General features: G+C 48.9%; 2 protein-coding genes and 1 non-coding gene across 3 annotated transcripts; 2 read left to right on the forward strand and 1 right to left on the reverse strand.

The window, feature by feature from the left end:
• Positions 1 to 43,099: 43,099 nt before the first annotated feature.
• Positions 43,100 to 46,164, forward strand: LOC125542979 (type IV inositol polyphosphate 5-phosphatase 3-like). Its single transcript, XM_048706220.2, has 7 exons — positions 43,100 to 43,386; positions 43,483 to 43,585; positions 43,708 to 43,770; positions 44,151 to 44,238; positions 44,332 to 45,345; positions 45,422 to 45,530; positions 45,617 to 46,164. The coding sequence occupies exons 1-7, from the start codon at positions 43,351 to 43,353 to the stop codon at positions 45,965 to 45,967; spliced, it is 1,764 nt and encodes a 587-aa protein (XP_048562177.1). The 5' UTR covers positions 43,100 to 43,350; the 3' UTR covers positions 45,968 to 46,164.
• Positions 46,165 to 46,350: 186 nt separating this feature from the next.
• Positions 46,351 to 46,421, reverse strand: TRNAG-GCC (transfer RNA glycine (anticodon GCC)). The gene has a single exon. It is a non-coding gene; the product is annotated as a tRNA-Gly (tRNA).
• Positions 46,422 to 63,129: 16,708 nt separating this feature from the next.
• On the forward strand, positions 63,130 to 63,723 carry LOC147978674 (uncharacterized). Its single transcript, XM_087514846.1, has one exon. The coding sequence runs from the start codon at positions 63,130 to 63,132 to the stop codon at positions 63,721 to 63,723; it is 594 nt and encodes a 197-aa protein (XP_087370972.1).
• The last annotated feature ends 8,366 nt before the right edge of the window (positions 63,724 to 72,089 follow it).

The raw sequence follows: 72,089 nt of genomic DNA on the forward strand, positions 1-72,089 counted from the left end.
GAAGTCCATTTCAATGTGGTCAAACTTCCATTCTGGAATGGCAAGAGGTTGGAGGAGACCTGCTGGCCTTTAGTGTTCTGCCTTCACTCTTCTGCAGACATCACATTCATTCACGAATTGAGCAATCTCGCACTTCATTCGAGTCCACCAATAAGCTTGCTTAAGGTCCTGATACATCTTCGTGCTCCCAGGGTGGATGGAGAGGAGAGAATTGTGAGCCTCGTTCATGATCACTTTACGGAGGTCACCTTTGGGTACAACAATACGATCCTCGAAGAAGAGAGTGTCCTTGTCATCAAGGCAGTAGCACTTGTACTTGGACTGGCTCTTGGCAATCCCAATCTTCACCTTTTTCACCATAGCATCAAGAAGCTGGGCTTGGCGAATCTGGTCTTCCAAGGTAGGAGAGACTTGAAGGTTGGCGAGGAAACCTTGAGGAACAACTTGCAGATTAAGTTTGCGGAAAGCTTCACAAAGCTCGGGTTGATAAGGCTTAAGAATCAAACTGTTGCAGTACGCTTTCCTGCTCAAAGCATCAACAATCACATTGGCCTTGCCTGGAGTATACTCGATACTCGGATTATACTCTTGAATCATTTCGACCCATCGAGTTTGCCTGAGGTTGAGATTAGGCTGAGTGAAGATGTACTTGAGACTCTTGTGATCAGTGAAAATGTCCACTTTTCTTCCCAATAGAAGATGTCTCCAAGTCAAAAGAGCATGCACAACTGCCGCCAACTCGAGATCATGAGTGGGGTAGTTCTTCTCATTAGGCTTCAACTGGCGAGAGGTATAAGCAACAACTTTCTTCTCTTGCATCAATACTACGCCAAGACCTTGGAGAGAGGCATCAATACGGCTTGGATTCATCAGGCGGAGTCAGAACTGGAGCAGTGATCAATTTCTCTTTCAAAGTGTTGAAAGCAATGTCACACTCCGGAGACCAAACGTACTTGACGTGCTTCTGAAGAAGATTTGAGAGAGGCTTCGCGATCTTAGAAAAGATTTCAACGAATCTTCGGCAATAGCTTGCGAGACCGAGGAAGCTACGGAGTTGCTTCACGTTCTGAGGAGGTTCCCAATTCACAATTGCAGACACCTTCTCAGGATTCACGGCAATGCCCTTGGCAGAGATGATATGACCAAGATAAAGAACCTCATCGAGCCAAAATTCACACTTGGAGAACTTGGCGTAGAACTGATGTTCCCTGAGCTTATCAAGAACCAAACGCAAGTGCTTGGCATGATCTTCCTTGTTCTTGGAGAAAACCAGAATGTCGTCGAGATAGACCAAAACGAAGTCATTGGTGTAGGCGTTGAAGATGAAGTTCGTCATGCGAGCGAATGTTGGAGGAGCGTTGACGAGGCCAAAAGACATGACAGTGTATTCATATGAACCAAAGCTTGTTCTGAAAGCCGTCTTGGGAATATCTTGCTCACGGATTCGAATTTGATGATAACCCATACGGAGATCAAGCTTGGAGAATACTCGAGCACCTTTGAGTTGTTCGAACAGCTCATTGATGTTGGGAAGTGGGTATTTGTTCTTGATGGTCTTCTTGTTCACTGGACGGTAATCAACACAAAGTCGGTCTGTTCCATCCTTCTTCTTCACAAAAAGAACACCACAACCCCACGGAGAAGAACTAGGCCGGATGAGACCCATTTTCTCTTGAATATCGAGTTGCTTCTTCAGCTCCTTCAACTCTTCAGGTCTGAGCTTGTAAGGACGTTTGCAAACAGGTTCCGTGCCAGGCTCAAGATCAATAGCGAATTCAACTGGCCGGTGCGGAGGCATTCCTGGAAGCTCTTCTGGAAAGACGTCTTGATATTCGCAAACGACTGGAATCTGAGAGATAGCATCCAATTCACCCTTCTCATTGAGAGAAAATAGACGGATGGTATCATCACGAGTGGCAAAGACAATTATATCCTCAGAAGAATGAGTCAATTGAATCTGCCTGGCTGCACAATCGAGCTGAGCCTTGTGCTTAGAAAGCCAATCCATTCCGAGAATAAGATCAATATCCGAGTTACCAAGAACCATTGGGGAAGAAAGGAACTTGTAATCGCCCAATGTGATAGTAACATCTGGCACCTCCAGACTAGCACTCAAACGTTTGCCAGGAGAAACGATATCCATTTGTTTACCCAAATGAGAAGAAACGAACTCATGCTTGGTAAAAAATGGCTTTGACATGAAACAATGCGATGCACCCGTGTTAAAAAGAACTTTTGCAGGAATATCATTAACAGGAAGGTTACCCATGATGACATCTGAAGAATCCTCTGCCTGAGCTGCGTTCATCAAATTGACCTTGGCGTGCTTGGGGTTATGCTTGACCACAGCTGTACTTGCCGATCTGACAGGAGGAGGAGGAGGAAGATGCCTCTGGTTGAAACACTTGTTGGCATAGTGACCCTTCTGTTGGCACTTGTTGCACGTGACCTCTGAAAGCGGACGGTGATACGGAGCACTCGATCTTGGAGCTTGAGACGAAGTCTTGTTCTGAAAGCCAGGGTTAGGTGGGTGGGAAGAACCACTGCCACCTTTGCTCTTCTGCTGATACGGCTGACGGAACGGAGGAGGAGGAAGCCAATACTTCTGCTGCTTGGCCACTTGAGTAGAGGAAGAAGGAGTAACATCCCTGACTCGCTTCTTGGAAGCATCACACCTCAACTGAGCAGCCTCTTGCTTCAATGCCATGTTGTAGAACTCATCGTATCTCAAGGGCTCAAAGAGGACAAGAGCTAGCTGAATTTCTTCTCTGAGACCACCCCTGAACTGGTATATCATGCTCTTCTCATCAGGGACGTCCTGCTTGGCAAAGCGGGCGAGCTTCTGGAACAACTTGTTGTAGTCATAGACAGACAAAGAGCCTTGCTTCAGATTGCGGAATTCCTCACGCTTGCTTTCAACCACGCTCTGGGGAATATGATGAGCTCGGAAATCTCGACGAAAATCATCCCAAGTGATAACACGTCCACCTCAGGAATCCTTGTACTGCTGGAACCATTCTGCAGCTTGATCTTTGAGTTGGAAGGAAGCGAACTTAACAAAGTCCTCAGGCCTGACGTTACTGCACTCAAAATGCTTGCACAGATCCACAAGCCAATCGTCAGCATCAGTTGCCTCAACACAATTGCTAAAAGTCTTTGGCCCGTTAGCAAGGAACTGGTTGAGTGTAGCAAAGTGATTCTGATTGCTGCCTTGATTCCCTTGGTTGCCTTGATTGCGCTCTTGGAGAATTTGCATGATCAACTGTGTGTTTGCATTGGTTGCGGCCATCACAGCTTGCCATGCCTCTGGAGGAGGTGGAGGTGGTGGCGGATCAGGATTCGGAGTCGTGCGCGTTGGAGGAGCCATCCTGAAGAGGTTGACCACCATTAGCACATTGACAGACAAATATTGAAGCTGAATCCAATGGAATGAAAATTGCAACATATAGTCTTCACATCCGAGCAAAATGAACGAATGCATTCCTCTTGAAATGGTCACATATCCATAAATTGAGAAGCCACGTAGACTTAAGGTAGAGAAATAAATCAACAAGGTACGGATCAAGAACGAATAATCGGTAAGAAATCCCAATCTCAAACCAATATCCGTGGAAGAAGAACTAGAGCTACTAGAATTCCCACCTATGAAACTCCCGAACCTTTCCGGTTATGCAATCAGGTGTTGGGGATACAGGGGAAGCATAATATCTCACCCAAACTAGCAAATCCTACATCCAGCTGTATCCATCCTTCAACACATAACCAAGAAACCTTCGGAAACCATCTACCTCAACCTTCGAAAAGCATCCGTTATACAAGTTATGGCGATACTCCCGAACTCCCGCCCCAGTACTGGGTGGCGTCGAGGTTATCTCACCAACGAACTACATAAAAGAGATTTTCGATATCGGCGTACTAAACTCAGGTATTCCAGAACTGCAACGATAAAATTATGATGACAACACCTCAGAGCTCAACTCCCGGGGACACTTCCACTAAACCCCTGACAGGAGGCACCAAGACAATGTTCTCATCATAAAACCATCGGAACGATTCCAAGATACCCGTGTGATCCTAAATTTTTTTAGTGAAATTCGAGAAGAGAAGAGTCAAAACTCTATGTCAGGATGCCTTACCAGTGCGATGAGGGGACTGGGAAGTAAAAAGATTTCCTAAACTCTCCGATATATAATTCCTAAAGACTCAAAACATTTTTCTAGACACAACTCGGCCGCTAAAAACGATCAAGCAATGGGGCTCCTAAGGTCGGGGAAGGCTCTGATTACCAACTTGTAACACCCTCAATGCGACTATATCTCCCACGTGTCGAGGCACGACTTAGAGGCATAATCGCATTGAAGGCATATGTCGCAAGTTAGGCAATCTTCACAACATCCCATGTAATATACTAAATAAAGGGGAGAAAACATAGTTGGCTTACACTCGCCACGTCAATCAAGTACATAAATAACATTACATCATCCAAACACTCATGGCCCGACTACGGCGCCAAGATAAAAGAGAACCCAACGTGCGACAACGGTCCCGTTCACCCCCAACTGGGCACCACTACTGATCATCGGGAAAGGAAACATAGTAACGTTGAGAGTCCTCGTCGAACTCCCACTTGAGCTCGTACGCGTCTCCTGGAGCGGAATCATCAGGCCCTGCATCTGGTTTAATAGTAATCTGTGAGCCACAGGGACTCAGCAATCTCGCACCCTCGCGATCAAGACTATTTAAGCTTATAGGTATGGCAAGGTAAAATATGAGTGGAGCTGCAGCAAGCGACTAGCAAGTATGGTGGCTAACTTATTCGCAAAAGAGAGCGAGAAGAGGAGGCAAAGCACGAGCGAGAAACTAGAGAACAACCTGCGCAAACATTACTCCAACACCGTGTCCACTTCCCGGACTCTGCCGAGAAGAGGCCATCACGGTAACACACTCAGTTGATTCATTTTAATTAAGTTAAGGTTCAAGTTATCTACAACTGGACATTAACAAATTCCCATCTGCCCATAACCGCGGGCACGGCTTTCGAAAGTTTAAATCCCTGCAGGGGAGTTCCAACTTAGCCCATGACAAGCTCTCACGGTTAACGAAGGAATAGACCTCCTCCCAAGACGTTTCGATCAGACTCGGTATCTCGGTTACTCAAGACACTTCGACAGGTTAAAACAAGACCAGCAACACCGCCCGAATGTGCCGACAAATCCCGATAGGAGCTGCACATATCTCGTTCTCAGGGCACACTCAGATAGGTCAAGCTACGAGTAAAACCAACCCTCAAGTTTCCTCGAGGTGGCCCCGCAGGCTGCCCGGTTCGGACCAACACTCAGAGGGAGCACTGGCCCGGGGGGGGGGGGTTTAAAATAAGATGACCCTCGGGCTCCGGAAACCCAAGAGAAAAAGAGGCTAGGTGGCGAATGGTAAAACCAATGTTGGGCATTGCTGGAAAAGCTTTAATCAAGGCGAACTATCAAGGGGTTCCCATTATAACCCAACCGCGTAAGGAACGCAAAAGCCGGGAACATAACACCGATATGACGGAAACTAGGGCGGCAAGAGTGGAACAAAACACTAGGCGAGAGGCCGAGCCTTCCACCCTTTACCAAGTATATAGATGCATTAAAATAACAAGGCAATATAATGATATCCCAACAAGTAAATAAAAGATGTTCCAACAAGGAACGACCTCCAATCTTCACCTGCAACTAGCAACGCTATAAGAGGGGCTGAGCAAAGCGGTAACATAGCCAATCAACGGTTTGCTAGGACAAAGGTGGCTTAGAGGTTTGACATGGCAATTTGGGAGGCTTGAAAGCAAATGGTAGGGATCGTAGTAATGGCATAGCAAAAGAGCGAGCAAACTAGCATAGCAAAGATAGTAGTGATTTCGAGGGTATGATCATCTTGCCTGCACAGTTGTCAGAGTTGACTGGATCCTCAAAAGCAAACTCAACGGGCTCCTCGTTAGCGAACTCGTCTCCCGGCTCTAACCAAACAAGACAAACAAGCAACAAGGATACAATCAACCACGTGCAAGGACCAAACAAAATGATGCAATGATGATATGCTATGCGGGATGCGATGCGGGATGCAAAACGCAAGATATGACAGGAAATGCATGAACCTGACCTCAACTTGGAAATCCAAGTGTGCCACTGGAAAGATGGGACGAAATCGCTTGAAAACGATATAAAGAATGCCGGAATTGGAGTTACGGTTTGGAAATGGCAAGCGATTCAAATATGACACCGGTTTGCGATTTACAGCAAGTAGGCATCTAAATGCAATGAGATGAACATGCTACAGCACCCAAACATGACAACAAAATACACGGCAGGGATGCGCACAAGATGCTTAACAAAAGTCTAGCACTGAGCTACGCCCAAAACATCCATTAACAGGTTCAAACAAGCATGGCAAAAATGCATATGACAAACAGATCTCAGACTTAGTGAAATTAACACTTGTCTGAAATTTCAGATCAGGTAGCCCTCTTCGGAGCAACAAAACTACATGCTACAGGATCTGATCATGGCAAAGTAAAGAATGGCATGTAGATACAGAAAGAGCTTAACAAAAGTCCCTTAGTGACCTTGAGCCAAAAGGGATCAGAAGATACAATTGCAAGCATGTGAACATAGCAAAAACATAATCAGTTTTCAGACTTGGTGAAAACTGGAGCAAGCTGAAATATAACTCAAATAGGCATGTTTACGAGCTCGATGCACTCACTACGGTGCAAGTCATGGCAAGACAAGCATACATCCATCAAGAAGGAAGAAAATGCAAGATAGACATGGCAAGAACAATAGCATAGCATGCACGTATCAACTACAACATCACCAGCAAAATTGCAAACAAGTTGACAATCTGCTCAGATTCACAAAGTAGCAAAAGTAGAGCTCGATTGACTCAAGATAGGGTGCTCCATAATTGCAAACAAAGGCATGGATGGATAGAGCACTACAATATTAACAAAACTCCCTTACTGATCATCCTCAAAAGAGGCACGGATCACTAGGAAACAACAAGAACATATGGCAACATGAGATAAACAGCTCCAGGACTTAGTGAAATTACCAAGTCCCTGAAAATAGACTTAGCAAGTGCACCACTTTGCAAGCTTGCACAAGTCACCACACACATCACAAAAATACATGGGTTGCACCTATGGAAAGATGACAAAACCCTTAACAAAACACATGTAGAACTCACGGGCATATCATGCACACAAAAATCATGGAAAAAATGTCAGAAGTGCTAAACGGAGTAGCAGATCTGACAATTAACTCAAGTAGTCCTCTTCTAACAGCATTTCGGGCATCAAAATGAGCTCAAATGAAAATGATGCAATGGAATGAAATGATGTACTCTCCGAGATGAACATTTTGATATGCTATATGCATGAATCGGAGCTACGGATGCGAAGTTACAGGGTCACGAACATGTGCATATGGACTGAGATTTACGGGACTAAGAGAAAAAAACGACCTAGGGTTCCTGATCTGCACGCAAACCGAGGCGGCGGCGCGAGCACTGTTCACGGCGGGGACGAGGACGGCGGCCGGCGAGGGCGAGGTCGCCGGTGGCCGGGGTCGGCGACGCAGGGGCCCGCGGTGGCCGGAGCTGGGGCCGGCCGGGGTCGTGGGGCCGGGCCGGCGTTGAGGCGGACCGCGGCGGCCGACGCGGCGGCGGCTTGGCGGCGGCGGCAGCGCGGCGCGGCGGCGGCGCTCGGTGGCCGCGAAGCAAGGAGAAGGGCGCGGGCGCGCGGCGGCGGAAGGGAGTGGGCCACGGGGGCCTGGCCCGGGCCGCGGCGGGCTTCGGCGGCGGCGGCGGCGCGATGCCACGTGGCGGGCGGTGGTTGGCGCGGGCGGCGGAGCGGACGCGTCCGGCCGGGGCGGACGTGTCCGGCCGGCGCGGATATGGGATTTAGGGTTTCGGGGAGAGGGGATTCGGGATATTTCGAGGGGGTCCTATTTATAGGCATAGAGGGAGCTAGGAGAGTCCAAATGAGGTGCGGTTTTTGGCCATGCGATCGTGATCGAACGCTCTAGATGATGGAGCAGAGTTAGGTGGGTTTTGGGCCAAAATAGAGGGGTGATGGGCTGCAACACACACGAGGCCTTTTCGGTCCCTCGGTTAACCGTTGGAGTATCAAACGAAGTCCAAATGATATGAAACTTGACAGGTGGTCTACCGGTAGTAAACCAAGGCCGCTTGGCTAGTCTCGGTCCAATCCGGAAATGTTTAATCCCCACACACGAATGAAAGCTAGAAATGACCACCGGAGGAGAGCGAAGCGCGGGAATGCAAAACCGACAACGGGGAAAAAGCTCGAATGCAAGAGACGAACACGTATGCAAATGCAATGCGCATGCTGACATGATATGAGATGCATGACAACGATAACAACACACAGAGACAAAACCCGAACCCGAGGAAATAAATATAACTTAATGCCAGAAACGGCAAGAGTTGGAGTACAAATTGGGAAAGTTACATCCGGGGTGTTACAGGGGAACCCTAGAACACACAAGTTGATCTTCGTGATCGTTCCTTAGCCGTGTGCGGTGCCCCCCTCCACCATATTCCACCTCGGTCATATTGTAGCGGTGCTTAGGCGAAGCCCTACGACGGTTGAACATCAAGATCGTCACCACGCCGTCGTGCTGACGGAACTCCTCCCCGAAGCTTTGCTGGATCGGAGTCCGGGGAGCGTCATCGAGCTGAACGTGTGCCAAGAACTCGGAGGTACCGGAGTAACGGTGCTTGGATCGGTTGGACCGGGAAGACGTATGACTACTTCCTCTACGTTGCGTCAACGCTTCCGCTTCGGTCTACAAGGGTACGTAGGCAACATTCTCCCCTCTCGTTGCTATGCATCACCATGATATTGCGTGTGCGTAGGAAAATTTTGAAATTACTACGTTCCCCAACAGTGGCATCCGAGCCTAGGTTTTATGGTTTGATGTTATATGCACGAGTAGAACACAAGTGAGTTGTGGGCAATATAAGTCATACTGCTTACCAGCATGTCATACTTTGGTTCGGCAGTATTGTTGGATGAAGCGGCCCGGACCGACATTATGCGTACGCTTACGCGAGACTGGTTCTACCGCCGTGCTTTGCACATAGGTGGCTGGCGGGTGTCAGTTTCTCCAACTTTAGTTGAACCGAGTGTGGCTACGCCCGGTCCTTGCGAAGGTTAAAACAGCACCAACTTGACAAACTATCGTTGTGGTTTTGATGCGTAGGTAAGATTGGTTCTTGCTTAAGCCCGTAGCAGCCACGTAAAACTTGCAACAAACAAAGTAGAGGACGTCTAACTTGTTTTTGTGGGGCATGTTGTGATGTGATATGGTCAAGGCATGATGCTAAATTTTATTGTATGAGATGATCATGTTTTGTAACCAAGTTATCGGCAACTGGCAGGAGCCATATGGTTGTCGCTTTATTGTGTGCAATGCAATCGCCCTGTAATGCTTTACTTTATCACTAAGCGGTAGCGATAGTCGTAGAAGCATAAGATTGGAGAGACGACAACGATGCTACGATGGAGATCAAGGTGTCGCGCCGGTGACGATGGTGATCATGACGGTGCTTCGGAGATGGAGATCACAAGCACAAGATGATGATGGCCATATCATATCACTTATATTGATTACATGTGATGTTTATCTTTTATGCATCTTATCTTGCTTTGATTGATGGTAGCATTATAAGATGATCTCTCACTAAATTTGAAGATAAAAAGTGTTCTCCCTGAGTATGCACCGTTGCCAAAGTTCGTCGTGCCCAGACACCACGTGATGATCGGGTGTGATAAGCTTTACGTCCATCTACAACGGGTGCAAGCCAGTTTTGCACACGCAGAATACTCAGGTTAAACTTGATGAGCCTAGCATATGCAGATATGGCCTCGGAACACTGAGACCGAAAGGTCGAGCGTGAATCATATAGTAGATATGATCAACATAGCGATGTTCACCATTGAAAACTACTCCATTTCACGTGATGATCGGTTATGGTTTGGTTGATTTGGATCACGTGATCACTTAGATGATTAGAGGGATGTCTATCTAAGTGGGAGTTCTTAAGTAATATGATTAATTGAACTTAAATTTATCATGAACTTAGTCCCTGATAGTATCTTGCTTGTTTATGTTGATTGTAGATAGATGGCCCGTGCTGTTGTTCCGTTGAATTTTAATGCGTTCCTTGAGAAAGCAAAGTTGAAAGAGTTAGTAGCAATGATGCGGATTGGATCCGTGATCTGAGGTTTATCCTCATTGCTGCACAGAAGAATTATGTCTTTGATGCACCGCTAGGTGACAGACCTATTGTAGGAGCAGATGCAGACGTTATGAACGTTTGGCTAGCTCAATATGATGACTACTTGATAGTTTAGTGCACCATGCTTAACAGCTTAGAATCGGGACTTCAAAGACATTTTGAACGTCATGGACCATATGAGATGTTCCAGGAGTTGAAGTTAATATTTCAAGCAAATACCCGAGTTGAGAGATATGAAGTCTCCAACAAGTTCTATAGCTAAAAGATGGAGGAGAATTGCTCAACTAGTGAGCATGTGCTCAGATTTTCTGGGTACTACAATCACTTGAATCAAGTGGGAGTTAATCTTCCAGATAAAATAGTGATTGACAGAATTCTCTAGTCACCATCACTAAGTTAGTAGAACTTCGTGATGAACTATGATATGCAAGGGATAACGGAAACGATTCCCAAGCTTTTCGTAATGCTGAAATCGACGAAGGTAGAAATCAAGAAAAACATCAAGTGTTGATGGTTGACAAGACCACTAGTTTCAAGAAAAGGGCAAAGGGAAGAAAGGGAACTTCAAGAAGAACAACAAGCGAGTTGCTGCTCAAGTGAAGAAGCCCAAGTCTGGACCTAAGCCTGAGACTAAGTGCTTCTACTGCAAAGGAACTGGTCGCTGGAAGCGGAACTACCCCAAGTATTTGGCGGATAAGAAGGATGGCAAAGTGAACAAAAGTATATTTGATTATTAATGTGTATTTTACTAGTGTTCATAGCAACCCCTCGGTATTTGATACTGGTTCAATTGCTAAGAGTAGTAACTCAAAACGGGAGTTGCAGAATGAACAAAAACTAGTTAAGGGTGAAGTGAAGATGTGTGTTGGAAGTAGTTCCAAGATTGATATGATCATCATCACACACTCCCTATACTTTCGGGATTAGTGTTGAACCTAAATAAGTGTTATTTGGTGTTTGCGTTGAGCATGAATATGATTTGATCATGTTTATTGCAATACGGTTATTCATTTAAGTTAGAGAATAATTGTTGTTCTGTTTACATGAATAAAACCTTATATGGTTACACACCCAATGAAAATGGTTCATTGGATCTCGATCGTAGTAATATACATATTCATAATATTGAAGACAAAAGATGCAAAGTTAATAATGATAGTGCAACTTATTTGTGGCACTGCCGTTTAGGTCATATTGGTGTAAAGCGCATGAAGAAACTCCATGCTGATGGGATTTTGGAATCACTTGATTATGAATCACTTGATGCTTGTGAACCATGCCTTACGGGCAAGATGACTAAGACTCCGTTCTCCGGAACAATGGAGCGAGCAACAGATTTGTTGGAAATCATACATACTGATGTATGTGGTCCGATGAATATTAAAGCTCGCGACAAGTATCATTATTTTCTGACCTTCACAGATGATTTAAGCATATGTGAGTATATCTACTTGATGAAACATAAGTCTGAAAAGTTCAAAGAATTTCAGAGTGAAGTGGAGAATTATCGTAACAAAATAAAAGTTTCTACGATATGATCACAGAAGTAAAATATTTGAGTTACGAGTTTGGCCTTCAGTTAAAACAATGTGAAATAGTTTCACTACTCATGCCACCTGGAACACCACAGTGTAATGGTGTGTCCGAACGTCGTAACCGTGCTCTATTAGATATGGTGCGATCTATGACGTCTCTTACTGATTTACCGCTATTGTTTTGGGGTTATGCATTAGAGACAGCTACATTCACGTTAAATAGGGCACCATCTAAATCCGTAGCGACGACACCGTATGAACTATGGTTTGGCAAGAAACCTAAGTTGTCGTTTCTTAAAAGTTTGAGGTTGCAATGCTTATGTGAAAAAGTTTCAACTTGATAAGCTCAAACCCAAATCGGAGAAGTGCGTCTTCATAGGATACCCAAAAAGAAAAATGTTGGGTACACCTTCTATCACAGATCCGAAGGCAAGCTATTCGTTGCTGGGAATGGATCCTTTCTAGAGAAGGAGTTTCTCTCGAAAGAAGTGAGTGGGAGGAAAGTAGAAAACTTGATAAGGTAATTGTACCTTCTCCCTTATTGGAAAGTAGTTCATCACAGAAATCTGTTCTTGTGACTACTACACCAATTAGTGAGGAAGCTAATGATGATGATCATGTAACTTCAGATCAAGTTACTACCGAATCTCGTAGGTAAACCAGAGTGAGATCCGCACCAGAGTGGTACGGTAATCCTGTTCTGAAAGTCATGTTACTAGACCATGACGAACTTGCGAACTATGAGGAAGCGATGATGAGCCCAGATTCCACGAAATGGTTTGAGACCATGAAATCTGAGATATGATCCACGTATGAGAACAAAGTATGGACTTTGATGGATTTGCCCGATGATCGGCAAGCCATAGAAAATAAATGGATCTTCAAGAGGAAGACGGACGCTGATAGTAGTGTTACTATCTACAAAGCTAGACTTGTCGAAAAAGGTTTTTGACAAAGTTCAAGGTGTTGACTATGATGAAATTTTCTCACTCGTAGCGATGCTTAAGTCTGTCCAAATCATGTTAGCAATTGCCGCATTTTTATGAAATCTGGCAAATGGATAAACAAAACTACATTCCTTAATGGATTTAAAGAAGAGTTGTATATGATGCAACCAGAAGGTTTTATCAATCCTAAAGGTGCTAACAAAATATGCAAGCTCCAGCGATCCATCTATGGACTGGTGCAAGCATCTCGGAGTTGGAATATACGCTTTGATAAGTTGATCAAAGCATATAGTTTTATACAGACTTGCGGTGAAGCCTGTATTTACAAGAAAGTGAGTGGGAGCACTACAGCATTTCTGATATTATATGTGGATGACATATTACTAATTGGAAATGATATAGAATTTCTGGATAGCATAAAGGGATACTTGAATAAGAGTTTTTCAATGAAAGACCTCGGTGAAGCTGCTTACATATTAGGCATTAAGATCTATAGAGATAGATCAAGACGCTTAATTGGACTTTCACAAAGCACATACATTGACAAAGTTTTGAAGAAGTTCAAAATGGATCAAGCAAAGAAAGGGTTCTTGCCTGTGTTACAAGGTGTGAAGTTGAGTAAGACTCAATGCCCGACCACTGCAGAAGATAGAGAGAAAATGAAAGATATTCCCTATGCTTCAGCCATAGGCTCTATCATGTATGCAATACTGTGTACCAGACCTGATGTGTGCCTTGCTATAAGTCTAGCAAGGAGGTACCAAAGTAATCCAGGAGTGGATCACTGGACAGCGGTCAAGAACATCCTGAAATACCTGAAAAGGACTAAGCATATGTTTCTCGTTTATGGAGGTGACAAAGAGCTCATCGTAAATGGTTACGTTGATGCAAGCTTTGACACTGATCCGGACGATTCTAAATCGCAAACTAGATACGTGTTTACATTAAACGGTGGAGCTATCAGTTGGTGCAGTTCTAAACAAAGCGTCGTGGCGGGATCTACGTGTGAAGCGGAATACATAGCTGCTTCGGAAGCAGCAAATGAAGGAGTCTGGATGAAGGAGTTCATATCCGATCTAGGTGTCATACCTAGTGCATCGGGTCCAATGAAAATCTTTTGTGACAATACTGGTGCAATTGCCTTGGCAAAGGAATCCAGATTTCACAAGAGAACCAAGCACATCAAGAGACGCTTCAATTCCATCCGGGATCTAGTCCAGGTGAGAGACATAGAGATTTGCAAGATACATACGGATCTGAATGTAGCAGACCCGTTGACTAAGCCTCTTCCATGAGCAAAACATGATCAGCACCAAGGTGTTGGGGAACGTAGCAGAAAACAAAAATTTTCCTACGGTTTCACCAAGATCCATCTAGGAGTTCATCTAGCAACGAGTGATTAGATGCATCTACGTACCTTGTAGATCGCGTGCGGAAGCGTTCAAAGAACGGTGATGATGTAGTCGAACACGACGTGATCCAAATCACCGATGACCAAGCGCCGAACGGACGGCACCTCCGCGTTCAACACACGTACGGGACGGGAGACGTCTCCTCCTTCTTGATCCAGCAAGGGGGAAGGAGAGGTTGATGAAGATCCAGCAGCACGATGGCGTGGTGGTGGATGCAGGGCGTCACAGTAGCAGGGCTTCGCCTATACTACAAGAGAGAGACGTAACGGGGAGAGAGGGAGGCGCCAGGGGCTGGTGTGTCAAGTCCCTCCTCTCCCCCACTATATATAGGAGGGCCAAGGGGGGGTGGTGCGCCAGCCTAGGAGATCCAATCTCCTAGGTGCGGCGGCCAAGGGGAGGTTTCCCTCCCCCCCAAGGCACCTAGAGGTGCCTTCCACCATTGGGACTCTTCCCTTTTGTGGAAACCTAGGCGCATGGGCTTTTGGAGCTGGTGCCCTTGGCCCATGCAGGCCAAGGCGCACCCCCTACAGCCCATGTGGCCCCCCGGGACAGGTGGCCCCACCCGGTGGACCCCCGGGACCCCTCCGGTGGTCCCGGTACAATACCGATAACCCCGAAACTTGTCCCGATGGCCGAAACAGCACTTCCTATATATAATTCTTTACCTCCGGACCATTCCGGAACTCCTCGTGATGTCCGGGATCTCATCCGGGACTCTGAACAACATTCGGGTTACTGCATACACATATCTTCACAACCCTAGCGTCACCGAACCTTAAGTGTGTAGACCCTACGGGTTCGGGAGACATGCAGACATGACCGGGACGACTCTCCGGTCAATAACCAAAAGCGGGATCTGGATACCCATGTTGGCTCCCACATGCTCCACGATGATCTCATCGGATGAACCACGATGTCGAGGATTTAATCAACCCCGTATACAATTCCCTTTGTCAATCGGTATGTTACTTGCCCGAGACTCGATCGTCGGTATCCCAATACCTTGTTCAGTCTCGTTACCGGCAAGTCACTTTACTCGTACCGTAATGCATGATCCCGTGATCAACCACTTGGTCACCTTGAGCTCATAATGATGATGCATTACCGAGTGGGCCCAGTGATACCTCTCCGTTATATGGAGTGACAAATCCCAGTCTCGATCCATGTCAACCCAACAGACACTTTCGGAGATACCCGTAGTGCACCTTTATAGTCACCCAGTTACGTTGTGACGTTTGATACACCCAAAGCACTCTTACGGTATCCGGGAGTTACACGATCTCATGGTCAAAGGAAAAGATACTTGACATTGGAAAAGCTCTAGCAAACGAACTACACGATCTTGTGCTATGCTTAGGATTAGGTCTTGTCCATCACATCATTCTCCTAATGATGTGATCCCGTTATCAATGACATCCAATGTCCATAGCCAGGAAACCATGACTATCTGTTGATCAACGAGCTAGTCAACTAGAGGCTTACTAGGGACATATTATGGTCTATGTATTCACACGTGTATTACGATTTCCGGATAATACAGTTATAGCATGAATAAAGACAATTATCATGATCAAAGAAATATAATAATAATACTTTTATTATTGCCTCTAGGGCATATTTCCAACACAAGGCTCCATGGGTGTTAGAATCATTACTGTGTAATCTAGATTATTGACTCTAGTGCAAGTGGGAGACTGAAGGAAATATGCCCTAGAGGCAATAATAAAGTTATTATTTATTTCCTTATATCATGATAAATGTTTATTATTCATGCTAGAATTGTATTAACCGGAAACATAATACATGTGTGAATACATAGACAAACAGAGTGTCACTACTATGCCTCTACTTGACTAGCTCGTTAATCAAAGATGGTTATGTTTCCTAACCATGGACAAAGAGTTGTTATTTGATTAACGGGATCACATCATTAGGTGAATGATCTGATTGACATGACCCATTCCATTAGCTTAGCACCCGATCGTTTAGTATGTTGCTATTGCTTTCTTCATGACTTATACATGTTCCTATGACTATGAGATTATGCAACTCCCGTTTGCCGGAGGAACACTTTGTGTGCTACCAAACGTCACAAAGTAACTGGGTGATTATAAAGGTGCTCTACAGGTGTCTCCAAAGGTACATGTTGGGTTGGCGTATTTCGAGATTAGGATTTGTCACTCCGATTGTCGGAGAGGTATCTCTGGGCCCTCTCGGTAATGCACATCACATAAGCCTTGCAAGCATTGCAACTAATGAGTTAGTTGTGAGATGATGTATTACGGAACGAGTAAAGAGACTTGCCGGTAACGAGATTGAACTAGGTATTGAGATACCGACGATCGAATCTCGGGCAAGTAACATACCGATGACAAAGGGAATAACGTATGTTGTTATGCGGTCTGACCGATAAAGATCTTCGTAGAATATGTAGGAACCAATATGAGCATCCAGGTTCCGCTATTGGTTATTGACCGGAGATGTGTCTCGGTCATGTCTACATTGTTCTCGAACCGTAGGGTCTGCACGCTTAATGTTACGATGACAGTTTCATTATGAGTTTATGTATTTTGATGTACTGAAGGTTGTTCGGAGTCCCGGATGTGATCAAGGACATGACAAGGAGTCTCGAAATGGTCGAGACATAAAGATCGATATATTGGAAGCTTATATTTGGATATCAGAATCGTTCCGGGTGAAATCGGGATTTTACCGGAGTACCGAGGGGTTACCGGAACCCCCCCGGGGGTTATTGGGCCTACATGGGCTCTAAGGGAGAAGAGGAAAGGAGGCAAGAGGTGGCCGCATGCCCCTCCCCTCCCTGGTCCGAATAGGACAAGGAGAGGGGGGCGGCGCCCCCCCTTTCCTTTCCCTCTTCCTCCTCTTTCCCACTTCTCCTTCTCCAACTAGGAAAGAAGGGAGTCCTACTCCCGGTGGGAGTAGGACTCCCCCTTGGCGCGCCCTCCTTGGCCGGCCGCCACCTCCCCTTGGCTCCTTTATATACGGGGGCAGGGGGCACCCTAGAACACACAAGTTGATCTTTGTGATCGTTTCTTAGCCGTGTGCGGTGCCCCCCTCCACCATATTCCACCTCGGTCATATTGTAGCGGTGCTTAGGCGAAGCCCTGTGACGGTTGAACATCAAGATCGTCACCACGCCGTCGTGCTGACGGAACTCCTCCCCGAAGCTTTGCTGGATCGGAGCCCGGGGAGCGTCATCGAGCTGAACGTGTGCCAAGAACTCGGAGGTACCGGAGTAACGGTGCTTGGATCGGTTGGACTGGGAAGACGTACGACTACTTCCTCTACATTGCGTCAACGCTTCCGCTTCGGTCTACGAGGGTACGTAGACAACACTCTCCCCTCTCGTTGCTATGCATCACCATGATCTTGCGTGTGCGTAGGAAAATTATGAAATTACTATGTTCCCCAACAGTCTGTACATGTTAGGCTCGTCAACACCTGTTGTATTCGAACGTTAGAATCTATCACACCCGATCATCACGTGGTGCTTCAAAACAACGAACCTTCGCAACGGTGCACAGTTAGGGGGGACACTTTTCTTGAAATTTTAGAGAGGGATCATCTTATTTAAGCTACTGTCGTTCTAAGCAAATAAGATGTAAAACATGATAAACATCACATGCAATCAAATAGTGACATGATATGGCCAATATCATTTTGCTTCTTTTGATCTCCATCTTCGGGGCTCCATGATCATCGTTGTCACCGGCATGACACCATGATCTCCATCATCGTGTCTTCTTGAAGTTGTCTCGTCATCTATTACTTCTACTACTATGGCTAACGCTTTAGCAATAAAGTAAAGTAATTACATGACGTTTATGTTGACACGCAGGTCATAAATAAATTAAGACAACTCCTATGGCTCCTGCCGGTTGTCATACTCATCGACATGCAAGTCGTGATTCCTATTACAAGAACATGATCAATCTCATACATCACATATATCATTCATCACATCCTTTTGGCCATATCACATCACAAGGCATATGCTGCAAAAACAAGTTAGACGTCCTCTAATTGTTGTTGCAAGTTTTTACGTGGCTGCTATAGGTTTCTAGCAAGAACGTTTCTTACCTACGCCAAAACCACAACGTGATATGCCAATTTCTATTTACCCTTCATAAGGACCCTTTTCATCGAATCTGATCCGAGTAAAGTGGGAGAGACAGACACCCGCTAGCCACCTTATGCAACTAGTGCATGTCAGTCCGTGGAAACAGTCTCACGTAAGAGTACGTGTAAGGTCGGTCCGGGCCGCTTCATCCCACGATGCCGCCGAATCAAGATAAGACTAGTAACGGCAAGTAAATTGACAAAATCGACGGCCACAACTGCTTTGTGTTCTACTCGTGCATAGAAATTACGCATAGACCTAGCTCATGATGCCACTGTTGGGGATCGTAGCAGAAATTTAAAATTTTCTACACATCACCAAGATCAATCTATGGAGTAATCTAGCAACGAGGGGAAGGAGGGTGCATCTACATACCCTTGTAGATCGCTAAGCGGAAGCGTTGCAAGAATGCGGATGAAGGAGTCGTACTCGTAGCGATTCAGATCGCGGTTGATTCCGATCTAAGCGCCGAACCACGGCGCCTCCGCGTTTAACACACGTGCAGCCCGATGACATCTCCTACGCCTTGATCCAGCAAGGGAAGAAGGAGAGGTTGGGGAAGACTCCATCCAGCACCAGCACGACGGCGTGGTGGTGAAGGAGGAGCGTGGCAATCCTGCAGGGCTTCGCCAAGCACCGCGGGAGAGGAGGAGGACTTGGGAGAGGGGGAGGGCTGCGCCAGAACTTGGGTGCGGCTGCCCTCCCACCCCCACATATATATAGGGGCAAGGGAGAGGGGGGCCGGCCCCCTCAGATCTAATCTGAGGAGGGGGCGGTGGCCAGGGGGGTTGCCTTGCCCCCCAAGGCAAGGGGGGCACCCCCCTTTAGGGTTCCACCAAACCCTAGGCGCATGGGCCCTAGGGGGGGAGGCGCCCAGCCCACTAAGGGGCTGGTCCCTCTCCACACACAGCCCATAGGGTCCTCCGGGGCAGGTGGACCCTCCCGGTGGACCCCCGGAACCCCTCCAGTGGTCCCGGTACAATACCGGTAACCCCCGAATTATTTCGGTGACCGTATGATGACTTCCCATATATAAATCTTTACCTCCGGACCATTCCGGAACTCCTCGTGACGTCCGGGATCCCATCCGGGACTCCGAACAACATTCGGTAACCACGTACATCTATTCCCTATAACCCTAGCATCATCGAACCTTAAGTGTGTAGACCCTACGGGTTCGGGAGTCATGCAGACATGGCCGAGACAACTCTCCGGTCAATAACCAACAGCGGGGTCTGGATACCCATGTTGGTTCCCACATGCTCCATGATGATCTCATCGGATGAACCATGATGTCAAGGATTCAATCAATCCCGTATACAATTCCCTTTGTCTATCGGTACGATACTTGCCTGAGATTCGATCATCGGTATCCCGATACCTTGTTCAATCTCGTTACTGGCAAGTCTCTTTACTCGTTCCGTAACACATCATCCCGTGATCAACTCCTTGATCACATTGTGCACATTATGATGATGTCCTACCGAGTGGGCCCAGAGATACCTCTCCGTTTACACGGAGTGACAAATCCCAGTCTCGATTCGCGCCAACCCAACAGACACTTTCGGAGATACCTGTAGTGAACCTTTATAGCCACCCAGTTACGTTGTGACGTTTGGCACACCCAAAGCACTCCTACGGTATCCGGGAGTTGCACAATCTCATGGTCTAAGGAAATGATACTTGACATTAGAAAAGCTTTAGCATACGAACTACACGATCTTTGTGCTAGGCTTAGGATTGGGTCTCGTCCATCACATCATTCTCCTAATGATATGATCCCGTTATCAACGACATCCAATGTCCATGGTCAAGAAACCGTAACCATCTATTGATCAACGAGCTAGTCAACTAGAGGCTTACTAGGGACATGGTGTTGTCTATGTATCCACACATGTATCTGAGTTTCCTATCAATACAATTCTAGCATGGATAATAAACGATTATCATGAACAATGAAATATAATATAATAATAACTAATTTATTATTGCCTCTAGGGCATATTTCCAACAGTGGATAGGTGTGTTCAGCCGGATGTACAGCGGGCAGCGCCCTCGGCTGACGTGTCATTTCAATGATGGAGGCAGTAAGAGGTCGTGTCCGTCCTGATCCGTCTTCAATGTGGAGCCGCATGAATGTGGGCAGCTGGCGTCGGATAGGAACGCACGTGGAGGAGGGAGTAGGGGGTTTGGGTGGGTCAGGGCGGTCAAAAGCGGGGCTTGGCAGCGACCTAAACTCCGGCAAAGCCCCAGTTTGTCTTTAGTTTGCGAGAGAAAATATGTCCGGATTGTGTCGTAGATCGAACACAACCGTATTGAATGACTTTCGCCGTTCGGACGGATGCCGGCGGTTCACGGGTGAGATGCCCTGATGTGCAAAACTGGTACCGCAGACGGGCGCACGCAGCGCACGATTAGTCTTTCGATCCGTATGATATGACCGCATAGAGGTGCAAAACTGCAAATGGGTACTGCGTAGGTCAATCAGATGTACTAAAAGTACTGCATAGTAGTACGTCTGCCTCGTAAAAGAGAAATCTACTAGGAGTACGTATGATCTATGACGTCGATCTGCGGGAGGTTTTGGATCGGCGCAATGCATGTGACCTCCCGCTCGCCAACAGTGGTATATAATGTTAACCCACCAACCAAGAAGCTAAGCCATGGCAATGACATGATTATTCCACCAACACCAAATATGCACACAGATCACAATTCCACTTTCAATCTCGTCGGCGCGCGGATGCGTCTCGCAACACACATTGGCGGGGCCGGCCGGCAGGTACCACTACGCTTCAAGTTCCGGTGACGGTTTCTCAAAGTGAAGACAGCCTTGACACGCTTTTCTGAATTGTTTATCTCTGCAAGAAACTTGGAACTGATCAGCACCGTGACAAAAAACGTGGAACTGATCGGCACGTCAAAAAGGGTTACATTTAATGGGAGGAAGGGATTTTATTTAGTGGGGGAATGTAGTATATTTGGAGCGTGAGCTTGGGCCAATATCAACAACCTAATTGTTAAATCTGTCATGTACTTATATCATAACAGCAAGGACGGTGCCTTTTTTTTCAAAACTTTGCAAGGGCGGTGCCTTGATCGAGCTACCTTGCTTAAGATTTTCCTCGCAAGCTATTAACTAATCATGACATGATATGCTACTAATTTCCCGTAGAAAAATCAACTTACACTAACAGCAAACTTATGCAAGGACGGTGCCTCGATCGAGCCTAGCTTAACTGACAGTTTCGTGTCAGGCTAGTAATGGAACCATGATTATTCTACTAAACTCCCCGTAGAAAAATCAACGTACACTGATGGGAAAACTATACTTTGCTATTCCGTTGTCATTAGCCGCCTTGGCATCTTCTTCCCGCCCCTCCTTTTCATTCCCAAAATGTGACCGAGATAGCTTTCGTTCATGCACTAATGAAGCTCCGGATATGTACAGTCTGCTGAGATAATTAGCCACTGTTCAGGTCCAAGCTGTTCGTCCATACTCCTTCGGTCCATCGTCGACAAGAATAGTACACTTTATCAGCTACTTTCGAGAAGGAGCTTAAATCATGTGCCTATTTCTTGTGCTGTATCTGTCTTGATTCGGCATCTTGTACGATGCGTACTGTCTCTGTTCGATCGATACATGTCTATTTGTGATGGACGTGATAGAATAAATCCGAGGTGCTCCGTCGATCTAACGAGGATTAAGCAATCACACCAGCACAACACTGAGATTTGGTAACGAGGTTCATCAATATGGCTACATCCTCGGGGCATGACTATGGGTGCTCCTCCCCATGACACCGCTACAATACCGCACCCCGGCCGCCCGGGCGTCGGCACACCCGCCGGCTCCTCCGCGTGCCTGTGCTATTATGTTGGCATAGGTTACATCGTGTCTATCCCCGATATATATGAGAGGCCTAGGATACAAGTGTCCTATTAGGACACAACTTCTACCCTGTTTACACACAGTCCAAAACCAAGTCCAACTGTAACCTACCTTGTACAATAATATTCGACACAACTCTAACAAACTCCACCTTGGCGACTATTCTCCACCACCTTGAATTCGTCCGTGCGTCAAACCTTCATGTACATTGGACTTGAGATACGCCATGAGCACCGCTGCTACTCCCAGACTCCATATGACTCCACCTACAACTGTAGTCCCTTCTCGTCTTCTTCATAGTCAATACTCGAGCAAAATTAAGTTCCTCATTACTCTACCTTGTGTTTCCAACTTCCGGAGTATCCGTTCAACAACATCACACACCAACCATTGTCTGCGTGAAAAATGAACAACTCAAATATTGGACGTCACATACAAGAGTTACCTGAACTCAACATCACCGCTTTTTCTTGACCATCTGTCTGAAACTTGATGGAATTTCACCGTCGCCCTGTGTCACCCTGAGTCAAATTCACAGTTGTCTCATCCTTTTTCCCGGATAGTCTCTGACATGTCCCACAGCTATAACACTCCGCCTCTTTCTGTACTTGTCATCCGCACTTTGCCATGTGCACTGAACACCACAAAATATACGGCCATGTACTCTCTCAGCTTTTGACAATTTCAGACTTTCCGCCACTTTCTCAGATTCTTCATGGTCAACTCCTGTCCATCAATCGGCACCGATAAACCTAGTCACCAACTTGAATCCGGTACTCGTCAACACTGCTTCAGCACCCCCTTGCACACTTTGTCTAACAACATATCTGACCACCGGTGCCCTGGCCTGTCGTTGTGTCCCGTGCTTACCGCACGCCTCGCCGCTATCACCGCGCCGAGCCTCTGCTGTCCTGGTCGAGTCTCCCGGGTAGCTAGCCCACACTCCCTCAACCCCCACTGCAGAGAACCATCGATCATTACCGACCGATGCCGAGTATCACGTCTCCATCAGACCACTGGCGCCCAGTCCGATCCACGTGTCTCTCGCTTTACCTGCTGAAATAGGCTTTGATTCTCCGAATTCTTACGCCGTAGCCCCTCCATCAGCACAGAGTGAAGTCTTCTATTAAACTCCATCTCCAGCTTCAACATGACTCCATGGTGGTTGTACGTGCCACCCTCCCGCGCCCTGTCGACTTCAAACTCTCCTGTGCGCACCATCTTGAATCAACCCCGCGCCATAGTCTGTCGAAGCCGCACAAGCCCTCAAGCCTGCATCACGTGTTTACACGCCCCAGAAGTCGGCCACCATCAGCATCACGCTCCTATGTCGTCATCGCTGAAATCACCGTCGTCTTCTGCTTTAACCAACATCCATGTCGGTCCGCCAGACTGTCCAGTCCGACCCAACTAAAATTATCCGACTGTAATCATGCTCCACCCTGCGTCGTGTCCGCCTCACACATCTGTGCATTGCCTTGACGCCCTGTGCATGCATGATACCTGCCACGACGAGCTCCAGACTCCTCCGAGCCATATACGCATGCCGCCATCCTCGTCGCATGTGCTCCATTGTGACGCCCCCGATTTGACCGTACACTAATCATGCACGCAAATGTGTACGATCAAGATCAAGGACTCACGGGAAGATATCACAACACAACTCTACAATTAAAATAAGTCATACAAGCATCATATTACAAGCCAGGGGCCTCGAGGGCTCGAATACAAGAGCTCGATCATAGACGAGTCAGCGGAAGCAACAATATCTGAGTACAGACATAAGTTAAACAAGTTTGCCTTAAGAAGGCTAGCACAAACTGGGATACAGATCGAAAGAGGCACAGGCCTCCTGCCTGGGATCCTCCTAACTACTCCTGGTCGTCGTCAGCGGGCATCACGTAGTAGTAGGCACCTCCGGTGTAGTAGGAGTCGTCGTCGACGGTGGCGTCTGGCTCCTGGGCTCCAACATCTGGTTGCGACAACCAGGAAGAAAGGAAAGGGGGAAAAAGGGGGAGAAAGCAACCGTGAGTACTCATCCAAAGTACTCGCAAGCAAGGAGCTATACTACATATGTATGCATTGGTATCAACTGGAATAAGGCTATTATATGTGGGCTGGACTGCAGAAAGCCGGAATAAGAGGGGGATAGCTAGTCCTTTCGAAGACTACGCTTCTGGCAGCCTCCATCTTGCAGCATGTAGGAGAGAGTAGACTGAAGTCCTCCAAGCAGCATCGTATAGCATAATCCTAACCGATGATCCTCCCCTCGTCGCCCTGTGAGAGAGCGACCACCGGTTGTATCTGGCACTTGGAAGGGTGTGTTTTATTAAGTATCCGGTTCTAGTTGTCATAAGGTCAAGGTACAACTCCAAGTCGTCCTGTTACTGAAGATCACGGCTATTCGAATAGATTAACTTCCCTGCAGGGGTGCACCACATACCCCAACACGCTCGATCCCATTTGGCCGGACACACTTTCCTGGGTCATGCCCGGCCTCGGAAGATCAACACGTCGCAGCCCCACCTAGACCAACAGAGAGGTCAGCACGCCGGTCTAAACCTAAGCGCCCAGGGGTCTGGGCCCATCGCCCTTAGCACACCTGCACGTTGCGTGGGCGGCCGGAAGCAGACCTAGCCTAGTGGCGTTCCAGTCCAATCCAGCGCGCGCCGCTCCGTCGCTGACGTCAAGAAGGCTTCGGCTGATACCACGACGCCGGGATACCCATAACTACTCCCGCGTAGATGGTTAGTGCGTATAGACCAAATGGCCAGACTCAGATCAAATACCCAGATCTCGTTAAGCGTGTTAAGTATCCGCGAACGCCGACCAGGGCCAGGCCCACCTCTCTCCTAGGTGGTCGGAACCTGCCCTGTCGCTCCGCCTCAAAGATCCACACAGAGGGCCGTTGGGACAAAGGTCCTTTCAGCCCCCAATCCGTGAATCACTCGCGGGTGCTCCACAAGCCGACCCGTCTTTAGTCACCACATGTATCATGTATAAAGCATATAGTATATACCCGTGATCAACTCCCGAGTGATCACGGCCCGATAGTATAGCATGGCAGACGGACAAGGATGTAGGGCCACTGATGAAAATACTAGCATCCTATACTAAGCATTAGGATTGCAGGTAAAGGTAACAACAGTAGTAGCAAGGACAGGCTATGCATCAGTATAGGATTAACGGGAAGCAGTAACATGCTACACTACTCTAATGCAAGCAGTATAGAGAAGAGTAGGCGATATCTGGTGATCAAAGGGGGGGCTTGCCTGGTTGCTCTGGCAAGAGAGAGGGGTCGTCAACTCCGTAGTCGTACGGGGTAGCAGCGGCGTCGGTCTCGATGTCTAGCGGAAGAAGAGGGGGGAAGAAACAATGAATATAATGCAAACAGATGCATAACGATGCATGACAAGACAAGTAACGGTGCTAGGGGTGCCCTAACGCGGTATTAGGTGATACCGGTGAAGGGGGATAACATCCGGGAAAATATCCCCGGTGTTTCGCGTTTTCGGACAGATGAACCGGAGGTGAAATGTTGCAGGTTCACTATGCTAGGGACACGTGGCGGACGAACGGGCTGCGTATCCGAATTCGTCTCGTCGTTCTGAGCAACTTTCATATATAAAGTTTTTCCAACCGGGCTACGGTTTATTTTATATTGATTTTCTAAAGTTTAAATCATTTTTAGAATTTATTTAATTAATTTAATCAACATTATCCAGAATAGTGTCTGCTGACGTCATCATGACGTCAGCATGACGTCAGCAGTCAGCAGGGGCGTTGACTGGTCAAACTGACGTGTGGGTCCAGCGGGGCCCACCTGTCATACCCTGTTTAGGCTAATCAGGTTTTAGCTAAACTAATCACAGTTTAATTAGACTAATTAGTTAATTAGGTTAATCTAATTATGATTAATTAACTTAATTAATTCCTTAATTAATTAATTAATTTAATTATTATTTATTTATTTAATTATTTTTATTAATATATATTTTTAAACGTTTCTGGGGCTGGGGCCCCCATGTCAGTGGCCTAGAGGGGCCATAGCGGGCGTGGGTTCACAGGCGTCGGGCGCCGGGTGCGGGCGCACCCGAGCGGGCGCTCGCCCGCAGGGCGGGACGAGGCCGCCGGGGCACCGATGGCGGGGCACGCCGGCGCGGCCAGCCGGGGCCACGGCGGGCGGAGGCGAGGGGTGGCGCTGGTGCGGCCAGTGGCGCGGTGGCGCGGCCGTGGGAGGAGGAGAGGGCGGAGACTAGGCGTGGCGAGGCACGGTGCCATGGGGCGCCGGCCGGAGCAGCAGGGGGGCAGGCGGTGAGGGGAGGCGGCGCAGAGGGGCGAGGCCACCGGCGACGGGGCGCTGCAGTGGTGGTGGCCGCACCGCCGCAGCACAGCAGCTGCTGCTGCACCTCGTGGCGGGGCACGGCCAAGAACGGCAAGGGGCGACGGTGTGGCCGACGCGGTGGTGCGCGTGCGCACGGTCGGCCTCGAGCAGAGGCAGGGAAGGAGGAGGACGAAGCCGTGGCCTCACCGGGATTCGTAGGGACGGGACAGCGGGGGTTGAGGAGGAGGACGGTGACGAGCGGCGTAGGGGATGCAGGCCGGCGGGGAGGAGGATGCAGTCCGGTGGGGGGGGGGGTCCGGCGATGGTGATGAGGTGGCGGGGCTGCGCCGGAATGGCGTCAGGGGCACGGGGTGGCGCGGGGCGATGGCAGCGGCACGGCGGCGTCCAGAGGAGGACGGGGAGCGCGGTGGCGGTGGCGATGGTGAACGGCGGCGGGGCGACGGGGATCGACGACGGCGTCGGGCACGCCGCCCAGATCCAGAACGGGGAAGGAGGAGAAGAGGCGTGTGAGGGGGGTCGTCGCCGGCGGGCGGCTTCAGGCGATGGCGTCGAGTGGCGGCGGGGCGGAGTCGAACGCCCCCGTTCCCGATCTGGATCGGGGAGGGAGAGCGAGGAGTGGGGGGAGTGGGGAGTGGTTAGCGCTAGGGTTTGGTCGGGGGGGGATAAGGGAGGCGTGGGGGGGCCGGCTGGGCCTTTGCCCAGTTGGGCCGGTTGGTGGCCTGGCCGGCTGGGCCGTCTGGCCCAGGGGGGGTCCTTTTATTTTTTTGGTTTTGTTTCCTGTTTTCTTTTTATTTATTTTCTTTTCTGTTTTTATTTATTTATAAACACTTAGGCATTTTATAAAATTGTGAACCTTACACCATAATTATCTTTGTAATATTTGGCAACCACCGAACATTTTTGTTTTAATTTTTGAAAACTTTTATTGTTTTCTTTTATTTAAATTTTGAACTTGTTTCGGTTCTGAACTGTCGAGAGTTTACCACAGTAACCGTGGTGACGTGGCATCATTAGCGGGGAATCACTGTAGCTTAATTATCCGGGCGTCACAATTCTCCTCCACTACAAGAAATCTCGTCCCGAGATTTAGGAGGTAGAAGGAAAGAGTGCGGGGTATTCATCACGCAGACGATCCTCGCGTTCCCAAGTGGCTTCGTCCTCAGAGTGATTCGACCACTGGACTTTGAGGAATTTGATCGCCTTCTGACGTGTGCGGCGTTCAGCTTGGTCAAGAATGCGGACCGGATGCTCTTTATACGAGAGGTCCTGTTGCAATTCGAGCACTTCATGATCCACCGCTCGGATTGGATCCTTGAAGCAACGGCGGAGTTGTGACACGTGGAACACATCGTGAACCTGAGAAAGGTTCGGTGGAAGCTCCAGTTGATATGCCACTTTACCACGCCTTTCGAGAATAGTGAAAGGACCGATATAGCGAGGAGCTAGCTTGCCCTTGATCCCGAAGCGGTGAGCACCCTTCCTTGGTGTAACTCGAAGATAAGCCTTTTCGCCAGGTTGATAGACCATGTCTTGGTGATGACGGTCATACTGACTTTTCTGACGTGACTGAGCAGTCTTGAGATTCTCGCGAATAATGCGAACTTGTTCTTCGGCCTGTTGTATAATATCCGGACCAAAGAGTGGACGTTCCCCAGTTTCTGACCAGTTCAGAGGGGTTCGACACTTTCGTCCATATAGCACTTCGAAGGGGGACATCTTTAGACTAGCTTGATAGCTATTATTATAAGAGAACTCGGCATATGGAAGAGATTCCTCCCATTTCTTGCCGAATGAGATTACACAAGCTCGTAGCATGTCTTCGAGAACTTGGTTGACACGTTCAACCTGTCCTTGCGACTGAGGATGGAACGCAGTACTGAACGACAGATGAGTCCCCATAGCTTCTTGGAAACTCGCCCAAAATCTTGAAGTGAATAAGCTGCCACGGTCGGAACTGATAACCAGTGGGATACCGTGAAGTGAAACAATTCTAGCCATGTAGAGAGTAGCAAGCTGACTAGCAGTGATTGTCTCTTTGACCGCCAGGAAATGGGCAACTTTGGAAAGCCGGTCAATGACGACAAGAATAGCATCATTACCTTTCTGCGATTTGGGAAATCCAGTGACGAAGTCCATTTCAACATGGTCCCATTTCCATTCAGGAATAGAGATAGGTTGCAGAGTTCCAGCAGGCCTTTGATGCTCTGCTTTGATTCGGCGACAAACGTCACACTCAGCAACATAACGAGCAATGTCCTGCTTCATATTAGACCACCAGAATCTTTGACGAATATCCTGATACATCTTTGTACTACCAGGATGGATGGACAGAGGCGTATCATGAGCTTCTTGCATAACCCTTTTAGTCTTATCTAGGTTTTTCTTCGAACATGGTACCACTAAGCGGCCTTTGAAATACAAGGCGCCATCGTCGGCGATCGTGAAGAATGAGGGCTTTCCCCTTTTGAGGTCGCGCTTAATCTTGAGGACTTCATCGTCACATTTCTGTATCCATTTGATGGTGTCCACAAGATCTGGTTTCGCAACCAGGGTATTGAGAGAACCCTTGGAAACAACATGGAGGTTCTGTTTGGGGAAACCTTCGGGAGGGGGAGCGAGTGATCCCGGAGGAACAATATGAAGGTTCAGCCCTCTAAATTCTTCGACAAGCGAGGGCTGAACTTTGTGGACCTGGAGGTGGTTGCAGTAAGACTTGCGGCTCAGGGCATCAGCCATCACATTAGCCTTGCCGGGGGTATATGATATATCCACGTCAAAGTCTGCAACAGTCTCCATCCATCTTTGCTGGCGTAGGTTCAAATCTGGCTGAGTAAACAGATACTTCAGACTTTGATGGTCGGTGAAGATCTCGCAACGATTACCGAGAAGGTAATGTCGCCACTGCTTCAGTGCATGAATGACAGCAGCAAGCTCGAGGTCGTGAACTGGGTAGTTTTCTTCATGAGGGCGCAGTTGACGAGAGGCATAAGCAATCACTCTGCGCTCCTGCATTAGGACACAGCCTAATCCTTGGCGGGAAGCGTCGCAGTAAATGACGAAGTCCTTCTTAGTATCAGGTGGTGCAAGCACGGGGGCAGAAGTCAACTTGTCTTTGAGCGCCTGGAAACTTTCCTGACACTTGTCTGTCCAGTCGAACTTGACACCCTTATGCAACAAATTAGTCAGAGGCCTGGCAATCTTGGAGAAGTTCTCGACGAATCGACGGCAATAGCTGGCGAGACCGAGAAAACTTCGGACTTGCTTCACATTCTTCGGAGGAGTCCAATCGAGAATAGCCTGAACTCGTTCAGGGTTGACGGCAATACCATCTTTGGAGATGACATGCCCAAGATAGGTTACTTCGGGAAGCCAGAATTCACACTTGGAATACTTAGCATACAGCTGATGTTCTCGAAGCTTCTCTAGCACAAGACGCAGATGTCCAGCATGTTCTTCCTCGTTCTTGGAAAATACAAGGATATCGTCCAGATAAACCACGACGAACTTGTCGAGGTAATCCATGAATATATAATTCATCAGACGAGAGAAGGTGGCGGGAGCATTCGTTAAGCCGAATGACATGACTGTGTACTCATATGACCCATACCGAGTCACGAAGGCGGTTTTTGGGATGTCCTCTTCACGAACACGGATCTGGTGGTAACCCAACCTCAAGTCAAGTTTGGAGAACACTGATGAACCAGCCAGTTGATCGTAAAGATCATTGATCCGAGGAAGAGGGTATTTATTCTGAATGGTAGCTTGGTTTATAGGACGGTAGTCTTGGACCAATCGGTTTGTCCCATCCTTCTTCCTAACAAAGAGAGAAGGTGCTCCCCAAGGAGAGCAACTTGGGCGAATGAAACCTTTGACAAGAGATTTGTCGATTTCCTCCTTAAGCTCAAGGAGCTCATGCGGCGGCATCTTGTAGGGTCGCTTAGCTATAGGGGTAGTGCCGGGTTTCAAGTCGATGATGAATTCGACAGCTCTAGCAGGGGGAATCCCTGGAAGTTCTTCAGGGAATACATCTTGGAATTCATGAACGACGGGAACGTTTTCAATGCCCTCGAGTGGTGCAGCGTTCAACGCGTTCAAGGCATAAAGTCGTGCCTCGGCGTTCTGAACTAGATGAGCTCGATAAGCTATTATTTCATCAGAAGGGTGTAGCAAATGGACGACCTTAGTGGCGCAAACTATAGAAGCAGTATGCGCTTTTAACCAATTCATTCCCAGAATGAGATCAATGCTACAGGACTTCAGCACGATGGGAGAGACAAGGAATTCTAGCCCTTCGATTTCTACAGGGACGTCGTTGCAAACCATGGAGGTTCGACATTGATGGCTTTGTTCACCAGAGTGGCGAAATCAGCAAAATCATGCACTAGAAGTGCGAGTTTGATGTCAGCTTGAAGGCCATCCCGGAACTTCTCCTGTTTGCGTGCATCAGTTGCAATGTCCTCTTCAGCATAGCGGGACAAGTCAAGAAACTCCCGCTGATAAGCTTCCACAGTTTTGTTGCCTTGGGTGAGGTTGCGGAACTCACGCTTCTTCCGGTCCATGACTCCCTGAGGAATGAAGCGAGCACGGAAGGCAGCTTGGAAGTCTGGCCAGGTGATGATTGTTCCAACTGGCAGTGTACGCCTGTGGCTGTCCCACCATTGAGCTGCGGGTCCTTTCAGGAAGAAGGAAGCAAAGGTGACATAGCTGGCAGGGGCTACATCAGCAGACTCCATCTCATAGGTGATGTCACGGAGCCAGTCATCAGCATCCAGAGGCTGAGTTGAGCTGCGGTACACAGTTGGGTTCAGGCGCATGAAATCCTGCAGAGTCACTGGGGTTGGCTGCTGGTTCATATTGGGGCGAGGAAACTGAGCCATCATATTCTCCATGAACTGGCGATTCATCTCAAGCTGTTGGATCATACCAGCCATGTACTCAGGCGGTGGTGGGGCGTTGCCACCACGACCACGACCACCTGGTCTAACCATCCTGCTAATATTTAACAGGGGTAGTTCAGCATTGAGGAATTGTAAAAACAAGAATCATTCATGATGAACCATGCACAACGAAAGCAGCACGATAGATACCACATAGTAGTCGGCATATCTTACAAAAGAGATCATGCATAGAGTTCGTTACACAGTGTTCAGTACATAGACTAAGACATCATAGGCGGCACACAGGCTCGCGGCGAATGCATCTAACACTAATAAGCAAGTCTACGTCAGTCCCATGCGGTACTGCGGAGGTAGGTGTAGCCCGACAGCTGGTAGTGACGCGAAGGGAAGACCTCCACGCGAGTAGCCTGGGGTCCGCGGATACTCTGGTGCGGAACCCGATGCGCAGGTGGCAGGAGAGGGCCCAATGCAGGAGAGTAGCCTCCCACATCTGGCCAGCCGACGCCCTGGGGCATCACGGTCCTGGCTGGGTAGATAGCAGAACGCGACAGCTCCCCAGATCCGACGAAGGGGTGCAACATCGTCAGAGCACGGTAGAGGTGCTGACGAGTGGTGTACAACTCGTGGCGAAGAGCTCGGTTAGCTCGATCCAGCCCATCAGCATGCAGAACCAGGTTCTGATGGTAGAAGGGCTCTCGGGTGATAGTGGAGTAGGCAGCAGTGTAGTAACCCTCCGCACCAACATCGGATGCGATAGCAATGTGCCTGAAGGGGGAGGTGTCCAACTCCTGATACTCTCCACGAAGACGTGTCAGAGCAGCATAAGCAGCATCGTGGACCGCCATATCGATAGTCACTCCAACACCATGAGCAGTGTGCAGCACGGTAGTGGAGTCATACTCCCGAGAGTAGAGGTGGACGATGGCACGGTACTGCTCCTGGTTGAAGTCCTGGTACTCCTCATAGACGGTGTACTCAGGGTGCCAACGATAACCCAGATAGGTCATCATCTCAGCCAACACAGCAGGTGATCCTGAGGCACCAATGGCCGTCGTGTGGCGCACGACCTGCCTCGTGGGTTCCATCTGAAAACACAGATGTTTTCACTGGAGTCAAATGACAATGTGGATAATGTTCAAATACATTTCTAAAGAATAACTAGGGCTTATCCAACTTTGGGGTGAATGTCGTAACGGGATCCTAGTGTCAGAGTTAGTAAATTCGTTTAACCCGAGTAGAAGGGAGTTCAGAGTCCCAGAGTAAAGGTCGAGGAGTAAAAGATACTAGTACCACCCGATGGCGACGTGGGCCCGTAAGGCACACAGCCAAGTTAGTAAAAGTTTATACAATGTCTAGACTCGACTTCGGCCAAGGAGTGTGGAAGGGGGATTCCTACAGGCAGTCGGCTCTGATACCAACTTGTGACGCCCCCGATTTGACCGTACACTAATCATGCACGCAAATGTGTACGATCAAGATCAAGGACTCACGGGAAGATATCACAACACAACTCTACAATTAAAATAAGTCATACAAGCATCATATTACAAGCCAGGGGCCTCGAGGGCTCGAATACAAGAGCTCGATCATAGACGAGTCAGCGGAAGCAACAATATCTGAGTACAGACATAAGTTAAACAAGTTTGCCTTAAGAAGGCTAGCACAAACTGGGATACAGATCGAAAGAGGCACAGGCCTCCTGCCTGGGATCCTCCTAACTACTCCTGGTCGTCGTCAGCGGGCATCACGTAGTAGTAGGCACCTCCGGTGTAGTAGGAGTCGTCGTCGACGGTGGCGTCTGGCTCCTGGGCTCCAACATCTGGTTGCGACAACCAGGAAGAAAGGAAAGGGGGAAAAAGGGGGAGAAAGCAACCGTGAGTACTCATCCAAAGTACTCGCAAGCAAGGAGCTATACTACATATGTATGCATTGGTATCAACTGGAATAAGGCTATTATATGTGGGCTGGACTGCAGAAAGCCGGAATAAGAGGGGGATAGCTAGTCCTTTCGAAGACTACGCTTCTGGCAGCCTCCGTCTTGCAGCATGTAGGAGAGAGTAGACTGAATTCCTCCAAGCAGCATCGTATAGCATAATCCTAACCGATGATCCTCCCCTCGTCGCCCTGTGAGAGAGCGACCACCGGTTGTATCTGGCACTTGGAAGGGTGTGTTTTATTAAGTATCCGGTTCTAGTTGTCATAAGGTCAAGGTACAACTCCAAGTCGTCCTGTTACCGAAGATCACGGCTATTCGAATAGATTAACTTCCCTGCAGGGGTGCACCACATACCCCAACACGCTCGATCCCATTTGGCCGGACACACTTTCCTGGGTCATGCCCGGCCTCGGAAGATCAACACGTCGCAGCCCCACCTAGACCAACAGAGAGGTCAGCACGCCGGTCTAAACCTAAGCGCCCAGGGGTCTGGGCCCATCGCCCTTAGCACACCTGCACGTTGCGTGGGCGGCGGGAAGCAGACCTAGCCTAGTGGCGTTCCAGTCCAATCCAGCGCGCGCCGCTCCGTCGCTGACGTCAAGAAGGCTTCGGCTGATACCACGACGCCGGGATACCCATAACTACTCCCGCGTAGATGGTTAGTGCGTATAGACCAAATGGCCAGACTCAGATCAAATACCCAGATCTCGTTAAGCGTGTTAAGTATCCGCGAACGCCGACCAGGGCCAGGCCCACCTCTCTCCTAGGTGGTCGGAACCTGCCCTGTCGCTCCGCCTCAAAGATCCACACAGAGGGCCGTTGGGACAAAGGTCCTTTCAGCCCCCAATCCGTGAATCACTCGCGGGTGCTCCACAAGCCGACCCGTCTTTAGTCACCACATGTATCATGTATAAAGCATATAGTATATACCCGTGATCAACTCCCGAGTGATCACGGCCCGATAGTATAGCATGGCAGACGGACAAGGATGTAGGGCCACTGATGAAAATACTAGCATCCTATACTAAGCATTAGGATTGTAGGTAAAGGTAACAACAGTAGTAGCAAGGACAGGCTATGCATCAGTATAGGATTAACGGGAAGCAGTAACATGCTACACTACTCTAATGCAAGCAGTATAGAGAAGAGTAGGCGATATCTGGTGATCAAAGGGGGGGGCTTGCCTGGTTGCTCTGGCAAGAGAGAGGGGTCGTCAACTCCGTAGTCGTACGGGGTAGCAGCGACGTCGGTCTCGGTGTCTAGCGGAAGAAGAGGGGGGAAGAAACAATGAATATAATGCAAACAGATGCATAACGATGCATGACAAGACAAGTAACGGTGTTAGGGGTGCCCTAACGCGGTATTAGGTGATACCGGTGAAGGGGGATAACATCCGGGAAAATATCCCCGGTGTTTCGCGTTTTCGGACAGATGAACCGGAGGTGAAATGTTGCAGGTTCACTATGCTAGGGACACGTGGCGGACGAACGGGCTGCGTATCCGAATTCGTCTCGTCGTTCTGAGCAACTTTCATATATAAAGTTTTTCCAACCGGGCTACGGTTTATTTTATATTGATTTTCTAAAGTTTAAATCATTTATAGAATTTATTTAATTAATTTAATCAACATTATCCAGAATAGTGTCTGCTGACGTCATCATGACGTCAGCATGACGTCAGCAGTCAGCAGGGGCGTTGACTGGTCAAACTGACGTGTGGGTCCAGCGGGGCCCACCTGTCATACCCTGTTTAGGCTAATCAGGTTTTAGCTAAACTAATCACAGTTTAATTAGACTAATTAGTTAATTAGGTTAATCTAATTATGATTAATTAACTTAATTAATTCCTTAATTAATTAATTAATTTAATTATTGTTTATTTATTTAATTATTTTTATTAATATATATTTTTAAACGTTTCTGGGGCTGGGGCCCCCATGTCAGTGGCCTAGAGGGGCCATAGCGGGCGTGGGTTCACAGGCGTCGGGCGCCGGGTGCGGGCGCACCCGAGCGGGCGCTCGCCCGCAGGGCGGGACGAGGCCGCCGGGGCACCGATGGCGGGGCACGCCGGCGCGGCCAGCCGGGGCCACGGCGGGCGGAGGCGAGGGGTGGCGCTGGTGCGGCCAGTGGCGCGGTGGCGCGGCCGTGGGAGGAGGAGAGGGCGGAGACTAGGCGTGGCGAGGCACGGTGCCATGGGGCGCCGGCCGGAGCAGCAGGGGGGCAGGCGGTGAGGGGAGGCGGCGCAGAGGGGCGAGGCCACCAGCGACGGGGCGCTGCAGTGGTGGTGGCCGCACCGCCGCAGCACAGCAGCTGCTGCTGCACCTCGTGGCGGGGCACGGCCAAGAACGGCAAGGGGCGACGGTGTGGCCGACGCGGTGGTGCGCGTGCGCACGGTCGGCCTCGAGCAGAGGCAGGGAAGGAGGAGGACGAAGCCGTGGCCTCACCGGGATTCGTAGGGACGGGACAGCGGGGGTTGAGGAGGAGGACGGTGACGAGCGGCGTAGGGGATGCAGGCCGGCGGGGAGGAGGATGCAGTCCGGTGGGGGGGGGGTCCGGCGATGGTGATGAGGTGGCGGGGCTGCGCCGGAATGGCGTCAGGGGCACGGGGTGGCGCGGGGCGATGGCAGCGGCACGGCGGCGTCCAGAGGAGGACGGGGAGCGCGGTGGCGGTGGCGATGGTGAACGGCGGCGGGGCGACGGGGATCGACGACGGCGTCGGGCACGCCGCCCAGATCCAGAACGGGGAAGGAGGAGAAGAGGCGTGTGAGGGGGGTCGTCGCCGGCGGGCGGCTTCAGGCGATGGCGTCGAGTGGCGGCGGGGCGGAGTCGAACGCCCCCGTTCCCGATCTGGATCGGGGAGGGAGAGCGAGGAGTGGGGGGAGTGGGGAGTGGTTAGCGCTAGGGTTTGGTCGGGGGGGGGATAAGGGAGGCGTGGGGGGGCCGGCTGGGCCTTTGCCCAGTTGGGCCGGTTGGTGGCCTGGCCGGCTGGGCCGTCTGGCCCAGGGGGGGTCCTTTTATTTTTTTGGTTTTGTTTCCTGTTTTCTTTTTATTTATTTTCTTTTCTGTTTTTATTTATTTATAAACACTTAGGCATTTTATAAAATTGTGAACCTTACACCATAATTATCTTTGTAATATTTGGCAACCACCGAACATTTTTGTTTTAATTTTTGAAAACTTTTATTGTTTTCTTTTATTTAAATTTTGAACTTGTTTCGGTTCTGAACTATCGAGAGTTTACCACAGTAACCGTGGTGACGTGGCATCATTAGCGGGGAATCACTGTAGCTTAATTATCCGGGCGTCACATCCATCTTGATCAACTTGGTATTCCGCTACACAATCAAGCAACCCGTCACACCAACAGATTAAACATCCACCTTGATGCAACACTTGAAAACACGCAGCCTTCAGACCAAAATAAACATTGATCCAACTACCAATTGACATTGATATTCCATGAATATTGCGACTCCGCGTCCTTATTTCCTGCAGTGCATTGACCGCTGCCATCATGTAACATAGAGAAAACCCCAAAAACGACATATCAGTGGCAGCCTCCCGTGCCCAAACATGGCACAAGCTGACCCAAATTTCCCTTTTTCCTTTTTCTCTCAAGCACCCGATGGCAAGCACACCACATGTGACGCCCTTTTTTCAAACAAATCTTGTGTGTACGTCTCCACTTGCATGCCTCGACCTTGTACATCTGCAGCTCCACAAACTAGCCCGTCCATACATTGACCAGCCATCTGCATGGCCTCCTGCACGCCCGACTTAGTAGACTTGGCCAATCAGTGCGCTGGAACGCACTTCGGGCCGCCGCCCATGCGCGCGCCCGTTGTCCCGATCGCGCTAGACTGCCTAGGGCACCACGCGTGAATACGTCCCTCTGCCAGGGCCTCGTCTGTGCTGCCTCGCCGCATCTCGATCGATCTCGTCGACTCCGAGACACCGACAACTCTTGCTGCTGCACGATTCCATCGAGAGCCGCCACCGCTAGTAACCTGCTGCCGCCAAGATCGTTTGATCCAACAAATCCGATGACTTCAAAACCTTGCTCATGATACCATTTGATAGAATAAATCCGAGGCGCTCCGTCGATCTAACGAGGATCAAGCAATCACACCAGCACAACACTGAGATTTGGTAACGAGGTTTACCAATATGGCTACATCCTCGGGGCATGACTATGGGCGCTCCTCCCCATGACACCGCTACAATACCGCACCCCGGCCGCCCGGGCGCCGGCACACGCCGCCGGCTCCCCCCGCGTGCCTGTGCTATTATGTTGGCATAGGTTACATCGTGTGTCTACCCCCGATATATATGAGAGGCCTAGGATACAAGTGTCCTATTATGACACAACTTCTACCCTGTTTACACACAGTCCAAAACCAAGTCCAACCGTAACCTACCTTGTACAATAATATTCGACACAACTCTAATAGGACGATTGTGTGGTGATGCATGTGGAATCTGTTTTTCATGGCCCAGTCTTGGATAAATTTTTTTGTGTGCACGTGGAGCGTAGCCATCGCCATGAAGACGCCTGAGTTGTACTACGATGTAGACCGAGCGTAGGGCAGCGTATTCTTGGAGAGAGGCAGACTGGAGAGACGAAAGGAGACACCACATCGTGCAGGATTAGAGGGCATGATCTTAGCGCAAGAGGGCCAGATATGGTTATACTCCCTCCCTTCAGAATTACTTGTCTCGGATATGGATGTATCTAGAACTAAAATACATCTAGATACATCCATTTCCGCGATCTAGATACATCCATATCCAAGACAAGTAATTCTGAACGGAGGAAGTAGATATTTATGGAGTGCTTACATTCCGGGGTACTTGAAATACCGGACGGCGAAATATGTCCATCAAGCAAAAGATAATTCTCAATTAGCTCAAAATATAGCATCATGTGAAATACCGGATAGCCTTATGAATACAGATACAGGCTCTGACAATTCAGATACACACAATCAACACGTACACACACATTAGTAGCTCAATGCCGACAAAAAAGAAGTCATGGACGACCAAACCCGAGCATAAGACATGGGGCCTATCCGGAAAATGTAACAAAGTAATTGGTCTTTGCAACTATGACAAGGAAGGCGATTTGTGGCACGTAGATCGTGGGTCATCGACTTGCGCCACAACTCGGAAATATGTTTGTGTATATTATCAATTTACCTCGTCTAGGCCATACTAAATATGTTTGTGTATGTTACCAGCAAGAGTGAAAAAATTAAGTGCTCCTAACCCTCCCATGCTCTCATGATATGAGAGCTTCTAGACCGTTGAATCGTGGATCTGTTGGTGAGCATCGAGCCTCTAGGCAAAATTTGGTACTCTTCAGAGGCTTTCCTACAACTATTACGAGCTCCCATTCCGCCCGTGATCCAACAACACAAGAACTCCCAACATAAAAGGGCTGTGAGCACCTGATATTTTTCATATGTGATGATTTCAGGACTTTAAAAACAATTTCAGCTATTGAAGGCGGGAAAATTAGATATGGGCATGTCGAAGTTATGAAGCTCCCTAGGAATGAAGTCTCCTGGTGCATTGAGGTACTTTTGTACTTATCTCCGTATGTCAGGGAGTGAATTAGTTGTGCAGTGCGGGTGTGCCTATTCACATGTTAACATGGCACTCCTATGTTGACCGATAGTCAAATATGTAAATTCATAAACATATTTCAATTCACAAATATTGTCTAAATCATGAAATTTTCTGAAAATTCGGGAACTTCTTTTGGAAACCCAGGAACATTTTCTAAAGTCGTGAACATTTTTACATAATTTTTTAAAAATTGGGGAACATTCATTGAAATTCAAGAACATTCTCTAAATTTGCTAACATTTTTTAAATTGGCAAACATTTCCCTATTTCATGAACCATTTTTTAATACGTAATTTTTATTTTTTTCAAATTTGTGCACTTTTTTAAAAAATATTTTAAATATTCTCTCTAGTTTTTAATTCAGTTTTCCTTCCTCTTTTGTTTTTTTCTCCGCTTCTCCGAATGGACCGAGACCCAATAGGGCGACTGTCCAGCTAACCAGAGGGAGTATCATGGGGTGTGCGTGTTTCGTCATCCTTTGACGTGTTGCATGCTGAATAGGGCCTCCCATGCATGTGGGTTGTTCCGTTGTTGGGGAAGGGCAGATTGATTTTTTTTCTGTTTTGCTTCTCCGGATGGACCGAGACCCAATAGGGCGACTGGCCAGCCAACCAGAGGGAGCGTCATAGGGCGTGCGTGTTTCGTTATCCTTTGACGTGTTGCATGCTGAATAGGACCTCCCACACATGTGGGTTGTTCCGTTGTTGGGGAAGGGCGAATTGATTTTTCTGTTTCGCTTCTCCGAATGGACTGAAACCCAACAGGGCAACTGGCCAGCCAAACAGAGGGAGCGCCATAGGGTGTGTGTGTTTCGTCATCCTTCGACGTGTTGCATGTTGAATAAGACACCCCCACACATGTGAGTTGTTTTGTTGTTGGGGAAGGCGAATCGATTTTTTCCGGTTCGCTTCTCCGTACGGGTTGATGCCCAGTAAGGAAACTGACCAGCCAACCGAGGTGAGCGTTCTGGGGTGTGTGCTTTTTGTGGTCTTTCCATGCACGGCATCCCCCCTCCTCGTGTGTGTGGGTTATTTCGTAGTTGAGGAAGGGAAAATTGCTTTTTTCTGCTTTGCCTTTCTGGTTGGGTTGTGGCCCAATAGGGCGTCTGGTTAGCCAACTAAAGCGAGTGTCCCATGGCATATGTGTTTGGTCATCCTTTGGCACATTTCATACTGAATAGGACCTCCCGAGTGTGTAGGTTATTTCGCTTCCCGAGGAGGGTGCAAATGGGTTTTCTGCTTTGTGCGTTCGCGAGGGGGTGACTCCAACTTGATAGTTCTACGCCGAGCGGTCGGGTCACCGCTTTCTCTGTCTTCCCTGTCAAGCTTCTTGTACAGTGGATGATCGACGTCGTTCTAGCGCTGGGCAAAGCTGGAATACAATGCATTGGAGATCCAAGCCAACATGAGCACCTGATGGAGAGCCATTGCAGCTAGGCTTTGTGGTGGTAGATCTAACCTCAAGGTTGGGGAGGTGACTAGGTTGAGAGATTGAAGTCCTTTTGGGGAAGAAAACAAATGCAAGGAGAGTGGTTCTAAGAGGTAGAGGCACCAGTGAATTGGTTGTGTGGGGAACGTGTATCGTACATTGGACTAGGGTCATGTATACACGTACCAACAAACAAAGTTAGAGGAAAAGGATATCTATTTCGGCGTCAATAAACCAGGGATACATCCAAACTCATACAACCAACCATGAAAATGCCGACGCCGAATTGAACAGTGAACACCACAAACTGAAGAAGCCGGAAATATAGGTCAACTAAGTTTAGTTTTAGTTTGAGTCTTTGATTTTCATTGTAAAATTTCTTACCTCTCTTACCGCAATTACTAAAAAAAACTAACTCACGGCTGACGGACCCGGCGGCAAAGCGCGTCTCGCCTAGTTTATGACCGGTTTTCAGCAAGATAACCACATGGCACGGTTTGCATCCGCCCGGTCGCGACTTAACAGACCGTGGAACCTTTTTTTGCGAAAACTCTCCATCTATTAATGTTCAATCATGATAGTACAATAAACATAAAAAAATTATATCTAGATTCGGAGATCACCTAGCAACGGCTACAAAAACTGAAGCGAGCCGAAAGCGCGCCGCCATCATCGCCCCTCCCTTGTCGGAGCCGGGCAAAACATGTTGTAGTAGACAGTCGGGAAGTCGTCGTGTTGAGGCCCCATAGGACCGGCGCATCAGAACAACACCCGCCACCGATGAAGAGTAGCGTAGATCAAAAGGATCCAACATGATGACACACGAGCGTAGACGAACGATAGCCAGATTCGAGTAAATCCACCAAAGACAGATCCATCAGAGACATACATTCACACTCCCACCAACGATGCACACACGAGTGTAGACGAACGATAGCCAGATTCGAGTAGATCCACCAAAGTAAGATCCACCAAAGACATATATTCACACATCCACCAACGATGCTATACGCACCATCGGGACGGGGGGCTAGGTGGGGAGAACCTTATTCCATCTTCCCGCCGCCGTCTCGTCTTCATGAGCAGACACAAACACTAACAGAACTCGAAGAAATATCTAAAAACGGAGCCCTCCTACCGGCAAAGGGCCAGGATCCACCGCGCCCCATGGCCCTAAGGCCACCGAAGACGAGGCAGACTGGTGCTGGCGCCTACGGGAGGTAGAGGAACCCTAATCTCTTTTTCGGGAGGAGCGGCGGTTGCGTGAGTCTGTTGCGTTAATTTCTTCGATAGAGCACTAAGAGCATGGTTGGATCCCCTTCCCTCCTTCAAATCTTTGACTCCACTCCCAGCTCTTGGACTGATGGCTCCTCCCGCCAAAATGAGAGTTGATAAGATGTTTGGCAACTGACTCCACTCCATAGTCCATACACAATCGATCAGAAGGGTGCAGGGAACAATGCTAGTGGGTGGGAGTCGCACGTGAAGCTCGGTATTAGCCACTCTGTCGGATTGAACTACATCCAGCTCCACTCCACTCTTTCTACTCCGAGGAGCGGTAGCATTCGGCGCCGCTCCGCCCGCTCCGGGCCCGGGGTGCATCCGATCAGGCTCTAAGAGGTCCCTGAAGAAAAGGAGAATATTCCTAGCCATAAAAAGCCTAGCCATTGCACCTCTCTACCCATCCCTATTCTCTACAGAGCCGAGCAATGTAGATCCCGACTAATCACTAGCAGCAGAGCCCAAGCAAGCTAGAAAGTGACGTGAACAGCAGCTAATCAAGAAGCAACCAAAGGAAACACAAAAGTCTTAATCGCATCTGTCAAGCCGTAATCAGGATCGTGCGCAACGATCACGACACGCCCCCTCCATCATTGCTCGCAGATCGTGCCGGCCGTTTCAAACTTTCAAGGGGGTCCATGCTGCTTTGCTTGCCACACGGTGATATGATGTCCACACCACGTTTAAAATGCTGGGAAATGTGCCACACGGTGATGCCATGACCCCGTGGCTTTTACAGGGAGTTTGCTATGGCAATTAGCCAGTGCGGGACAAGGATATATCGGGTGGGTTATGCTCCGTGATTCGGTTGGGTTCAAAGTGATCAGGAGACGACCTACTCGATTCCCTTCATCATGTGGCATAGATTGTGGTCTGGTGGCAACCAACAAGAAGTACACAATCATCTTCTCCGATCTTCGGAAGAGGAACAAGAAAGCAGGAAAATCGCAGGCACAACGCGTGTCAGTGAGTCAACAAACACGTAACGGCCGAGAGATTCGACATCGCCGCATCATTCTTAATCCCATTCTGATCAGCTGAGGTCGTCTGCTCGGCCTTATTCTGCACTATCAGACGCCCAGCTCCCAGCCACAAAATGAACAGGATAATAACCATGAAACACCACTCCAAAAATGAATAGGTTATATTAATGGGAGGTTCCTTTCCGGTAAAGATAATCATTTTATTTCAAGCAGGCCATGGCGTCTCCGTGATGATGGATCAAATGTGAACAGGTTGGGCTAATTAGGCAGGCGTCAGCGTGAGTGCGCAGTAATGGCCGTGTCGCCGAAAGGAAAACAAGTACACACGCGTGGCCCATCTCCCCTATATATATCCACCGCTAGCTTGGCGCCACCTGCTGTCTACTCGGCTCGGCCTAGCGCGCGAACCACCACCATGTGCCCTTGTCCCGTCTGAGCGAGAATCGTTGTCGCAAGCTCACGGGCGCCCGCACCACCACACCGCAGCACAGCGCAGGCGGCTTTCAGATTCAGTTGGCGCTCGGAGCTCTGAAGAGCACAGGGGAGAAGAAGAAGTGTGTAGATTCCTCTAGGAATTGTCCTGGAGTTTTGGCATCGGAGAGAAAGGGAGAGAGGGAAAGATGGTGTCCCAGAATCAGAGGACGCCGGGAGACCAGGTGGGGCAGGGGCGCCGCTCAGGGCCCGTCGATCGATCGAGTGTATGTTGTGTTCTTGGTGATTGATTTGGTGTGTTGTGGGCTGGGGCGATGCAGGTGTTCTGGCCCAAGGTGGTGCTCAAGAAATGGCTCAACCTCAGGAGCAAGGACGCCAAGTTCAACGCCGACGAGGACGACGGCGACGACGACGGGGAGCAAGGTACGCAGCAGGCCGAGGCTCCTCATTTCGGGCTCTGTGATTCGAATTTCGGTCGCCGGGGATCGCAGCCTCCTTCCTTCCTCCCCTTCTCACCTTATTTGCCTGCTGTCCGTCTCGTGCAGAGGAGAGCTGCGGCTGCGACGGCGCCGAGGCGGAGCGCGAGGCCGGAGGCGTGGACATCGCCGGTGAGCTCTTTTACATCTCGGTTTCACCTCGTTCTCATGTTTGGAAAGTTGGCTGTGCGCTTCCGCGGATCCATGAGGTGTTCTTATCCGATACTGAAGACGGGGAAAAGTGCGGCTTCGGACTGTTCAGCCCTTTTGGGGAAAGCATAGCTGATACCACATTCCCGCCGTCAAAAGTAGATCATTGCCAGTACTTGATTTTGGTGGAGGACTTCTTGCCGATTTTGCGCATTTTCACAATGATCGCCGTTGCTTCTGCCCGTCGAACACCTGTTACCACTGCCAAAATTTGCATTCTGAACTGCTAGTAAGTACCAATCGGAAGCAAAATTCAGAGTGATTCCTCATGAGCCACCCTGTTTTTGTTGCACGATCTGCAGAGGAGAGCCTGGACGCCGCGCCGTACAAGCTGCGGCGGCGGAACTCGGAGACGATGCGCGCGCAGTACATCAGCACCAAGGAGCTCAGGTACAGTCCAAGTGTATTTTCGGCACGATCGCGGCGCATTTTCCGTTTTCTCGCGGTTCTTGGCGTGGTGATGCTGATGGGTTCGTGCTGCAGGATCTGCATTGGCACGTACAACGCCGCCGGCATAGAGCCGCCGGAAGGCCTCGACATCGCCGAGTGGCTCGGCACCACCGGCGGCGAGCAGGCCGACATGTACGTGCTCGGGTTCCAGGAGGTGGTGCCGCTCAACGCCGGCAACGTGCTCGGCGCCGAGGACGTCCGGCCGGCGCTGGCGTGGGAGGCGCTGATACGTGACACGCTCACGCGGACCCAGCCGTCCTGCTCGAGGCCCAAGTACAGGTACCGCAGCCACCCGGCCACCCCGACCCGCGACGGCTCCGACGAGCTGTTCCCCGGCGGCACCGACACCGACACCGACGACGACGCGCCCTTCAGCTTCCCGGTGTACCCCGAGGAGTACGTGGCCGCCACCCCCAGGATGCTCGGGGCCATGGAGGACCTAGAGGACGAGCAGCCAAGGGCGCAGCAGAGGGCGCTCCTGAAGACGATGAGCAAGACGGACAGGATCGGGCTCGCCTGGCCGGAGCAGCCGCTGGACCTGATGGCCACCGCGTCCTTGTCATCGGCGTCGTTCAAGTCGCCGAGATCGTTCGGCGCGCACAGGTCGTTCGTGAAGTCCAGGGTCGCCGCCGACGACTGCCCGGCCATGGTCCCTGACCTGGACCTCGACCTCGACGGCGAGGCCGCGCGTGGTCATGGGAAGAAGAAGGGCGGCGGCAGGTCGCCGTTCGTGAGGATCGTAAGCAAGCAGATGGTGGGCGTGTTCCTGACCATCTGGGTGCGGCGCGGCCTGCGGAGGTGCGTCCAGAACATCAAGGTGTCCACCGTGGGCGTGGGCGCCATGGGCTACATCGGCAACAAGGGGTCGGTGTCGGCGAGCATGTCCATCTACCAGACCATGTTCTGCTTCGTGTGCACCCACCTGTCCGCCGGCGAGCGGCCCGGCAACCTCCTCAAGCGGAACGCCGACGTGCAGGAGATCCACCGGCGGACCCGCTTCGCCGGCCCCGGCGGCCTCGAGCTGCCCAGAGACATCTACGACCACGAGTCAGTGATCATGCACCACTGAATTGCATCCACCAATGCATCACTCCGGTGATCTGACAGAGATGTTCTTCCGCAGGAGGATTTTCTGGCTGGGCGATCTGAACTACCGGATCGACGTGCCGTACGACGGAACCCACAGCCTGATCGCCGCCATGGACTGGCCTCAGCTAGCCGAAAAAGATCAGGTACGCAGTCTCGCTCATCATCACCTCCGCCATGGAACTCTGAACCATGTTGCTGATGCTCCGTTTGTTGTGAATGTGATGATCAGCTGAAGCGGGAGCTGAGGAAGGGGCGGGCGTTCGAGGGGTGGAGCGAGGGGGTGCTGGAGTTCGCGCCGACGTACAAGTACGAGGTCGGGACGGGCAAGTACATCGGCGACGACCAGAAGGGCGGGAGGAGGACGCCGGCGTGGTGCGACCGGGTGCTGTCGTTCGGGAAGGGGGTGAGGCTGCTGGGGTACGGCAGGTCGGAGCTGACGCTGTCGGACCACAAGCCGGTGACGGCGACGTACGCGGCGGAGGTCGAGGTGTTCTGCGGCAGGAAGCTGCAGCGGGCGCTCACGCTCACGGACGCCGAGGTGGATAGCGGGGACGTGGTCGTGCCGGACCTCGAGTTTTGAGCTGGCCGAGGGGCATCTCGCCGGCGGTGCCGAACACTTGACATGCACCGGCTGAAGCATTTGGATACAGCAGATAGCTTTCAGCTGCGGCTGACAAATCTTGGACGGGGTGGTGTCGCGTGGGTGATGCTGCGCTCTGACGAAACATCTGTGACGGTGTTACTGGCAATGAATTTATAGGATTTTTTCCCTCTTCACCTTTGAGTTAGTAACCTTTCTCCCCTGTCAGGCTGTCAGTATGCTGTTTGAATCACACGCAGTGGCACAGAAGCATAAAAAACACAAAGAATGAGACGAAAAACAACAAAAACAACAAAAAACAAAAACAAAAACAAAAACAAAAACAAAAACAAAAACAAAAACAAAAACAAAAACAACAAAAATGCACCAGCCGGGAATCGAACCCGGGTCTGTACCGTGGCAGGGTACTATTCTACCACTAGACCACTGGTGCTTATGTTGTTAGTAGAAAAGGAACATGTGATTATTTCTTTTGTCTTCTAAACAGAGAACGGAACAGTTTTTTTTGTTTACGAAACACAAGCTTTACTGCTTAAAAGGGAGAATTACATAGAGGTTGAATACAGCGTAGAATAAAAGAGGGTACACAATTAACCCATAAACATCTTCTACGATCCTCGCTAGCCTGCCTGGCGCATCTATGCGCAGAATGTTTGCTTCCCGGTTTACATGCACGAGAACGAAGGAATCAAAACAGGAGCTCACCTCCTGGACATCATAACAAATGGAAGCAATATCCACCCTCTTAAATTTTGCAATATTGATCATCTGAACAACCTCCTACGCATCACTCTCGATGATAATCTTGCGGAAGCCAAAATCCATTGCTAAACGGATACCATCCCGGATCGCCAAGGCTTTCATGAACCTTGCATTTTGCGCGTACTGGTACCATATAGCCTGAGCTCGGATTAACTCACCATTGTGGTTTCGAATCACTACTCACGTGTCCCCATGAGCCAAGTTTCCTGAATAGCTGGCATCAATATTCACCTTGATAAAGGTTTCCTCTGCCGGTAACCAGCTTGTATTCTCTCTCAGCATTCGGGGATTCTCACTTCTTCCAGTGTAGCAAGATCATGAATAGTATCAATTTCCCATTCGACAAAAGACTGAATGGAACGACATCGTTCTCCATGTCTCCTATTGTTCCGTTCTATCCAGACAGTCCAGCACCCAGCTAAGATAATGGCAGCAAGTGATTCTAAAACTTTCTTGTTGTCAACAATATCTAGCCCAAGAGTCTGGATGAAGAATAGGAATTCTGACCGAAAGGAAATGCTTCAGTTCTGACCAAAAAACCTTGGTCCATGTACAACCAGAGAACGAAACAGAATTAAGCTGCAAGGTAACCAAAAGAGGCCTTTGGTCTGCCCTGCTTAAGAACTGCATGGGTCATGTTTTTTTTTTGTTTTTTTTGAGAAGACGGGTCCTGGTCGTTGCTCATGAGTCCTCTTGCGAAAGCAACGGCGGCATGCGCACACAAGACTCACAAGAGGACGCGATGTGATGCAACCACGTGACACGACCACCGTGTTGATCGTGTCACAGTACAGTTGAACGCGTACTACTGGTTCGCTCTTTTCTTGTAAAAAATAATATCGAACCAAATAGATGCAAAAAAAGAAGACGAAATGCGTAACCTTCATTAGGGCATGTATAATGGTTGATAAGACAGTCTTTTCTTAAGTCTTGCATGCAATTTAGAGATGACAAAAAATATATCTACAATGGGTTATATCTTAGCCTTATCTTCAATAACCAGTAATTCCTTAAAACATGGTGAGACAAATTGTGCTAAGAGATCATCTCTTGTCTTATCTTAAATAAGAGAAAACATATCTTTTCTTATAAGTTATCTCTCCTCCACCTCATCATTTATCCTACGTGGCACTTCTAAGATAGCATCTTTGTACATGCCCTTACATTAATACTAGACGTCAACGCGCCCTTAGAGCATCCCTAGCAGACTCCGCATAACACCGACCTGCAAAAGACGTTTACAATTCACGGAAAAACGCCTTTACGGGTCGATGCAGGCGGCCGCAGAGTCAGATCCCACAAATGGACCCATATAAAAGAATATTCACCGAAGATGCTCTTTTATGGGTCGGCTAGCCAGGGTCTGCTCGGGTACCGCCCGTCGACCCGCAAACCGAAAGCCCTCAATAAGCGACAGCAATTCCGACAAATGAGTTCAAATTCAAACGATAAAACATAGTTCACGCGCAAATAAAAGCATAGGTTTGTAGGACAAACGCAAATGGACTTGCAAAAGCGACAACCACGTTTTGATCATCTTGTCGCTCTTCACTCCGCACCACCTCCATCGAGGTCATTGCCGCCCTCGAATCCATCGCCGGCACTTGATCCAACTCCGGCGCCGAAATCACCGGTGGGCGCACTGAACGTGTCGGCGATATTGGTTCCAAATCCCGATGATCAAACATCGCCCGCACTGTAACACGCACCGGCCGACGCAAGCATCCTCCTCTTCAAGATGTCCCTCCTTGCCATGCCATGCCACTCTTTGGCGATGTTGTTGAAAGGATCGATATGGTTGACTAGAGGGGGGGGGGGTGAATAGGCAACTACCAATTTTTAGTTTTTCTTTATCAAATTAAACTTTGCATCAAAGAAGGTTGTCTAGATGTGCAGCTAGGTGAGCAACCTATATGATGCAACAACAACAAGCACACAAGCAAGCAAGGGAACAAACACTAAAGAGCATGCACAAGTGAAGGTAAGAGATAACCAAGAGTGGATCCGGTGAAGACGAGGATGTGTTACCGAAGTTCCTTCCTTTTGAAGGGAAGTACGTCTCCGTTGGAGCGGTGTGGAGGCACAATGCTCCCCAAGAAGCCACTAGGGCCACCGTATTCTCCTCACGCCCTCACACAATGCGAGATGCCGTGATTCCACTATTGGTGCCCTTGAAGGCGGCGACCGAACCTTTACAAACAAGGTTGGGGCAAACTCCACAACTTTATCGGAGGCTCCCAACAAGACCACGAAGCTTCACCACAATGGAATATGGCTCCGAGGTGACCTCAACCGTCTAGGGTGCTCAAACACCCAAGAGTAACAAAATCCACTAAGGATGAGTGGGGGAATCAAAAATCTCTCGGTGGAAGTGTAGATCGGGGCCTTCTCAGCCACTCCTGAGCAAATCAACAAGTTTGGTTGGCTAGGGAGTGAGATCGGGCGAAAACGGAGCTTGGAGCAATAATGGAGCTTTAATGGTGGAAGAGGTAGGTCAAAGGGGGGAAGAAGACATCCTTTTATAGTGGGGGAACAATCCACCCGTTACCCCCCACTCAGCCCCGCAGAGAGCGGTACTACCGCGGGGCAGGGCGGTACTACCGCTCCAAAGCGGTACTACCGCTCCATCTCAGCGGTACTGCCGCGCTATAGGAGAAGGGGCTGGGGCTGGGACCCAGAGCGGTACTACTGCGGAGGCAGGGCGGTACTACCGCTCGCAAGCAGCACTACCGCCACTACTACTGCAGCTAGTACCGTAAAACCCGACATGAGAAAATGCGCACTAGAGTCGAGGCGGTAGGAACATGGAGCCACAGCGGTACTGCGGCTGAGGCCACCAGCGGTACTACCGCTCCGAGGGGCGGTACTACCGCTTGCTGAGCTTCAGCCGTACTACCGCTATACTGCAGCTAGTGCCGTAAAACCCGACACGAGAAAATGCGCACTCGAGTCGAGGCGGTAGGAACACGGAGCTGCAGCGGTACTACAGCTGAGGCCATAAAGCGGTACTACCGCTCCTAGGAGCGGTACTGCCGCTTAGTGAGCCTCAGCGGTACTACCGCTGTGGCCCGGTACTACCGCTGGGTCCAGGAAAAACCACAAAGGGAGAAGAGAGAAGCTCCATAGAGACGGAGAGAAAACGGTGGGAGAGAGAAGAACGTGTACGTGTTGATTCCACCCAAACCATACTGAAGCAGATCCCCTCTTGATAGTACGTTGACTACTACGAAACTTAGTCCACCAACAAAGTCACGAAGGAAACTACACCGTCTTGAGTAGAGCGCCGAGGGGAAAAAAACATTGCGTGCCAAAGGATGAATATCTGAAAGAAACCAAAGCACCCGATTAGTCCGCAAATGCATTGTCATCAATCACCAAAACACCGTAGGGATAAATATGCCCTTACAATCTCCCCCTTTTTGGTGGATTGATGACAATACGGGATTTGCATAGAAAAGAGTAGACATAGAATGCAAGAGAACCCATGCCTCTAAAAATAGACAGGCTCCCCTAGATGTTGTGCACATTCGATAAGTGCTTTGGACTGCACGGCACACATGCTAGGATCACGGCTCCCCCTATATTTTAGAGACCAACAACCTAAGCAAGATATATGAAAACAATATATATGATAGGATAAGCATGCAAGCTATAAGATACCGAGGTGCATAGCACATAAATAAGATAACACAGGTAGCATATGTCTTACACCATATGTTTGGAACTTAGGTCTCACAAGCACAAAACCAAACAAAACCAAACAACGAGAAAGCAAACGAACGACACAAAGACACACTCGCAAACACAAATCCCTAAACTCTCTCCCCCTTTGGCATCGAGACACCAAAAAGGGAGGGGCAGAGAGGGACACGAAGATTCCAGGTGATGGGCGAGGAAGGTCCTGAACATCACATCTCTGCATCTTCATCGTGGGTTGAACAGTGCTCGGCATCGGAGTCGGTCCAGTGACAGTTCTGATGAATCCAGTCCTCCTCTTCAGTGATCTGTCCCTCAGACCCACTGACAACTGTGGCTCCCAACTGACGCATGATCTCCTTGTGACGCGTCCTGGCATTCTTCTCCGCCACATGAGTCATATACTGACCATGGGACTCCATGCAGAAGAGCTTCTTCATCTTGCGCTTGAGCTTCTGGGCCCAAGATGGTTCTGCACTGGAGTGGCTAGCGTCCTCATCGTGGGCATCAGGAGCAGCCTCACCCTCAGTTCCCATGGCAGCAGCAGCAGCAGACGGGCCCCCCGTGGCAGCAGTAGCAGAAGGACCCCCTGTGTGAGGCGCTGACCAGTTGTCCTTCTTCCTCAGGCGCTTGATCTCATGTGACACCAACTCTCCAGTTTCTAGCAGCACTCTGGGATAAGTCTGTGCCCAGGCCCTCTCAATGAGCCTCATGATGAAGGGACCATAGATAGGACACTTGCGCTCAGACACGGCAGATACAAGTTCAGACCACATGACATGAGAGATATCTAGGCTTTCTCCAGTGTTTTCTTCCTTCTCATGCTGACAGAAAAGGGGCATGTCCACGAGGTAGGAGTGAACCTGATCCAGATTCCCAATGCAAGGGAAGAGAGTCTCACGGAATATGCGATGAAGAATGTCTAGATACGGACACAGCTCGTAGGTCTTCTTCTCAGTGACAGGGTGAACCTTCACAGTGCAGTAGGGCCAAAGAGCTTGCTTGTGGGTGGAAGTAGCATGGCGGTGAGGACGGAAACCGACAGGAGTCTCAAGCCCGTTATCCACCACGTCAAGTAACTCCATGAACGCCCCCCACTTGACAGAAAGCCGCTTGCCATTGGTCATCCAAGTCAGAGTCCTGTCGCTATCTGTTCCAAGATGGACGGTGGCAAAGAATTGAGCCAACAAATCCGCATCGAAATCCTTGTTGAACTGCATGATCCTGAGAATGTTCAGCTGAGTGCACATCTGAAAGGCTTCTCCAAAGTACTCTGGATCCTTCTCCATAGCATCGGTGTCAATGGAGCGAACATCAACATAGAGATTCTTCTTGGCCTTGATCACATCAAAATAGATGGCAAACTGAAAGCGGTTCCAGAACGGACGGTTGACCAAAGTGGGTTCTTGGTCCACCGTATAGGGGTTGCGGCGACGCTTCTCCCAAAACTCCTTGCTGGTCATCTCAGTCACAGGCTTCCCTTTTGGCTTGTTGGCGGCTCGCTTCGAGTGCTGAGGAGGTGGAGAAACAGTTGCAGAAGCACTTGCTGGAGGCGGTTGGGTGCTCGAGGAACCACCGGCAGGCTCTGAGGTCCGGTAGCGCTTGGAGGTGGCACGCCCGGGGTTGATGCAGCGACCTTGTTGCTCGGGTATGTCATCACCTGGAGCCAAACACAAAACGGAGGCAAAACAACCAGAAGAAACGAGCATAAGCCAACAAACACAACAAAAAGATCAAGGGAAGGTAGGAAAATGATGGAAATTGGCATGCAGCGGTAGTACCGTGATCAGCGCGCGGTAGTACAGCCCTAAACGGTAGTACCGCCCCAAAGGGGGCGGTAGTACCAACCTAGGCCAAGCGGTAGTACCGCTCCAAGGGGAGCGGTAGTATGGCTTGAGGCGGATACACAGCAGTTTCAACGCGCGAGGCGGTGAGACAGTGGTTTCCTACTACCGTGGACAGATCCGGCACTACCGGCCTACCAAATTCAAAAATATTCCCGCCAAACATCAATCTAGAAGATCTAGATGCCTTCTCCAACCAACTCAAGCCTAGATTTAGCCAAAAATCTAGAGATGCAACCAGCATTGCCCCTAAGCACAAGATCTAAAAGCAAGACCAAAAGAGAGAAGGAACGTGGGCAATACCGGCATCCATGGCAAGAGGACGAGGTGGGGATTGACTCCACCGAAGGAAATGGGGAGGAACGCCCCGGAGGAGGAGAGCCACCGGAGCCCTTCCGCGGCGGAACGGTGCTGGAGAGAGAGAGGCACGAGGGGGCGAGCGAATGGGTATGGGGGAGAAGAAACCTCCCCCTGCCCCGATAAAAAACCTTCAGCCCCCGTCCCGCAGCGGTAGTACCGCGCTGGGGCGCGGTAGTACCGCTCATAGGCGGTAGTTCCGCTCTGGTGTGGCGGTAGTACCGCTTACACGGTAGTACCGTCCATCACCAGCAGCAGTACCGCTTATCAGCGGTAGTACCTCTCGCCAGCAGCGGCAGTACCGCCCAGCACACCGCGGCAACTAGACTACATGGCTTAGCTAAAAAAAAACAGAAACCTGCAACAAAAGGCAAAGGAACACATCAGCAAGAGGCCAAGAAACCTCTCTTCAAGAGAGGGCGGTGGCCGAAGCCACCTATGTTTGAGTCAAGAGGTATGGCGCCGCGAAGATTTTAACCTTGGGCCCATGACCAAAACTCGTCTTTTGAGCACACGTGCCATCAGCAATGGCTAAAGTGAAAGACTTGATCAATTTATGCATAATGGGGGGAGGGAGAGTTCATCGAGAGAACAACACTCCCCCTATGTCCATGCCTACACCTAAACTAGACACCAAATTGAGCGTGGTAGGGTGTGCACGGGTTCAAGCAACATTGCTCGAATCAATGATATTTAGCTCATGCCTTAACTCGTGAAATCTTGCTTCATCCAAGGGCTTCGTGAAAATATCTGCAAGATTGTCATGAGTGTTGACATAGTTGAGCTCGATCTCTCCTCGCCTAATGTGATCCCGGATGAAGTGATACCGAATCTCAATATGCTTCGTCTTGAAGTGTTGCACCGGGTTGAGAGAAATCTTGATGGCACTTTCATTGTCACACCAAAGAGGCACTTTGTCACAAGTGACACCGTAATCCTTTAAAGTTTGCCTCATCCATAAGAGTTGTGCACAACAACTACCGGCCGCAACATACTCCGCTTCGGTGGACGAGAGAGACACACAACTTTGCTTTTTGGAAGACCAACTTACCAACGAGCAACCAAGGAATTGACATCCTCCGGAAGTGGACTTCCTATCCACTTTGTCTCCCGCCCAATCGGAATCCGAGTACCCTACAGGCTTGAAGTTTGATCCTCTTGGGTACCATAAGCCAAAGTTTGGGGTATGAGCCAAATATCGAAAGATTCGTTTGACAGCCACATAGTGACTTTCCTTAGGTGCGGCTTGAAACCGTGCACAAATTCCCACACTCAACATGATGTCCGGTCTAGATGCACAAAGGTAAAGCAAGGATCCAATCATGGAGCGGTATACCTTTTGATCCACCACTTTACCATTGGGATCTAGATCAAGTTGGCACTTGGTGGGCATTGGGGTGGGAGCCGGCTTGACGTCACTTAGCTTGAATCTCTTGAGCATGTCTTGAGTGTATTTGGATTGATTGATGAAGGTTCCTTCTCTTCTTTGCTTCACTTCAAACCCTAGAAAGAACTTCAACTCCCCCATGGAGGACATCTCGAACTTTGAGGTCATGAGAGCGGCAAATTCCTCATTGAAAGCTTTGTTAGGAGAACCAAAGATAATATCATCAACATATAATTGGCACACAAACAACTCCCCTTTGACCTTCTTAGTAAAAAGAGTGGGGTCGATTATCCCAACTTCAAACCCACGGTCTTGTAACAACTCGGTAAGGTGGTCATACCACGCACGTGGGGCTTGTTTAAGGCCATAGAGTGCCTTATCGAGTTGATACACATGATCGGGAAAGTAGGGATCCTCGAACCCGGGGGGTTGCTTGACGTACACTAATTCATTAATGGGACCATTAAGAAAAGCACTCTTCACATCCATTTGATGTAACTTAAAGTTATGATGAGAAGCATATGCAATCAACATGCGAATGGATTCAAGACGAGCAACGGGAGCAAAGGTTTCACCGTAGTCGATACCCTCGGCCATGCTAACCTTCCGGCCATTTCATCGAACACCTCGCTTGCGGTGGAAGAAGCGCTATTGAACGACATCGTCGGGGAACATCTCGCCAGGGGGGGGGGGGGTGGACGAAGGCGCCGTGCTTCTCGTAGCAATCTTCTTCCGCTGCGGCACCCGACGCATGTGCCTTTCCGGCGTGGCCAGCCAGATTGCCACCCTGCACGACAACGTTGCCCCGCTGTTTGCGGGCAGGCGCGTTGGGGCCTTGGGCGACGGCGGGGGCGACATGGCTGGCGACGAGATCCGCCGGAGGGGATTGCACCTGCACAACCTCCACGGGGATGGGGGACTGCTGGGAGCCTTCCATCAGGTCCAAGTATGGCGGGGAAGATGGGTCGAAGCTCGCAGTGGCGGTCGAGGAGGGGAGGGGGGAGCAGGAACGGCCGCGCGGAAATTTCCCTCGCGCCAAATCTCACCGCGGATAGAGGCGAGCTCGGGTCGGCCTCCCACCCCGTGAATCTAAAGGTTGAGGGCAAACTTTTGCCGCGCCCCGCAAAATTTTTTACAGGTCGGGCGCGTTTGCGGGGTCTGCTCGGGCAGATTTTTCCATGCCGACCCGTATATCGACGGTTATTTTGCAGGTCGAGGCCTTTTACGGGGTCCGCTAGAGATTCTCTTAGCCACGCCGTTATTCGCTCGCTAGATTAACACTTTTATATCTTTCCTGCAAAAATAAACTCTTTTATAGTATCTATGCTCCCTCTGTCCCAAAATAAGTGTCTCAAACTTAGTACAATTTTGTACTAAAGTTTACAAAATTGAGGCACTTATTTTGGAACGAAGGGAGTAGATTACTCTCGCGCAAGAAAAATCTAATAGATTACTGTGATCGGTTGTTTTGTTTTGATTTTATCTGTGTTGGGTTTATGTTTTAGTTATGTTATCGGGGTGTTTTTTCGTTTGTATATCGCATTCGGTTGTAGTTGGAGACAATTTTTTTTTGGTGAAAGACCATCATGGCTAGCTTTATTAACGTCAAATAATAGTTACATCGTTTACCAATTAGCTAACTAAGAACTCAAGAGATTCGTTAGTCCAATTGTTATCAAGCTTATTACAAAAACTAAACTTTGCTAGCTCATGAGCAACTGAATTCGCTTCACGAAAACAATGAGTAAAGATGACCTTTCCTATAGAAGTAGCCGAATCTATGCACTCAGCAAAAATGGCTGCAGCTGCGTCCCACCATTGGTCTTGTCCTCGGCAACAATTGATAATGCTCAACGAGTCCGACTCCGCTTCTACTCTGTTGAAACCCATGGAGTTCACCAAACCTAATCCATCTCGCATTGCCATTGCTTCGATCGTAACAACGTCCGCTGCCAATGGTATGAATTTGCAAAACCCTGCAATAAAACTTCCTTTCTCATCACGCAGTATACCTGCAATAGAGCCCGCCCCCTCATCAGCGTAGAATGAAGCATCTACATTAAGTTTTATAAACCATGCCTCCGGTTTTTTCACTTTTGTTCCACTGGTTCTCTCTTCTTTGTCACTGTATTCATGTAATTTTTCACCACAGCTAGGATGGAAATATGCCATCTGAAGTAAGGAGGGACCGATTCATGGTGGGTGTGTCGCCGACGGAGCCACCAGAGGTACCAGCATCCAGCCGCAATCACCTCCTTTTCCTTTAAGCTTGGCATGATCACCAAAGGTTCCTCCGGCTCCAGCAATAGAAACTCTAAAATGGCGAAGCCTGATCTGTCCACTTGTACTGCAAAGTCGATCCGATCTGACAGGCCCAAACCAGCCCATAGTTTCTTTGCCAAGTCACATTGAAACAACATATGCCTCATATCTTCGGGTCCCTTGTGACACACTGGGCATGCGCCATCAACTGGTATATGCTTATTAGCAAGGATGGATTTCAACGGGATAATTCCCCGCAATGCCCGCCAACAAAAAATCTGAATCTTCCGTGGCACTTGTAACTCCCAAAGCTTCTTCCAAATTGCTACTTGCAAATTACTGGTGGACGCTGAATTTGAAGGATATTGACCCCTGTATTTGTGTGACCATTGTTCATGATAAGCACTCTTCACCGAAAATCTTCCATGCTTTGTTAGGTGCCATGCAATGAAATCATCAAAAGCTTGGAAGTTTAGTGGTATCTGCAGAATTCTCATTGCATCAACAGGGTAAAAGATGTCACACATTAGTTGTTCATCCCACTGAGCAGTAACTGGATCAATAAGCTCCACCACTCTCGAAATTAGGATATGCCCCCGAGGTGTTATCACTTTCCTGTCCAGGCTGGAAGGGATCCATGGATCATCCCATATGTTAACATCTTCTCTTGAACCAATTCGCCAAATATATCCCCTTTTAAAGGTAATCAAACCTGCTATCAAACTCTGCCATGTGAATGAAGACCCATTTTTTGGTCCAGCATGGAGTAGATCTGTATGTGGGTAATATTTTGCCTTCAAAATGCGAGCACAAAAGGACTCCTGATTTGTGAGCAACCTCCAGCACTGCTTCGCAAGCAGTGCCAAGTTAAAAGAGTGTAAATCCCGAAAACCCAAGCCACCATCACACTTTGGTATACATAGCTTCCACCAGGAGAACCAATGCATTTTGTTGTTTTCTTCATCATCTCCCCACCAATATTGAGCAATTACATCCATAATATCTTTACACACTCCCTTTGGTAGACAAAATACTGACATAGCAAAGACAATATTTTGTTCCAACAGGATAGTGGAGTTAGTGCGTGGTTGGGGTGTCTTTACACATGGTGTCAGCCGATGATGATTTGTTTGGGCCTATGATGAGCTTCTGTTTAACGCTAAAATGTGAACTGTTGTTGCAACGCTAACATGGGGCGGCCTACAAAGCTTTTGTTCGCTCAGTTTGGCTCCTTGCTTCTCTTGTTCATTTAGTTTTATCCCCTTGGCCCAGTGCTAAGTCAGAAAAAGAGGCTATCTTTTTTCTGAAAAAGTTAGTTGAATTAAAAGATGTTCAAGGATTTCTAAGAAAATTGCAAAATTTAAAAATTATGAAATTATGAAATAATCATGTATTTTAAATATATTCACGAATTTCACAAAATGTTGGCAAATTAAATAAGTTATCATATTTAAAAAATATTCACAAACTTGAAAAATATCCACAAATTTAATAAATATTAATGAATCTAAAAAATGTGATTCTTTATGTTTTTCATGTTCACAAAAATTAATAAGTACTCATGAATTAAAATGTGTAAAAAAGAAAAGAAAGAAAAATAAAACTAAACAACACACACCATTATAGAAGGGGTCGAATGACCCCACCCCGAAGCATCAGGACACTTCAAATCAAGGGAGCTTAGGGGCTGTTTGGTTCTTGCCAGTGTCGGCCCTGCCAATCTTGTCGAGCCAAATATTTAGCGCGGGATCTGGCCGCCTCAGTTTTGCCAACGATTTTTGCGTCGAAGTGAACTGAAGAAGTTGGGGTGGGTTGGGCGCGCCAAAAAATTGATGCCAATTCAAATAGGGCGCCAAGCCTGGTCAACGACCCAATTTTTTGATCGGCAGCTGAGGGTTGCGATCAAACAGCCCCTTATAGCATCTCTATAGATTGCCAACATATGGCAGTCCACCGAACGATGCTCTGGAAATAATCATACTCCTACTACTGTAGTGTCGACGACACTATCTGAGATCAGCTCAAGCTATGGGGAGAAGAAGCTTCCGATACCTTGCAACTGCTAACGCTTGCCATGACCAGTTGCTGCCAGGGATTTCCCGTTTCTTACCAAACTGAACCTAGGCATTTTATTACGATATGTATTGTGAATCTACCATGACCTTGAAGATCCCAAATTGGTGGCAAGGGGGCGTGCATCTGATGATGCCTGCCATGTTGTCAGCACCCCTGGCCTACAGGGCAGTGACGACCAGCGCTCTCCCCTGCCTCCCAGGCCGGTGCGGGCTCGCCAGGCCAACCGAAGGGTAGTTGGGCCCGAGTGGGTGTAAGCTGGGCCGACCCAGGTAGCCACCTACTTAACCACTCGCTCACGCTACAGCCAGGCATCCAGTGGATCAACGACGGCGGCATGGCTTTTCCTTGTTCCCCTTTCTCTGTATGAACCCCAGCTCGATCGAGATTCTTGTAATCGTTGCTGATTGTACTCTGAGAGATTGCTACCGGTAAAATACATAAATCCCCCACTCTTGCTCCTAACATCTGGTATCAGAGACATCCACCACCTCTTCCCTCGCGCGATCTGGCGCAATTCATCGAGACTCGCCGTCTTCGCCAAGCGCGGTTCCAAATCGAGGCCATGGATCCAACCATGAAGGAGTACATGGAGAAGATCACGACCTCCATGGATGAGTTTCACCTGGAGTTGCGCAGCAACACGGCGGCAATCCACACGCATACCGCCAAGCTGGACGATCTGACGGCCCGGCGGCCCGATCTGGAGCGCCGCGCCGACCTCCTTGCCGATGCGGTGGCGGATCTGCAACAAGGGCGGCTGCCTGCGGCGGCAGCGCCTGGTGTGGCGGCCAAGGAGATCAGCGCCCCCGATCCCAAGCTGGGTACGGGAACTGCGGCAATCTCACAACCACACGGGTCAGCGGACCACGGCGACGCATTCCTTCACCGGGAGCCGGTGCTGGCCACCCCGCCAGCGCCCCTCCCGGGCACTGGTGAGTATTCCCTTCAGTCGCCCGGTCCTATCGCTTCTCCCTTTTTGCACGCAAGTCAATTGCTCGCTGGTTTGGGACAAGCCCACCCTTCTGTAGTATTTCCACAGTTCACCGGCGAAAACCCAAAGTTGTGGAAAACGCTATGCGAACAATACTTCAACATGTTTGGCATTCATTCTGTGTTTTGGGTGCCCATGGCTGCACTCAATTTTTCTGGTACTGCATCCATTTGGTTGCAATCGGTTCAGAACAAGTTGTCTACCTTCGATTGGGAATCATTTGTTGCATTGCTCTGTACACGATTCGGTCGGGATAGACATCAGAACCTGATTAGGCAGTTCTATACAATCCGCCAGACCTCTTCAGTTGTTGAATACATTGAGCGTTTTGAATCAATTATGAATCACTTGGTTTCTTATGCCGACAACACTCATCCTTGCTTTTACATGACTCGTTTTGTCGAGGGACTCCGAGCGGATATTCGTGCGGTGGTTCTGGTGCAGCGACCGCCTGATCTGGATACGGCGTGCTCGCTCGCCTTGCTCCAGGAGGAGGTCGTGGGCTGCTCCTATTCTGTGGCGCCACCGACGCCACCACCGCGTGCGGTGGACACGGGGCCGCGTCCAGGCGGGGCGCTTCCCCTGCCGCTCCCTCTGCCACGCACGACACCGACGCCAGCGGCGCTCGCAGCTGCGGATCGTCGAGGGCTCAACGGCGCACGAGCAGATAGTTCCAAGGTCAAGGCGCTCCGTGAATACCGTCGCGCGCGCGGACTCTGCTTCAAGTGCGGCGAGCGGTGGGGGCAGGATCACACTTGCCCCACCACTGTATAACTTCATGTGGTTGAGGAGCTCCTGGAACTGTTCGGCATCGACTCTGTCAGCGTCAACGAGCAGTCACCACCACCGAAGATGGCGATGGCCATTTCCAAGCATGCTCTGACAGGCGACACTTCTCCGCGCGCGTTTCAAGTTCATGCGTGGCTCCAAGGCCACAAAATCCTCATGTTGGTGGATTCGGGAAGTTCCACATCCTTTGTTGACGCTCAGCTGGCTTCTAAGTTGGAAGGGGTTGTTCCTTTGGCTCGCCCAGGTCGGGTCAAGGTTGCTGGCGGGGGGGGGGGGGGGGGAGCTACAATGCAGTGCATCCATTCCGCAGTGCAAGTGGGTTTCTCAGGGGCATGAATTTGTGACTGACATGAAAGTCCTCTCACTTGGTACTTATGATGCGATCCTCGGAATGGATTGGTTGGAGCAAAACAGCCCCATGACAGTTGACTGGAAAGGCAAACATATCGCGATTCCGTCACCTTCCGGGGTGGTGCATATTCACGGCCATCCTTCAACCTCCTCATGCCCTGTCATCAACATTCTGCAGTTAGACAGTCTCTGTCGTCAGTGGGCAGTTCCACACATGGCGAGGTTGTACCAAGTTGCTTTGGGGGACGGTGAAGAGCAAGATGTCACTTCGGAATGCATTCAGGTTGTACTTGATCAATATCAGGACGTTTTCGGCGAACCAGAAGGGCTTCCCCAAAAGCGCGGTTGTGATCATCATATACCTTTGATGCCAGGGGCACAACCGGTGAATATTCGTCCATACCGGCACAAGCCTGAGCATAAGACAGAAATAAAGAAGTAGGTGGCCGACCTACTCAGGCAGGGGATCATCAGGCGAAGTGCCAGTCCATTCGCATCGCCGGTTATTTTGGTGAAGAAGAAGGATGGAACATGGCGCCTCTGTATTGACTATCGCCAACTCAATGCGATGACCATTGTGCCCAAGTTCCCAGTCCCAGTTATTGAAGAGTTGCTCGATGAACTCCACGGTGCAGTATGGTTCTCGAAGCTGGATCTCCGGGCGGGTTACTATCAGATTAGGATTGCTGAAGGTGATGAGTATAAAACTGCTTTCCAAACTCACTCAGGGCATTTTGAGTTCCTGGTGCTTTCTATGGGCTTAGCAGGAGGACCATCCACTTTCAATGGTGAGATGATTGATACTTTACATCCGGCGCTCCGCAAATTCGTGCTCCTCTTCTTTGATGATATTTTAGTCTTCAGTCGCACTCTGGAGGATCATAAATCTCATCTGGCGCAAGTTCTTCAGCTGCTGCGACGCGATCAGTGGACGCTTAAACCCTCCAAGTGTTGTTTTGGCCAGCAGCGTCTGTCGTATCTCGGGCACATTATCAGTTTGGAAGGAGTTGCCACGGACCCCAGCAAGGTTGCAGCAGTGTCTCAATGGCCCACACCATCAGATACTAAGGAAGTACGCCGGTTCCTTGGGCTTGCTGGTTATTATCGCCGTTTCGTGCGTCATTTTGGAATCATAGCACGGCCTTTGTTTAATCTGCTCAAGAAAGGAGTCCCATTTGTATGGACCCAGGAAACAGAAGAATCCTTCCAGCTCCTTAAGCAAGGGCTTGTCACAGCATCGATGCTTGCCATGCCCAACTTTTCTCAGCCTTTCATTGTCGAGACATATGCTTGTGATCTAGGTGTCGGGGCAATTCTGCAGCAACAAGGTCATCCGATCGCGTATATGAGCAAGGCATTGTGTCCAAAGTACCAGGGACTATCCACTTATGAAAAAGAATACCTGGCGGTGGTCGTGGCAGTGGACCAGTGGCGCCCTTATCTCTAGCATAACGAGTTTGTGATTCAAACGGACCAGCGGAGTCTAACTCATCTTGAGGAGCAAAGATTGACCACCCCCTGGCAGCAGAAAACTTTTACTAAGCTCTTGGGGCTCCGTTACACAATCAGATACAAGAAAGGTGCAGAAAATGGAGGAGCGGATGCCTTGTCGCGAGCCACGCACACTGACCAACTGCATACGGTCTTGTCTTGCACCCCTAGTTGGATGGAGGATATCAGCAGCAGCTATAATGCTAATCCACATGCACAAAAGCTGCTCGAGCAGCTCGCTATTAGGGCAGATCCTAAGGGGCGATTTTCCTTGGAACAAGGCATTCTTCGGTTCAGAGGGCGAATTTGGCTCGGTGGCGCGACTGCTATGCAGCAGCAGGTTATTGCCGCGTTCCATGACACACCGATCGGTGGCCATTCTGGATTTCCAGTCACTTGGCGTCGGGTGCGTCGACTGTTTGCCTGGCCCAAGATGAAGACTCACATACAACACTATGTCAAGTGCTGTCCAACCTGTCAACAGGCGAAACCAGATCGTGCCGCTTATCCAGGGCTGCTCGAACCTTTGCCAGTACCTAAGGAATTCTGGGAAATGATCAGTATGGATTTTGTCGACGGACTGCCATCGTCTGGAGGAGTGAATTGCATCTTGGTCATTGTTGACAAACTGACAAAATTTGCCCACTTCCTTCTGTTGGCTCACCCATATACAGCTTCAGAAGTCGCCCTCCTCTACATGAATCAAGTATACAGGCTACATGGGTTTCCCGGCTCAATCATCTCGGACCATGACCCGGTGTTTACCAGCCACTTCTGGCAGGAGCTATTCAAGTATGCTGGCACTGGCCTTCGAATGAGTTCAGCCAATCATCCGTAGACTGATGGGCAAACTGAGCGTGTTAACCAATGCCTGGAAACATTTCTTCAGTGCTTCACCCAGGCCTGCCCCCGTCGCTGGAGTTTCTGGATTCCTCTTGCCCAATTCTGGTACAATTCTTCTTATCACTCTTCCATTGGCATGTCTCCTTTCCGAGCGATGTACAGGCATGAACCACGGCAGTGGGGAATCACGGCAACAAGCGCTTGTTCAGTGCCAGCGCTGCGCTCTTGGCTGGATGAACGAGCAGTGGTGCAAGACCTACTACAGCAGCATCTGAACCGAGCTCGGCAAGTTATGAAGCAGCAAGCTGACAAGAAGCGTTCGTTCCGGGTGTTTGAAGTGGGAAATCTGGTCTACTTGAAGCTACAACCGTACATCCAGACCTTCGTCGCCCCGCGAGCATGTCACAAGCTCTCATTCCGGTTTTTCGGCCCTTACAAGATCGTCGCTCGAGTGAATGATGTTGCCTACAAGCTGCTGTTGCCGGAGGATGCACAAGTGCACCCGGTCTTTCATGTATCACAACTCCGGAAGGCTCTTGTCCCAGGTATGGAGGTTTCTGCAGATCTTCCGGTTCATTCTGATATTCCTGCTGTACCTGTGAAGATGCTCGAGCAGCGCTGGCGAAGTCGCCGGGGGGCCATGGTGGAGCAAGTCCTCGTTCGTTGGTCCAACCCAGCCGCGGTGCCTGATTCATGGGAGGACCGTGCAGCGCTCCAAGCTCGGTTCCCAGCGGCTGAGGCTTGGGGGCAAGCCTCGACACAAGAAAGGGGGGATGTCAGCACCCCTGGCCTACAGGGCAGTGACGGCCAGCGCTCGCCCCCGCCTCCCAGGCCGGCGCGGGCTCGCCAGGCCAACCGAAGGGTAGTTGGGCCCGAGTGGGTGTAAGCTGGGCCGACCCAGGCAGCCACCTACTTAACGACTCGCTCACGCTACAGCCAGGCATCCAGTGGATCAACGGCGGCGGCATGGCTTTTCCTTGTTCCCCTTTCTCTGTATGAACCGCAGCTCGATCGAAATTTTTGTAATTGTTGCTGATTGTACTCTGAGAGATTGCTACCTATCAAATACATAAATCCCCCACTCTTACTCCTAACACATGTCCTGGGTGTCCGGCCGGCAGTCCGTGGATTGTTGCCATGCACTTGTCCAACGGCGCACGGGTGACATGATTGCCCACCGTTCGCCCCAGCGACCCGCCAGTGGCCACCAGATGCTACTACCACCCCGTGACCGACTAATTACACTAACAAGCATTTCGTTCAAAAAAATACCAAGCAAATTAAAAAAAATCTGAAATTTTGGGATATGAAATCTGGGTATTCGATCTTTTCCCGTGTGAAATTTCGTGAAAAAATACCAGGAAACGTATCTGTGGCAAAAAAGACAAAAAATTCTTATGTATAGAAAAACACTGTTTAGATGGATTTTTGTTCGGACAGTATTTCACACGGGAGTAGATCGAGGACCCAGGTTTGGTATCCCCAAAATTCAGATTTTTTTTGATTTTTTGGTATTTTTTATGATTAATTTTTGTATAGGGGTGTGGAGTACCCAAAAGCTCCTATGTATTTTCCGTGAAGGACGAGGCTTTGGAGCTCTCAGGTGCTCCGCACCCTCATACGAGCATTTCGTTCAGAAAAATATCAAGAAATTAAAAAAAATCTGAAATTTTGGCATATGAATCGTTGTGAATCCTCATGTGTCTCCACAAATGGCTAGCATATTTTGTCAGCACTTCTCTTCCTGCCAGAATAACACCCAGTACGTCGCGATGATAGTTGAGGCTATGGGCAACTAGAAGGGAAGTGAATGCTGTGAATGGCCAGAAGGGAAGTGGGGCTATTTATAGCTGCGAGCGGCTGGAAACTTGGCAGGGGCTAGTAGGGAGCTGAAACTTCCCTTCCGTGTGAGCGGTTTGCCGATGATGCGCTCTCCATATCGAGGCCTCTAGTTGATTCTCCTCGGCCATATATGGAGCATGCTCCATAAATCATGGCGATTTGGGTCCGGATGTCGACTCTGTTAGAGTGGTCTTTTCGGTCAAAATCGTCATATTGGCGATTGTATGTTGATCGGACCAACATGTCAACCATGTTGGATTGCTCTAAGTGTAAGTTATTTTCCTGGCTTGTGTTCCCTAGCCGACTTTCTAGGAAGACGATTTGTAGCACGTAGGTGCGCGGGCACGCAATCCCCTTTTTATTTTTTGCTTCCGATTTTTAATTTTCATATCTTCTCAATGAAGAGTCCAAATTAAATTACGTTTGCATATTCGTCTTTTTGGTGAAAAGGGCTTTCAAATGAGATCCATTTTGAATATGTGACTGACAAAATCTTTCGTTTCACAAGTTGTGGCCGACAAGACATTAAGTTTTAAGTTTTAACTTTCAAAATTTGGTAAGAGCGACCGACACACTCATAGGTTGCAAAACCCGTGACTGACAAAATTGTATGTTTCAGAAACTAAAACTTCAAACTTATTGTGCTCTCGTGCAGGATCCAACGACATTACGAATCGCGGGGCAATCGGGCAACTGCGCAGCTGGGCTCGTGCGTGCCTTTGTACCTTGCTTGTACCTGCGAATTTCCGCGACTTTGCATAACTAATTTGCTCGTCGTGAGTAGCCGCCACTATCTTCGAAGTCCTGAACCCATAACTCATGGTTGCAACGAGTGCTCCTACACAACTACAATGCGTTGCAGTTTTTTCTAGTGTATATGTTCCTCAACACAACATAAGTAAAATGGCTACTTTTTCCTAATAAGGCGGATGTTCGTATATTATGTAAAATGAATCTTTGCAAAAATATCCTTATAGAAATGAAAAATAGATTCAAGTTCTTGGGTGCCGAAATCTTCTTCCTTCCACATTCACCAGCGGTGTGACGTGAGCAAGCTCGCTGTCGCTTCTAGGCATCAGTCTTAGAACTCGCTTAAATTCAGAAGTTTTTACATGTAACAGTTGAAAAGTCGTTGATGACCAAAAGATGTCAACATCACGATTTACGTAGCAAATTATTGCCTCATAGACGAAAAGACTATAGATGGCCTATAGAAGGCCCCATGTTTGGCCAGAGGGTGTCAGGAACACAAATCTCACACGCACCCTGAGGAGGTTGAGACTGGCCAACCTTTGCCTGTCAGAATGGGATTCAAAGGACCAAGACGCATGACCACGTCGTCCGCTCTGTAGGACATGCCAGCAACACAACCCTACAGATGAGAAAGCAAAGGGATTTTTATTTCTGTGCCCCTAGTTCATTAGTTGTACTCATTCATCCCCACTCTGTTAACTTTTGCCCACCTTTTCCTACTTCCTTGCCCGAAACCCTCAGAACATGTTACAACGGATGTTGCCGTCGGGTCAATGCATTTGACCGTTAACTCTAGCGAGTGGGGCCGCTAGGGCCGAGTAGACCTTTGACCGTTACCCGACCGTACATGGTATTCGTATACGTGGGCGCATGCAACTGACCGCGGTTGCGGGGTAGCACGTGTCCATGGGACATGCCCGAAACGTCCCATCGTATAAATGAGGGGGAACCACCTTGCGGCGCATCATCCCTACCATTCCCCCAGGGTTTCCCCCAAATCCACTCCCTACCGCATCGTCTTTCTCTCCCCCACCGGCGTCGTCTCGCTCTCCTCCACTGCCTACACCGCACCATCTCGCTCCCCCCACCGCATCCTCTTCCTCACCTTCATCGCCTCCATCTGCCCGGAGATGGCCGCAACTCGTGGCGACGCCGGCGCAGCGGCCGAAGATGTGGTCGAGCTGCAGGGCGCGGTGACCGCGGATGTCGGCGGCGTCCACAGCGGTGCAGGGAAGAGAAGGAGGTGGCGGGCTCCGCCTCAGCGCTGCAGAAGGTGACGGCGTCGAGCTGCGCAGTCCATCCCGATACCCCCGATGCACAGCCTGGCGAGGAGCAGGAGGTATTTGCACTTGTTTTGCTTGAGGATATTAGCTTGTAGAGTTAGTTGCATTCGTTAGATTGTGGATTCATATGGTAGTTCAGATGGTTAGAGTTGTTGGTTTGATGGATGGGTCGGGGTTTTCTGTATTGGGGGATGAGGGTTTTTGTACTAGTGTTTGTTGGATAAATTCATTGCAAAAATGCTAGATAGATCTGTTTATTAGATGTGATTCAATGCTACACAAATGTATACTTATTAGATTTGTTTTTAATGCTCACAGATTGGGGTTTTTAATGTTACAGACATGTATGCTTATTAGATTGGGTCCCTATTAGATTTGTTTTTGAATGCTACTCAGATTGGGGTTTGGAATGTCATATGCCCAAATGGAATCCATTGATTAATAAGTTATTTGATTTATTAGTTTATAAATTTCTCCACAATATGTAGTTATATTAGCTCTGTTGTTCAATGTGTGTGCATGGCAATGGAAAACACAAATAGGATCATAGTATATTGGGAGTATATTAGTCCTATGATCAATGTGTCATGTGTGCATATATAAATTTTCAATTGGCTACTAGTGATGGATGTAATTGTATATTCAGGAGGATGATGGTTGGGGGGGAAGGGGGAAACAGGAAGCTGGCTCAGTACGACCCGTACGGTCCGGAGTTTAGTGACGATGAAGAATATGAGGTAAGCCTACTTGAAATTTGGATTGTTCATTTAGTTCCTTTGACATGGTGTATATGAATCTATAATGTATTAATGCAATTCATTCATGTGTGCAGTATGATTCTGGAGATGATATGTACAAGGGCAACGTCGTGTTCTTCATAGCCAAGGAGGTGAAGAAGATCAAGGCCAAGGGAGTTGCTTCCTTCCACAACCGCAAGATCAAGAAGTGGCACTGCCCCTACTGCACCACCAAGCCAAAGCCAAAGGATGGACTCTTCGATCACCTCCTGTCTCATGCAGAGGATGTAGCGATTCGCGGGGAGGACTACATGATTAGGGGGCAGCATGCTGTGCTCGCGAAGGCCCTGACTCCGGCGTGATGTGATGATGTGATGCTGTGATGAACTGAATCTTTATCTTTTGGGTTACTTTGGGTCCGGTTACTTTTGGTAAACTGAATGTGCCTGTTTATGGTGTGTTGAACTGAATCTATGGTGATGCTAGTAATGTATTATGCTATCTATATTTCTCTCTCCTTAAATTTGCCTGTGGTGTATGGTTAGTTCTGTTTAGATGTTGTGAACTATGAGTTTAGGTGCTGCAATGATCACACATGTTGTTTCAGTGTTGCTTCACTGATCAGACATGTTGTTTCAGTGTTGCTTCACTGATCACACAAGTTGTTTCAGTGTTGCTTCACTAATCACACATGTTGTTTCAGTGTTGCTTCACTCATCACACATGTTATTTGTCTCATGTTTATTAATCAAATCAAATGCATGCTTTTTCCCACCAGCATGTTTCATTATCCGATGTTTTGAACCGACATTCGATAGGACAGTATAAATTCAAGAAAATGGAAAAACAAACCTTGGTCAACTATCTATGTTTGTGTAGGAGATCATGTGTGCAAAATTTGAGGTGATTTAGACGAGGTCAAAGAAATTTGAATTTGAGAAATGTGCTCCCAGGCTAGGGTAAACAACCCATTTGTAATCAAGTTTTTTTGGACCTACTCTAAATGAGCCAAATGTTTTTTATTAACACCTATTCAATCTATATAGTGTAGATTCAAAGTCTCGCTATTTTTTGAATTAATCTTCATATTTTTACATTTTTTGGAAAAATATGCTTTAATATAAAAACTATTAAAAACACGTTTAAAATATGAAATGGAAAACTAAGTTTAGATCTTTCTTATTCACTTTGAAATAAAGCTTTGGTGATTTTTTTAATTTTTTTCAAAAACAGAAGGTAACCCTACCTCATCTCATTGAACTCTATGAAATCTTGTAGGTGATAGCTCATATGTGTGAAGGTTTTCTCATGAAAATGACCATAGACCAAGTTTATGATTTTTGGTTGGTAACATGTCACATAAGACAACATTGTGCGCATGCTTTATTTTTTTTTTGATTTTTTGAAAATTAATGGTGCTCATTTGACCTCGATCATGCCAACTAGGTTTTTTTCATGAAAATGACCATAGACCAAGTTTAGTATTTTTCCTCGTTAGTGTGTCTTATACAACGACGAACGGCGAAGGTTTCATAATTTTTCGATTTTTTTTAAATTAGTTATGCTCAGTCAAAGCTTTCGAAACCCCGTCGACCAGCTAAAAACCCCTCTAAACCCCGTGGGATTTCGCCTAACCCTAGCTCTGAATGTCAGCCGTCCGATCATACCCTGGTGCCAAGCGACAACCCTGAGATGTGGTCTTCTAGAAGGAATTCGGTCGGCAGGCTGCGTGCAGGCTCCGGGCCGTTGGATCACAAGGACGGCTCCACATCGTTGGATCGTGGGGCGATCCGCGAGAGGCGATCCTGTTGGTTGTGCTTGGCTGCCCGCCCATCACTGACTCCGCGAAAAAACATTGTTATTGGGCCCACAAGGAAACTAAGCTCTGGTTGGGCCGTCGAATTGCGTCGTTGTTTTGTGAACATGCTGGCTGTGTTTTTTGTGAACGTGTTGTCTCTGTTTTTTTGCATCGTTTGAAATTACACAACAATTGACATTGTGTAGAAAATTTAGTTCTTTTTGTTCTATACAAATGCAAAATGACCAAATTAATAAGGGCCAAATTTATTTTTATCATGCAAAATTGCCACAAACTATTCAAAAATGGGCCATTTTGCATTTGTATAATGGCCACAAGCCCTCTATTTTTTTATCATGCAAAATGACCAAATTTATAAGAGCCAAAATTATTTTTATCATGCAAAATGGCCACAAGCCCTTTAAAAATTGTCTTTTTTGTTCATATAATATATATGACCACGGATTCCCACGCGTGCAATTAGCTTCTTTTTTTCTTTTCAAATCACCGTTTCCCACGCGTATACACTCCCGATGCTGGGGTGGGTTTGAAAACGGGCTACTTTACATTTGACCCCGTTATTGCCACGGCCAAATAACACGTAGCACTACGACTATTTAATCCACCCTTTGCCTTTGCCACTCCTCATCCATCTCCCATCCTCTTCCATCTGCCCTTCTTGCTCTTCGACCCCTTCTCCTTCTTCTGCACATCCCTCAACCATGCATTACACCGGACCAACCTACCGCTTCCCACCCACCGTGCCGGAGAGGCTCTATCCTACTGGTGTGTACGTTGATCGCACACTACGTGTGTGGGCGATATCAAGGTTGAGGACCGCATGGAACTTCACCGAGTTCTTCCTCTCGTCCGGCTACCACCACCTCCCGCGGGGATCTCCAACAATGTTCCGCGCCAAGGAGGTAATCCAAAACCGGGTGGTGGTTGCTCTCCTTGCCCACTTCACCAACACATTCGACGCCTTCTACCGCCTCGGCCAGGTGTTTTGGTGTGGCTCCGAGTTCATCGCTTTCACCACCCACAACAGGTTCATGGAGTACACCAACATCTTCCCCGTTGCGGCGCGCATGCACACTCTCCCATACCCCATCGACAACGCCCCGAAGGAGTAGTGAAAAGGGCGCCCGGAGGAGGAGTGAGGTGGAGAAGGCGGTGGCTAGGGTTCTAAACCCTCTATCTTTTTTTAGTCTATGTTATGTTAAGTTTTAATTGAACCATGTTGGAGTTGTTATGGGCTTGTTGGCCCTTTTCTTAAGTTCTATTAATAAGTTTTCTATCTATTCTATTATTAAGTTCTTCCTAGTTTCAACTATGTGATCGTGCTATGGGCTTGTTGGCCCTATCTACATATTGGGACTACATATTTGTTGATTATTTTCTTAGAGAGCTTGGTTTCTTAGTAGGGTTCCCTTGTTAGTTACCACATAGTGCATGCAAGCAAGCTTTGTTAGTAGGGATGAATGAGTAGAGCTAAGAAAGGGAGTGGCTCTTTTTTTACACAAGCCACAAATATGTAGCCACCTGGCTAGAAGAGAGGAACCAGCGGCAGTGACCGTCGCTGCATCCGTGGCGGCTGGCGTGCAAGAAAGTTGTTCGGTTAGTGCATCGTGGCGGACGCATCAGCACATGCAGGCTTGGTCGGCGCATGCAGGCTCGGTCGACGCATTGTGGCATCGTGACATCGGCGCATGCAGGCTCGATCGACGCATGCAGGCAGGCTTTGCTGGGTGCATGCATAGCAAGCTTCTGTCCTGGCGGTGCGCGCATGCGTTTAATGCATGGGACGACCCAACAAAACAATGGCCCAACGGTCAAACAACGACACCACCCAACGCAGCCCCACTTGTCAGGTCCAACGGACGACGCAATCCAGCGCGGCCCCACTCGTCAGAGTTAACGGTCAAGCCTTTGACCCGGCGGGAACGTCCGTTGTGACCAGTTATGAGGGTTTCTGGCAAGGGAGTGGGGAAAATTGAGCAAAAGTTAAGAGCGCAGGGATGAATGAGTAGAGCTAAGGAACTAGGGGCACCGATGTAAAAAACCCAAAAGCGAAGATCCGAAGAACCAGATATGGAGACACTTCATCATCAACACGCATAGATGGTGACCCCATCGTATCACCAGAGTGGACAAAGACAAAACATAACTTTATTTCTAACCCTACCACCACCGGACCAGAGCCGTGGGGTCTCCGCTCCCTCCAATGCCGGAGCGACAAACGGAGGAATAGGGGCCCCACGATGCATGGAAGAGGGTAGATCAACCGCCGCCCTAGTCGCTGTAACACCCCATTAGTTAAGCTACAATAACCTCCCCTCTAACCTTGCCAAGTCATCATGTTACTCAAGCTTAAGTGCCACTTGCTCACGATAAAACTCAAATTCAAATTTAAATCAAAGGTCCAATTTCTATTTCTTCAATCTGTCCAACAAAAATGTTCATTGGGTTGCATATAATCACTATTTTACTATCATGTGTAAACAAACATTATTTGAGTTAATAAAATACCCTTAACCTATTTAAAATAGGGCTAGCAACTTTAATTATACGCACTTAAAATTCAAAACATAAATCAAACAAATTACTTTAGACCCCACACTTTTTGTGGTAGCCCAATATATTACATAGTAATTATGCGCAAAATTTTCATTTAAAACCAAATTCATTTGGTGGCTGAGGTAAATAGAATGGTAGCTATTTTTTTTACAAAAAAATGTAAATAAGAAAAACTACTATGCACTGCAGCCCACTGCTACAGTGCAGCCCAGCCCACATCGGCTGGCCTTTTCATCTACATCTCAACAGAGAAGGAGGCAGA

The sequence above is a fragment of the Triticum urartu genome, chromosome 3A (assembly GCF_056163025.1).
Source record: "Triticum urartu cultivar PI428250 chromosome 3A, HENAU_Tu73, whole genome shotgun sequence".
Classification (NCBI taxonomy): domain Eukaryota; kingdom Viridiplantae; phylum Streptophyta; class Magnoliopsida; order Poales; family Poaceae; genus Triticum; species Triticum urartu.

Coding starts and splice junctions, on each gene's coding strand:
- LOC125542979 (XM_048706220.2), top strand. CDS start 43,351: ATGGTGTCCCAGAATCAGAGGACGCCGGGAGACCAG. Junction 43,771..44,150: donor CGGAGGCGTGGACATCGCCG/GTGAGCTCTTTT, acceptor CACGATCTGCAG/AGGAGAGCCTGGACGCCGCG. Junction 44,239..44,331: donor ATCAGCACCAAGGAGCTCAG/GTACAGTCCAAG, acceptor TTCGTGCTGCAG/GATCTGCATTGGCACGTACA.
- LOC147978674 (XM_087514846.1), top strand. CDS start 63,130: ATGAAGCAGCAAGCTGACAAGAAGCGTTCGTTCCGGGTGTTTGAAGTG.